General features: G+C 37.0%; 1 protein-coding gene across 1 annotated transcript; it reads right to left on the bottom strand.

The window, feature by feature from the left end:
- Positions 1-9,948: 9,948 nt before the first annotated feature.
- On the bottom strand, positions 9,949-36,066 carry LOC115922114 (glutamate receptor 2-like). Its single transcript, XM_030980194.1, has 18 exons — positions 35,660-36,066; positions 29,172-29,318; positions 24,948-25,205; positions 24,187-24,365; positions 23,261-23,314; positions 22,327-22,524; positions 21,045-21,215; positions 20,149-20,253; positions 19,205-19,312; positions 18,449-18,652; positions 16,823-17,081; positions 16,233-16,377; positions 15,163-15,361; positions 14,301-14,551; positions 13,214-13,325; positions 12,566-12,700; positions 11,054-11,167; positions 9,949-10,584 (listed from the first exon to the last, which is right to left on the bottom strand). The coding sequence occupies exons 1-18, from the start codon at positions 35,751-35,753 to the stop codon at positions 10,525-10,527; spliced, it is 2,793 nt and encodes a 930-aa protein (XP_030836054.1). The 5' UTR covers positions 35,754-36,066; the 3' UTR covers positions 9,949-10,524.
- Between the last annotated feature and the right edge of the window lie 16,931 nt (positions 36,067-52,997).

Genomic DNA, 52,997 nt, shown 5'->3' with positions numbered 1-52,997 from the left:
GAGCATCCTTTATTTTCTTTCCCTTTATTCTATTATTTATTATTGTCAATTTTCCTTGGAGAAGTTCATTATAAATATATCTTCAAGTATTTTGCTTTGAACTTTTTTTTTGAATATCAGCATATAACTTCTTTTTTTCAATCTTATTAATGACCATATCTTTAATTGAATAACATTTCTAATTGTCTTCTGCTAGTATCACAGATGCCTTTTGCTCTACCTAACTATTCATGCTTCTTAATTTACCTATTTTGTGATTAGTTTTTTTTTTTAATTCAATCATTGCAAACAAGTTAAACCGTCATAATAAAACACGATGTCAAAGAACTGCCAAATAACAACTAAAGCTATTTCCATAGCTTTGCCCATCACTTCTTAAAGGTCTAAACACGAATTATAAAACATGGCATTCAAATTCGCCTTTTGGGTTGATTTTTTTCTCTCGAACGTCCTCGCAACTTCTGACCTAATGTTCATCGATTGATTGAAACTCTCTCTTCTGAACACATACCAGACTATTTGTTTTGTAACAAAAGACCGCTTGTTAGATCGATCCGAGTAAGCACAGAATCCCTCCTAAGTAATAATCAGTATTCCGAAAAAAGAAAATCGAAGTTTAAAAAAATCGATAAGATAGGTGGTCCGTTATATTGAAATTACAATCGACAAGTTCGCCCATTTCTTCCCATCCTCTTGACAAATGTTTTCATTCTTTTCTTTCTCTTTCTCTCACTCTCTCTCTTTCTATTTCTCTCTCTCTCCCTCGCTCTCTATTCATCTATCTATTTATCTATCTACCTCTGTTTCCATTTTTTCTTTTCTTTGTTCTCTTTCTCTCTTCTCTCACAGTCCCCCTCGTCCTATATTTCTCTTTCCCCTCTCTCTCTCCTTCTCAAATTCTCTTACTTTCTCTCTCTCTCTACGCCTCCTTTTCCTTCATTTCCCTTTTCCTCCTTCTCTTTCTCTCCCACTACCCCTTCTCTTTCTCTCCCACTACCCCTTCTCTCTATGTGTGTGTCTCTCTCTCACTCTCCTTCTCACCTTCTCTCTCCCTGTGTCTATTCTAGAGTATGCAACTTGTTTGTTTTCACAGCTGCAAAGAGAAAGTGAGAGAGAAAAAAAAAATCGTTATTAAACTTCCCTTTTATTCAATTATTTTCATTTATCGATTTACATGGACATCTAGTACGTCTTAAGGGAACGTCATCAATATACAAGTAAACACCTTGTGCTTTTTATGGGTTTCTAGACTAGTATATCTAAAGTCTCCAGGAGAAAAGGGCGTCAAATATTTAAAGCATGGGGTGGCCATGCCTAGTCTGCTGGCACAGGCTCTAATTTGACACTTTACCACAAAAATGTATCAAGCCTTGGGTAGAGCCTAGCTCTGTCAGTCTCATGCTGTGCCCTGAGCAGCTAAAGTACAGAGACTATGCAGTATATCGTCAGCATAGTCTCATAGTGCAGACGCTGTTAAGAACAACGAACGACAAGGGTTTTTGCCTGCAAACTAGCCCAATCATTACAATACAGGCATTGAATTGAATGCATTTTCTGATGCAAAACTTACAAATCAAATTACATTTCAACGATACAACATATACAAAATATTGAACGTGTACACAATATAGTAATAATAGAAATGTTGATATTAAAACAAAAAGTAACTGATAACGCTCTATCAAGACTTATTTATTAAGAAATCTGCAGAAGAAGAAGGGCTATCACAATATGCGTTTGCTTGATAGCGTGATAGCTCGGGACGGGTTGGATGGCTAAAATATTTGTTTTTAAATGATGATGGTGATGATGATGGTGATGATGGTGATGATAATGATGATGATGATGAAAATGAAAATATGTTAATGTAAATATGTTTGCCACAGAAAAATTTTAGTACACATGAGTTATAAAATAAAGTGATGGATGTTCGTATAAAATCTGGAAATAGTATTTAATAGTTAATCAGCACTGGGAAAAGATAAAACAATGTACTCTGACAGAAATGCTTTCTTCACATTCCATAAATCATTCCATAAATCTGGAGCATGATGTCTTATTGATCTACGCAGGATCAATAATTTAGTATTTTATCAAATGAAAGTTTAATGAATTCCGAGTAGGGTAAGAATGGATAGTGTTATTTAAGAAATTTGAGACATGACGTCATGGTTTGAAATTGTCCCTGAAAAGTGAAACTTACCCTGTCAGTACCAAACAAAAGCATGATTCCCATTTCCATCTTTCAGTGATTTTCTCTTATTAAACATTTAAAGGCTCTCGAGGAATGTATTGACACGATTTCGATTTAGAGTGTAACTGTAAAGTCATAGGCAGGGAGAGGGGTACATGGTAATAGAGAGCGAGAGAGGGAGAGAGGGAGAAAAATGAGAGAGAGAGAGAGAGAGAGAGAGAGAGAGAGAGAGAGAGGTGAGAGAGAGAGAGAGAGAGAGAGAGAGAGAGAGAGAAGAGACTGAAAACGTTTGTCAAGAGGATTGGAAGATAATGGGCGAACTTGTCGATTGTTATTTCCATATAACGGACAACCGTTCCTCATCGATTTTTTAATTTTATTTCGATTCTTCTACCGATTATTTATTTGGAGGCATTCTGTGCTTACAAAGAAAGAGGACGCAGAGACAGGGAAAGAGGGGAACTTATGTAAGAGAAATCATCGCATGCGACGAGTACAAACGTCTGTGGTGAAGTAATTTAGTATCCTTGAATTTACCCAAACGAACCCGGGATTCGAAACACGACCGGATGCCCCCAGCTTTATGCAATACATGTCATCTTTATTTTCCCTTGCCAACCCAAGTGATGTATTCATCATTGGTTCTATTCAAACGTTACACTATGCCTAATACTATGCATAATACTCTGAACCTAACCCTGACAATCCTAACCATAATGTATGCATAACTTAGGACTCGCTACCAAACAATGGATTTATTTATTAATCAATATCTATAGCTAATGACTGTTATGTATGTGTGTGTGTGGGGGGGGGGGGGAGGGGGTGTCCTCAGATGAAAATAATCATACATGACCATGATAACTCTTAAGTGCAATGGATCAATTATGACAAAAAGAACCGTTATTCATTAGGACATTATTAACATGATTAATAATAATCTAATAACGGGGATCAAACAATAGCAGATTGCTTATTGCCTCCTCGCCGATGATAATATTCAAGGTTATCGAGTTTGATTTTATTGGTTTCACATTGCACATGCAGATTCGATGCATATAACAAAATATACATAAAAGACATATTGTCTCATAATAAATTAAAAATTATGATAGTAATTGATAAATTAATCAGACTATCAAATTATATATTACCAAATATGTTTGCCGACTATTATCATGTTAAAGGAAACCTAGACAAGAAAAGTACAAAACTGTGAAGTGTGCATGAACCTATAGAAAAGCATAGCTTGTAAAGAATAGGTTCCTGGGAGACGTGGAATATGACAGGACAGAATATCTCAATAACCTTTATGTTACATACTGGAAATTTTGCAAACCTGGAGACCAGAATATGTGGTTCATTAATAAAAAAAACCCTTTAAATCACGAAAATATTGTTTTGAATATGTCAATAAGGGTCAAAGGTCAAACATTTAATTGTTTAGTATCTAACTAGCCATTCAGGATATGCACTCAAAATTTGGTAAACCTGTGATACAAAATATTTAAAACAAATTATAAAATGACAATTGTGAACATAAAAGTTCCCTTTCCTTCATTACGTAAATTAGGATACGTATCACCTAGTTCGTCTCAGTGACGAATTCAAGTCTAGTTATAGTAGTAGTAGTGTAGTAGTAGTAGTAGTAGTATTAGTATTAGTATTAGTATTAGTATTAGTAGTAATAGTAGTAGTATTAGTAGTAGTATTAGTATTAGTATTAGTATTAGTAGTAATAGTAGTAGTAGTAGTAGTAGTAGTAGTAGTAGTAGTAGTAGTAGTAGTATTAGTAGTAATAGTAGTAGTATTAGTATTAGTATTAGTAGTAGTAGTAATAGTAGTAGTAGTAGTAGTAGTAGTAGTAGTAGTAGTAGTAGTAGTAGTATTAGTAGTAGTAGTAGTAGTAATAGTAGTAGTAGTAGTAGTAGTAGTAGTAGTAGTAGTAGTAGTAGTAGTAGTAGTAGTAGTAGTAGTAGTAGTAGTAGTAGTAGTAGTAGTAGTAATAGTAGTAGTAGTAGTAGTAGTAGTAGTAGTAGTAGTAGTAGTAGTAGTAGTAATAGTGTAGTAGTAGTAGTAGTGTAGTAGTAGTAGTAGTGTAGTAGTAGTAGTGTACTAGAAGTAGTAGTAGTAGTAGTAGTAGTAGTAGGAAGAGTAGTGCAGTAGTATCAACATCTTCATAATTTAAAAAAAATATTTAACACTTTTTTTATATTGCTTGTTCATTTCAACAAGGAAATAACAAAAATATATTCATAGGCGTTTTACAAATTAATAATTTATAATTATAGTACATAAGTCAGAATCATGAATGCGAACAAAATGGATGAAGGCAATTTATTATTTGTTGGTATTATCAATTTAGGCAAGGCTAAATAATCAAGTACATGTATTTCAATTCTTGCTGCTAACATCATGTTGTTACAGCTTACGAAACTTTTCACTAAAGAATGATGGCCCATATGTTAGCATCCTTACTCCTTGAATATTTTACATCATCAATGGAGTGATGCGATCCTTGCTGTGTTAAGCATCAATGGATACCAGTCTCTATGGTAACCAAACTAACACTACCCATCAAACACCTTGGGTGTCTGAGTTTGAGGCCAGTTTAGAGTATCACCTTATTAATTATAAAACACAGAACCTGCCCGCATTTTCCTGTGTAGTGTCCATTTGTAATGGTACGACTATCAGTTTTAAGAGGTGTCAATGGGATGAACTCATGAAATAATCAAAAGCCTAGCACTTTTTTTGTTTGTTTTTGTTTTTATTTTCGTATGTTTTTTCTAGGATTATACCTTCATATCTTTAACATAAAGTTGAAAGCAACAGCCCTCTACCCCAACTCCACCTTAAAAAGGCTTTGCCAAAAGTTCATGGCCTCCACTTGTGTAGACCTTAATTCACCCAAGTCGTTTAATAAGTGTATGGAATTGTTACATTTTAATGTTATCGCTAATACTAAACATCTCCGAAACTTATCCTATATACCTAAGAAGCGCATTTCCCCCGATTATTTGTCATGGTTATTACATGTAGCTACATTGTAAGTTCAAAGAAGGGTTTATTGACAATTACAGAATAGCTATGCATTAACTTCACGTTGTAAATATACATGATTGTGGTGGTGGTTATTTTACCTGACTGCTAAGAAAGCATAAATGATTGTAAGTAAGCAACCAGACGGCCGACGGCTTTAGGTCCTCTCCGAGGGACCTGGTAATAAGGATTAATGCCAATACCAAAGGGCACTAGCGCATCGCCATGGTTTCGAACCCGGGTCATCGGATTACGAGACCACTGCTCTATCGACTGACCTATCGCGCCTGCATGTACATAATAATGGTTGCTAACAATTTGACGATGGTAACAAAAAAGTGAAATACAATTTTTGTTCATGCTTTTTACTACTGATTTTTTTTTTTTTTTTTTTTTTTTTTTTTGGGGGGGGGGGGGGGGTGTTTTGTTTGGGTGAATTTATATAATTTGTATAGGGAAGGGCAATAGAGTAGATGACGACACACCTTTTGGTTTTCTTTTCTTTTCTATTAAAGTAATCAAGGTGACCTTTACGTACTTTTTTAAGTGTAAATGTCGTTCCATCTTGCATGCTGGCATTGAAAACTGCTGATGCTCAATGATCCGCTTCACGCATCTTCTCACCTCAGCTTTGTCACAAGCCGATGCCCCACTACCCTCCGCTGAAATATTAAAGGCTTGGGCGTCTGAAATTCGTCAATAAGCTGTGATGAAAATCCTTTAAAATAGATGTAAAGTGTACTGTTTTGTTGTCAGTTGAGGCTCCGAATACGTTTTTATATCTTAAAAAGCGTTCCATTAAGCTTGTTTGAAAATGCATTTGGGGCTGTGTTTGGCATGTCCTAAAATAGGATGTCGGGTTGATATGGAGTAGCTACAAATTGATTTGTGAGCTTTCTTATTCTATGCATGTCAGTTTAGGAGAAGATCAGAGTAGAAATGTCTCTTGTAAAGGATTGACCTCCAAACTCGCAAAATGCTCCATATTCTACGGGTGACAAGCAACAGGTGAAAATTGTGGTCCAAAATTTCATGTCACTTGTAAATGTAGTCCCATGTACATATTTCTGTGTGTGGTTTAAATGATTTTCAACATGACTGAGTCCATTTAGTTTCGTTTTGATCATTCTATAGTATATATATAAACTAATGGGATACATCAATGTATATAAAATAAAATTTTCCCAATTGCTTTCAGACACTTTACACCACAATGTAGTCAATTTTATGAAGATAATGAAGAGTGAATCTTGTTCCGATGAACATTTTGCTTATCGTTGATATGTAAAGGACAAAGCTCTCCATCCATTAAAGTAATGTGTATAACCTAAATTTGTATTTTTAAACTTGACCATCACGAGATTCGTCAGCTATCCGGCATAGTAAAATCCTAATGGACGTCCCGCCAAGACATCTACTAGAAACGTTACTAGGAAGATACAAAGCTTGTTTCTATGGTCATTACCTCCCGTTGGGACAGAGTAAAGAGCAGCACTCTCCATCTAAAACTAAAAATGTGTATAACCTAGATTTTTATTTTTATACTTAGCATCAGGGGGTTCTTCAGCTATCAAAGTAAAATTTTAATGGACGTCCCGCCTCGACATTTACATGTATTACCAAGAATTATTACCGAACCATTTTTTTTGTCTCCAGAGTGAGACCATTGCCGTAGCCAGAAGGGATGTACATATAATTACCTCATCAATGTTTTAACACTTGAATTTCAAAAATGTCTCAAAGGAACTTTTGTTTGATAGCAGAATTTCTGTCTTTAATCTTTATGTGATTGCTTGTATATGTTTTCTTTCTTTCTCTCTCGGTATTTTCTGTTCCGTTTTTGATGTTATTTATTCATTTATTTCATTTAATATTGAATTTGTCGTAGGCGAACAAACTTTCCCCATCCATCCCTTTCCTTTCTTTTTTTTCGACGACCATAGGCATGTTTATCTAAAAACAATATCATCACCATTGCCTTTTTATAATCGTGTCAACATATATATTGCAGTCTATAAAATCAACATTCTAAAAGTGGTTATGTGTGATGCATTCCATTCTCAGTAGAGTAGTCATTTCCATGTAATTGCACGATATACTACCAATGTATTAGTAATCTTGAACATTCAGTGCAAATCTCGTTGGATTCTGTGCGAATTCATTTTCTTTCATTTTCTATAATTACCCGAACTCAAGCGTATACGAGTGAAAGGGGGGAGGGATGGGGGGGGGGGGAGGGATGGGGGGGGGGGGGGGGGGGGGGGGGGGGGGGGCTACGTCATATTATCTTTACATTTCCTTCCACATCATCCTTGTCGCTGTCCCTTTTCTCTCTGACACGTATACAGCTGCCATACATCAAAACGCAAATAGTAGGCCTGCCTTAAATTATATTATAATCATAAATGCAACATCACAACATCTCAGTAATCCAGAATCAGACAATCTTTAATAGCATTCGATCACTTTGAAATCAAATGGAAATATTGCATGATTATTAGCATTATAAGCATAAACTATAGCTATATTTTCCTTTACATGGTAATAGTACAAATGTCATACAATGTATGAGTTATGATTTTTAACATATACATAGAAGCGATATTTCGTAGTAAACTTTGATTGCGGTTACATTTCCATGGACACACTGAAATGGAATTTAATAAGTTGGTAAAGAAACGATATACATGTATTTACAGTTACAAATTGATAAGTATAATTCTTTATTAATCATTATTATACACATAATATCATATACTATACTTTTTATTCTCCTATTCATTTTTTTAAACACATCACATGAATAAACGTGGACGCATGTTTACAACTAAACCTACGATGTGTACTTTTATAGCAAAAAATAATAATATAAAAACTCGAAATTTGACAATATTATTTTTAAACAGGAAAAAACCTACCCGCACTGAAAAATTGAAATTATATCATATACGTTGAGATTGAGAGAGATGAAAAGGTACAATAGTTTAAATGTCGATGGTAAGAGAAGTCTTACAAAGAAAGAAGAGAATGAGGAGCGATGAGGAGGGGGGAAATGACATTGTAACAGGCAGATTAATCGTGACTAGTGGCATAATGAACATGCAGACAGAGAGAGAGAGAGAGAGAGAGTGAGAAAGAGAGAGGGAGGGAGAGAGAGAGAGAGAAGATAAGAGAGGAAGAGGAGACTTTGAGATGTATTGTATTTGCCAAGATTCAGATTTGATACTGATACAACGCAATTATAAAACAATCTTGTTTAAATATTTACAAAACATGAAGACTTAACACTGCATGCAAAAGGATATATGATGACGTAATCAACTCTGCATTTCTGAAGGCAAAACTTGTTTTTCCTGCGACATCTAACAGAATATATTTAACCAAAACCAATACGAGATATAATATGGAAAGTATTCTTTACAACAACAGCAAATGTGAGTAACCTATGAAAATGAAATTAGATTTACAAAATACATTTTACAAAGTACATTTTACAAAGTACTTCTTAGTGAGATATCTTGACAAAGTTTACTAATCAAAGAAGTACAATTCAACTTTTTATTGGCAACACTGGCCTGTTTCATTTTGAAATATTCATTTCGAGCCCCGCTTTGTTTCATTCACATGTCATCTTTGGATAGATACCATACATAAATTGCTAAGTTTCTACTATTTCTTGTCTAACATTTTATCTCAGTGCTACTGCTAGATAAGAACTGTAATATTGAGGGGACCTCAGACTTTCCGTCCAATCCGAAGAGCATTCTCTCCCGTCACCTGCTTTCGATCCCCGGACATTGCGTTTTCTTATAGTGCATTATGTTAAAGGGGCATGTTCCCCGTGTTCCAGAGGGCGTTCAAAATACGTACCCGCTGGCGGACGGTGCTAGCTGCCTATTGACACCAACAGAATACGGCTCTTACGCAGATGGCATGTTCCGAATGCCCGCACAATGCCGATTATCGCACACATGTGCCGAAGTCATACCAATCGCAGTTCGGCTCTAAGATTCGGCTGCTGTTTCCACCCACTTTCGTGACGTCACTATCGGCAGCGATCAGTTTGCTTGGCGAAGGCAGGCCAGGCCGCGCGTACTTTGATTGACAGCTGTATGCAAATGAGAAGTCGATCTTCGGAACCAAGATGGCGATGACTAGAGCAGCGATAACTACACTGGCGGGAACGTGCCCCTTTAAGTGAACTCTACAACTTCCCTAGTATGCGTCAGAGTAAAACAATTTTAAATGAGTTTTTCACTTATCAACATCTTATATCCTATAATTGTTAGCCTCTACAGACAAATAATTACCTCCACTTGTGAATATAATTTCCATTAGTTTCATCGCTATAAACTTCAGCTTCCTTTTACGACCTTTACAAAAATGTTCCACAGGCCTCTTAAAGGGGTCGTCCACCATGGTTTTAATTTGGTTTTAATAGAAGCAGAAAAAGTAGCTACATGATATAATAATAAGAGAGGGGAAATGGGAGAGGAGTTCGCAAGATACGTAACAGTGTTCCCAATTTGTGTTTCCCTGATGACAACTTCAAAAATGTATGACGATCCTATATTTAATCAGATATTGCTCAAACTTTCACTAATTTGTGTCTATCATTATTTTTCTGCTTTCTTTAAAGAGAAACTTGATATCAAAGTGGACTTCCCCTTTAACCGTATCAGACCATTCGATAACCATGAGTGGAATGCGTCAGTTTCGGGCTAGAAAGACGTTAGAAAGTCATATACTTTGACGCAGAGATAACGCCCTTCTGTATCCAAACAGTTCCATTTGAAATCATATACAGAGGACACAATGCAATCATCCGCGTACATAACGTGCATGATATACTCTCATGAATTACACATTATTTTGAATATTACATTGATGAATTTTGTCTCGGTCAATGCACTCGCACATGTAAATCGGAAGAGGCCTACCCGTTTGTATTTGATATTCAATGCATCTTAGATTTTTTATCATGAGCATAGAATAAGAAAGAGGAAACTATTAAAGGTACTGTACCTCTAAAACTATTTTACCTCCTTCATTTTGACCCCGGTATTCTAAATGTAGACCAAAACATTTTGCATTTTAATACTTTGCGAATGGCTTCTGCGGGGATTTTCGAAGAACTTTATGATAAAGTTTTCCCACATCACTAATCCTATCAAAATATTTCATGCTCGGCAAGTCTCGAAGATTGTTGAAGTAAAGACGAGTCTATATCTTTGTCGAGTGTAAGTGGACCGCGTGCATTTCCCTTCAAATATATTCAGATGGATCTTTTAAACTGATGTCTGCCCTCTTCGGATAGCCGATGGTGATTCTCGGTCCTTCGACAATAACTGGAGAAAGAGAGATTTTTAAAGAAATCGTATAAATAAAACATAATTATAATAGTTACTTCGATTGGGTAACTGCAATAGATCAATAAGCTTGGCTTTAATTAGTCATATTAATAGTTTTCTAAGATTGTTTCGGAATATATCAAATTGTACGGTTGTATAACTTAAAGAACTGCGTATTGGCGTAGCCCATATGATTATAACATGATATCCCTCCCATTATTCGTTAATTTAGTATGTGTATGTTTTCAGTAGACACAACGGTAAGTTGAGAGTTAAGAAAGTTGTGATATTGAGTGATTATCCAAATCTATCATCAACATTCTAAATGATCTGTCTGAAAGAAAAAAACATCAAATGCAATTTACATTTCATTATCAAATCAAGGTTTACCTGTCTGTGGTTGCAATATTTCCTGACACAAACTCTTCGGTAAATGAATAATTTTAGTCAAAGTGACTAGACTTACCGCCTTCTCGCAGGCCATAGGGTTGACCTGTCTCATGATTGGATAAGTTGGCATTCCTTTCTCCCCCGTCACAGACATACGAATCTTGGCTTTTAGAGCATTTGATAAAGAGATCTGAAATAAGAATATATATTTTGAGAGATTAAATGTATAATGTTCACATACAAATGACTACAACAGAAAGTGAAAACATTTTTTCAATTTTGTTTAATCATCTTTTTAAAAAAATTTCATATCTTTTCTTTATTGACATGATACCCCAATTACCGTCACAGATATCCGGATCCTGGCTTTCAGATTATTTGATTAAGATATCTGAAAACGAAAATAATGGAGGAAATGTGAAAGACTGAAGTGCCATTTCTATCCCACCGCAATTAAAATGTATTCGACAAATAAAGCCCTTCTATAAAGTGTTGGGAGCCCCAAATTTGCCAAAAATTTGATGGCAAAATTTTCACTTAAATTGTATCATAACGTAGAAAGAGATTGTTATTTAAGACACACTTAAATATAAAGATGTCGCCCCAAAAATGTATTTAAAGACGAATATTGATAAAAGAATACATAATTTGAGTTTTCTGTTGTATAAAGCACAAAACCTAAATTGTGTATTATTTTATCAATATCCGACTTCATGCACATTTGGTTTGAAAATCCTTGCAGAGATGTATTTTAACTGGCATCCTCTTTCAAATTATAATACAATTTAAGTGAAATTTTGCCATCAAATTCTGGGGGCTCCCAACAATTCAGTTGGGCTTTAAGCTGAAGGTTAAAACGTGATTGCGGTCTCGAGTACCATTGTTATTCCACAGCAATTTTGTTTTAACAAGCAATCAGAGATTACGTGTTGGTATTGGGCCCTTGGGAATGACATCAATCAGAGTTGCATTTATATTGGGTGAGAGATGCAAGAGACATCATTTCTGTCCTTTCAAGGGGTCAATAATAATAATAGTGAGAATAATAATATGTCTTGTTTACCCAGGGTAGCCTCAACACTCATCAGTATTAATACTCTTCTCCCTTAAGGCCCTGCGATCATATTATACCCAGTTTTTAAAGTGACTCGGTAACATTGCCTCATATTCTGAAACAAAATCCTGGATTTAGCTCATGCTGCAATCATAATTATCAACCTTTAGGTCAGTCAGGAATCCCATGACTTTTACAAGCCGATCGTCTTTCTAATTATCAAGATATTTATGATTGGAAATCGAAATTTCATTTTTCGTTTTCCTAACGGTTTTTATAACACTACAGTTCACTGGGTAAAATTAGTATGGTAAACCGGTCACCCAAAGATTTTTACTTTTTTGAGGCACTTCATGATCATTTTGCAGCGCAGGGGACAGAGAAAAAGGAAATGTTGAAAGGCACAAAACAGAGAAAAAGTACCCAACGGAACCAAACTTGTCACATAACTTTTGGGAAAAGTTAAAATCACTGAAAAAAAAAACATTTAGTTTATTTGATTTTTTTTTTATTGAATCAGCAACTAAATCTCACCTTCTCCTTATTAGATTGAGCCCGGGTACGCCAGTAGAACTCGGTGAGAGCCACGCCCATCGCCACGCCCATTCCTACCACCAATATGTAGAATATACCGGCGACATTGCTGAGACTCAGAGCACTGGCTTGGTCCTACATTGAACGGAGAAGGGGAAATGGAACCTGTTAGCAGCTGTTAAGAAGCATTCAAGAAAAATGACTGGAAAATATTGTAAGAAATCGATTGTTCCGGCTTTTAGTTTCGTGGCTAAATCTTATAGTAAGCCAAGATGGAGGGGAGAGAAATCTGAAATTATCTTTTAAATCTTTAAATCTGTAAAAAAAAATGATAACTTGAATATGTTCCATTGGGTTCAAATGCAATTTCGATTATAAACACAATTTTAAAAACGATCGTAATTATCAAACAGTAATTTGTTATTCACTTATGATCGAGAACGATCTGAAAGATAAGATGAACCTCTTAAATTGATTTTTTAATTATTATTTTTTCTTATTTTAGGGCTTTGGGAATTTTGTCAGTTCATACCAAAACACAAATCTATTATTGATTTTTTTTTTAAATACATGCGATGAGTGCAAATCATCTGTAACATCACATTTAGGGTAGATGAAAAAAAAAAATTGTGAATTAGAAAATCTTACCATAGATTCCGACTGAGGCTCACACTCTCCCTTGTCATACCACCATTTCTTCTTCAGGTTATCAAGGACGCCATCTTCGCCAAGTTGCAGTATAGCCAGTGTCAATTCATCTCTGTAAAAAATGAGGCAATGCTAATTCAATTTTAAGCGAAGCTTCTATGGATACACACAAATTATAGCGTTAAGATTTGGATCACTTGCTGATGAAGGGGGGGGGGGGGTCAACAACCGGCCTGCTACTCTCAAAGTTTCAAACCCACTTTGCATATCCTACATGTAAGTACACACAGATAAAATAAAGGCCTTTCCCATGTTCGACCCAAAAGGGCACCCGAAGATGTTTTGCTTGCTTGTTTTGTTTTGTATTGTTGTTCTTCCTTCTTTTTCTCGTTTTTGTTGATGTTTGTATTTTTTTTTTTTTGCTTGTTTGCTTGCTTGTCAAATAGTTTTTTCTGAACTTTCCCCATCCCCTTTCCACAAGATACTTGATCCATCCCTCCGTCGTATACATGAGGTAGTCGGATCAGGTGGAATATCAGGAGGAGCAACTCCCTTTCCTAAATTTGATTATATCTAAGGGCGACTCCGTAACCGTATCTCTTTGAGTGTGCTTCCTTTTCAAGGTTCTTTTTAATTTTGTTCTGAGGGCATATGAAAATGTTTTTTCTCGCTTACTAGATATTTTCCGGAACTGTGCCCCCACCTTCGCCCATCCCGTCCCCGATACACACCGTTGATCCATGCACCCTTGAGTAGTTAGGGTGGATCAGGGGCCCGTTTCATAAAACTTGTTATCAATAACAAATGCTAAATTTCTATGACAAATTTGCTCTCAGCCAATCAGATTCCATGATTTCAGTAATTACAACAGTAGCTTGTAACTCGTTATTGATTTCAAGTTTTATGAAACATGGTCCAGGGACCCGTTTCACAAATGACAAAAATCAGTGATAAATCTGCTGATAACCAATCACAAGCAAGGATTTCAGTAGCTTATAACAAACACTGTCATTTTTCACGGACGACAAGTTCTGTGAACAACCCCCCCCCCCCCCCCCCCCAGGTGGACTAACTCAAGTCAGCTTACCTCAACAACGTGAGATCTCGGGCGACCCCGATGCCGTAGCTCTTCGAGTCGAGATTCGATCCCACCTTCATGGTATCACATGGTTTCTGCTGGTTCGAGTATTCGTTCATCGTCGACTCCAGCAGGAAGGCGTACTTGCCGTTGGCATGGCGGACGCGCTCGATGCCCTGCGCGGACGAATTGGTGATCGGCGACGGCTGGGCTGAGCTCATCGACTTCCACATCGTCATGTAAAGCGGGATCTTCGATGACTATCTCGCACCATGCGTGATCAAGAAAAGAAGAATGAAGGGGAAATACTTTTTTTTTATTTAAAGATGTTTTTTTTTATCTGGAGATTGCTGTTTAACACTACATAACGGGATTATTGTAATGGATTCCGAAACGAAGAAGGGTATTGATACTGTGGAGACAGTGAAGTGAATAAAAAAAATTGCTTTCCCACATTGGCCTTTTATGCCTGATTAATCTATCACTTGATCAGCAAAAATGGCCAGTACCTACTTTGGTCAGGTCGAAAAGGGTTATTTTTTTCATTTCAAACATCACAATACTTGTAAGTTACTACAGGTGTTTGCACACGCTGGAAGTTTCATGAGTTATGCAAAACCAGTTTTTGGTACCATTTGACATCCAACTTCAGCATAATCAGAATAACATGAAAGAGGCTGTTTTGGGGTTTGGAGGAAAGTATTATACTCACGATTTACAATCTTACAACCTGCTTTCAAGTAAATACAGATATATAATTTGATCTCATTTAAAAATGTGATGAAGTGCTTGATATACAATGGTGTTATCCGTGATTTCGTATCTAAATAAAGATTTATTTCAACAACAAAAACAACAAAATTATACTCACGGAGAAGAACACCTCGGTGGCCCCACCTCCTTGAATACCGTACGAGATGTCTTTACGTTTGACGAGATCTTCGGCCGAGTTGATCGGGGTGGACATTCTCTCGACCGTCAGGAAAGCAGCTAGGTTAGCTGTGTAGGATGATATGATGATGAGGGTGAAGAACCACCACACCCCACCGACGATTCGGCCTGAGAGACATCTAAGGATCGAAGAAATAAAGAATAGAGAGATAGGAGAATCAGAGATTAAAATAATAAGCCTGGACTAAATTCTAAAAATATGTAGAAAATAATTATATGGACAAAGGAAAAAACTAAATCGAGTGTGACTGTCGACAAAAAAAGGAATACCAGGTCCTAATTCAGATCATTTGCAGAACTTCCTCCGTTGAAAAGACGCTAACATTAAGGAAAGATATGAAAGATAAAAACAGAGGTGGACAACTATGTGTGGACAGACAAGACGTCAAGTTCCAGGACTGAGAGGGAAGAAGGTGGCCCCATTTAGTTGACATGACGGCAACGGGTGACTCAATAATTAGTGGAACCTTTTTAGGCTCAGCAAAGAAGGAAAATAGCAGTAAATTTGCTATGTAAATGCACATTTGATGAAATACAGTGCCCCCCCCCCTCCTGTTATTGACCCTTAATGGCGAAAACAACGTTGCATTATGCTTATTATAATAAGTTCAAAACCTGTGGGGGTGTTTCACAAAGACTAAGATCGACTTTAAGTTGGACTTTACTATGGCAGGCCGTTCATGCCACTGTTTGCTCTCACCATTTACTGGCATAGGTTTCTTAAGAGACGTACAACGCATGGCCACACATCTAAAAAATTTACATTTTTGATAATGTATTATTGAAGGAAAAATATTGTCTACAGATAATAATGGTGAGAGCAAACAGTGGCATGAATAACCTGCCATAGTTAAGTCCAACTTAAAGTCGATCTTAGTCTTTGTGAAACACTCCCCTGATCTATTACCACCTATCAGCAAAATGTCACAAATTATTAATTCATCTTTTGCAACAGAATAATATAGAAAATTATCCGCCACGATTCTGTACCTTGGAGACACTTCACAGCCCTGCTGCATAAGGGCACCCATCGAGAACCAGAGGCTGTTCTGAATCCCGAAGTTGTTCGCTTTTTTGTCTCTCGGTTCCACACGATCAATCTCACCTTCCGTAGAGGGCGCACTAGATAAAGTTCCTGCAGAAAAACAGAAACGGTGTCAATTCTGTGATTGTTTTTGTTAATACGAAGAGTAATTTTCCAAGAGATGATATGAATCCAAATACCTTACAGCACAACAAAGATGAGGATATATTACCTATGCAAATCAAGTTTCTCATGCATCCACACTATCAAAAAAGGCACATCTAGAGTTTCTTAATTAAAAAGACGGAAATTCCATGAGCATTGCTAACAGCTAAATGTATATTGACGAATTCTTTTCAGCCAATACAATATGACTCGATTATAGGTGAAAAATCGCCATGCTATGTGCGAGATCAGAACGTATAATTATTTCAGTCATCTTTTTTTGCATTTTCGATTAGTATGTTTCGTATTTCCGACATATCCAGGCTGTATAAAGATGCCTTCGGGTACAGGGAAGCTAGTGAATAAGCTAAGAAGGGTCACCCGTCCTTACCCTGTTCTACGGTGTACCATTCATCCGGACTGAACCGACTGACCAGGAACAGCACCACGCTGACTCCAAGGTAGGCGAAGATGATGGACAGCCATATCTCGTACGAGAGAGGGTGCATGAAGGAGAAGACACTGGGTCGGGTGTTCTGAGGTTTCTTGATCATGATGCTTACCCCGAGACTCATGTAGGGCTTGGTGAAGTCGATGACGCGCTCGCGTTCGGAGTTGATGGTCAACGGGGCGACGGCGATGTCGGCCTCCTAGATAGATGTTCATTGTTGGAGAAAGAGGAAGGAAAAACAACAGAGTTGTAACTCTTAAAGTCGGACTGCATTAATTGTAGCTACTTGCGCCCTCTTTATAGCAACCAATGTCTTAACAGTACCCGTTGGTCCCCATGATCCCCATTTTATTATGTTAATTAAAATTGATGAGATAACCACCTGTCAGTTACCAGCAGGGAGGACTCAGGCGCGTAACCAGGGGGGGGGGGGGGCAGTTGCCCCCCCCCCCAAAAAAAAATAGAGAGAGAGAGAAAGAAGAAAGGAAGAAGACGTAGGAAGAAAAAGGATTAAGAGTCGAGAACCGTACAACGAATCGTCTTCTTTCTCTAATAATTTAATGAAACGTCAAGGCTTCCGCGTTTCGCGCGGGAGGGGCGGGGGCAAACTGAATTCAAACAATGATTAAGAGTCGAGAATGATACAACGAATCGTCTTCTTTCTTTAATAATTTAATGAAATGTCAGAGCTTCCGCGCTACGCGCGGAGGAAGGGAAAGTTGATTCAAACAAGGATTTTAAGAGTCAAGAACGGTACAACGAATCGTCTTCTAATAATTTAATGAAACGTCAAAAGAAACTGAATTTAGACAAGGATTAAGAGTCGAGAGCGGTACAACGAATCGCCTTCTTTCTCTAGTAATCTAATGAAACGTCATGCTTTCGCGCTCCTCCCCCCCCCCCCCCCCCCCCCCCCCCTCCTTGCACCGACCCCCCTACTTAGCGCGCTGCAAGCGCTCTGTAAGTGATTCGCACGCTTCGCGTGCTCACTACTGCCCCCCCCCCCTAAAATAAAATCCTGGCTACGCGCTTGAGGGAGGTCTAATTACTCCTGGCAAAACGTGTGTAGACAGGCTTTAAATAATAAACTTTGCACCAACATGTTCCTCTTCATTATTACCCTTTTCTTCCTTCAGTCAATGAAGTCTTCCAAATATTTCATTAACCTTGGAAACGTACACGCTTGGTGGTAGATTTGTGGTCTCGTAGTCGATTTACCATTGTCATTTAATACGTTTAATAAGATATCAATTCACCGAGTCCCCCGGACAAGGCCCAAAGCCGTAGGTCCCTCTTGTTGCCTACCTATACAAGCATATCAAGCATATGTTCTTACCAATAAGATTATTAAAATACAACTTTCTAAGTTCTTGTAATTAGCGCACAGATGTACTGGAAAAGAGCATCACGGATTGGCCTGATCCTGCTAGCATGGTCATTCACCGCTTTGCCTTACCCTGCATATTCCATAGTCAAGGATCAAATGAATATATACCTTTACACTCTTATTTTCGGCATCATATCTTGGCAACACGGTAACAGATGTTTTTTTAGAAACCGACTTACCTTATTAATCAACTCACTGACCATGCCGTCCCAAGTCCCGTTCTCATTGGCCGATCCGTACGCGCTGTCGTTTCTCACTCGGATGATGAACCTGAATGGATGGTGGTCATTGATAGCCTTCAGGAGGTCCATACAGTACCCCTCGTACATGCCGTTTCCAGGGGTTCGATCCTTCTCATTCTTCAGCATCATGAACGGTCGCTCCTGTGTCAAGGTCAAGAGTGAAGAAGCTCTTTGATTAGTCCAGTATCACCCAGATTTTATTCTAGCAATACCTCCAAAGCAACCCCCCCCCTGTATACCTCAATTATAATGGAAAATTAAATCCATTTCGGTCCTTTAGATAACTCATCTGGCTATGGTCTATGATCTTGAACTCAACATCACAACCCTGGACAAAGCATCATCAAACCGGAGCGACAAAGAATTAAATGCAACCTGCATAGTACTCTGACTTAATAATGATACCAAAATGTATTCGTGGAAAACAGACCGAACAAAACACATATACATATATAAAAGTCAATTCAGGGGCAAGTTAAAGTTATATTTTGAAAGGTTCAGGCCCAAAAAATACTGACAATAACAACAAATAATCACCTGGATCGATAAATCTGAAAGTCACTGACAAGCAGAAAACACATTTCTAAAGAATGTTCGGAATCTTTCATCCCTTTCTCTTGCAAAATTATAGGAAGATATCACCTCTACATCCCTCCCCCTTTATGAACTAGACGGTAGTCAGTATCAACTCACGAAAAGAGATGTAATGATGAAAGTCTTGTTGATGTCCTGTAAGAAGTTTTGTTTATCTTCTCCTTTGATAGTAAGACGAGGGTTCGCATTCGGAAGCCAGGTTCCGACCTAAGGAATGGAATAAACAATGATTGTAAAGATCAATATTTTATATCTTAACTTCCTGTTCACATATTACTTACTCTCTTAAAAGAAAAGTGAATTTTCACTCTATTTTCACTTTCTTGAGAGTGACGTCCGTGATCATTTGTTTAGGAGTGAAAATTTATTGATTTTAGAGTGCTCTCTAAGAAGGAAAAGAGTGAATGTTCACTCTATTTTCACTACATTTTCACTCTCCAGAGGAGTGACGTCCGTGATCACTCGATTTTTTTTAGAGAGTAAATGATCATCTACATGCAGGAGTGGGGTGCACTACAAAGATGAACAAATAATAAAGACGACACTTTATTTATTTTTAATTTTGCCATGGTTGTATTTCAATGTCATGATTTGTATTTCTCTCCTCGAGTTTTTTCATTTTCTAAAAGTCTATGTTCTTAATATATTGATAATGCTACTACTACTACTACTACTACTACTACTACTACTACTACTACTACTACTTCTTCTACTACTACTGCTACTACTACTACTACTACTACTTCTTCTACTACCACTGCTACTACTACTACTACTACTACTTTTTTGTAGGTCCAATAAATGTGCTGCATATTTTAATGCTCCTCCTACCTATTATAACCACGTTTTCCCTATAATTGGCAAAAAAGAATAATGTTCACAGACTTTCAAATGAAACTCTTACAAAACAAATGTCCTCTTTCCTCCTTTGTCTACATTAACATGTAGGTTCATTTTTTCCCTTTTTCTTTGCATACATTTCTTTATATACACACAAACATATAGAAAAGCATGCGGAAAATAAAAAACTATTGTTTACATACCTCTTGCAATCCTGAAGGTTTAAGTCCCAGAACTCGGAGTGTGTAATTTGCTCTTTCTCCGTTCTCGTCAAACTCAATGTTTCCTGTCGCACTCTTGAGCGACAACTAGATTTTTTGTGTTAATTGAAGAAAAAAACGAAATGTGAAATACATCATACATGTATTGCATTTACAGAAGACAATTCGAGAGAAATATGAAGTTTATCTGTGTTCGTGAGAAGACATACATTCAACCCCGCCCCCCCCCCCCTCTCCCATAATACATAAAACATATGAACAAATAAAACTCTATTGAATAAAAAATTTCGTGATTGAAGTTAATAAATCGTTTCATTAAATGAATACATTGTAGCTAAATATGAGATCTGGTAAATGCGATTGTATTGTGAAAGAAACTGTTCGGAAATAACTGGAAAATTGGTACCGATGCACACTGAAGTTTTGTAATCTTTAAACAAATGATAAGAAAGTGACTCAGTCCAGCTAACAAGTCAACTGCACTTCACACATAATTTGGTATACGGGACTACACATACATATTTGGTCCCAACTTTTCAGCTATTTTTTGTCATGTTTTGAAGAATAGGGGCAGTTCAAGAGCTACCTTTATCCGAACATATTTGTACTGTGGTAGTCATCCAAACTAACATTCAAATAATCGGGAAGCTATACATTTTTTGTTTGGTCTTTACTAGAACTCGTCCTTATCTTAAAATCGTTATTTCTCTCTTCCCTCCTGGGGCCCGTTTCATTAAACTTTTTATCTATAACAAATGCTAAATTTTTATGACAAAATTTGTTCTCAGCCAATCACGTGCCATGATTTCAGTAGCTTATAACAGTGGCTTGTAATTTGTTATTGATATCAAGTTTTATGAAACGTGGCCCTGGTTTACCATTTTGATATACTCCAACACGTCTTTGTCCTGCGGTATCTTTTTGAAGCCCGGGTTCGAGCAGGACCTCGCTCCCCTGACCGTCAGGATTGGTAGTCGTTTGTTCTTCTTCAGCATGCTGATCGTTTCCCAGAAGACACGGGTGACGTCGTACGTCAAAGCCGACATCGTCTACCGTATCGAGAGAAAAAAATCAAGGTAAATTACAAAAATTACATGATACACTAAAAAAAAAAACTGATCTAGCTCCCCTGACCGTTAGGATTGGTAGTCGTTTGTTCTTCTTCAGCATGCTGATTGTTTCCCAGAAGACACGGGTGACGTCGTAAGTCAAAGCCGACATCGTCTACCATATCGAGAGAGGAAAAAAGAATCAAGGTAATTTATGAAATTACGCATGATACAAACAAATCAACAAGGGTAGCCTGTGGCATACTGTACTAGATAATGAAATGAACAGTAATGATAATAATGTGTTCAATGCAAATCTGTAATGACTTTTAAATTATGTTTCCTCCTTCTTTTTCGTTACTTTACCAGTTTTTGTAAACTTGATTTTATGTAAATTATGTACCAAAGTTATCGTAATGTTGTATATTTTATGAGGATTATTTTTTTACAAGCCATTTATGTGCTTTTTACATTTTTACTGTATTACATTACAAATATTTCGATTTTCAACTGAAAAAAATGATATCATAACTTAAATTCCAGATACAAATAAATGAATGAATGAATAAATGAATGAATAATTTAATTAATTAATGAATAATTGAATGAATGAATGAATGAATGAATGAATGAATGAATGCATGCATGAATGAACGAATGAATGAATGAATGCATGCATGAATGATGGATGAATGAATGAACGAACGAATGAACGAATGAATGCATGAATAAATGAATGAATGAATGAATAATTGAATGAATGAATGAATGAATGAATGAATGCATGAATGCATGAATGAATGAATGAATGAATGAATGAATGCATGCATGAATGAATGAATGAATGAATGAATGAATGAATGCATGCATGAATGAACGAATGAATGAATGAATGAATGCATGCATGCATGAATGGATGGATGAATGAATGAATGAATGAATGCATGAATGAATGAATGAATGAATGAATGAATGAATGAATGAATGCATGCATGAATGAACGAATGAATGAATGAATGCATGCATGCATGAATGGATGGATTAATGAATGAATGAATGAATGAACGAATGAATGAATGAATAAAAGAATGAAAAAAAAAGGATGTATTACCTTCAGCTTCGGGTAGCCCATAGCGGAGTTATCCTGTGAGGGGTCAAAGGTGGTATTGCCTTGCCTGAGGTAGGCCTGTCGTTTGTACCACATCAGCTCCAGGTTCTTGTAGTAGGGGTCGGTCTTGTTGACGAGCTGGAATCCTGTTACGTTCAATCCTCCGAAAAGAAAGTTATCCATGTTGACGTCAGCCAGATCCTGAACCCAGAGAAGCCAAGAGAGAGAGAGAGAGAGAGAGAGAGAGAGAGAGGGAGATGAGGAGAAGGCAGGGACGATGAGGAGAGGGAGACGGGATAAGTAAAAAGAAGAGATAGGGAAGGAATGGATGATCATAAAAGGGGGAAGAGAAAGAGAGAGAGAGAGAGAAGAGTGGTTTACAGAAAAACAGGGGTATTTGGAAAGACGGGGATGGAGAGAAAAAAGAGAAAAGGAAACAAAGAAATAAAAAAGAAGAGAGATAAGATGAAATGAAGGGTGGATATATAGTGTGGGTGTTTAGAAGGAGAGGGAATGAGAAAGATAGAGAGAGAGAGAGAGAGAGAGAGAGAGAGAGAGAGAGAGAGAGACGGGAAAGAGAGATATGGGAGAGGAAATCGTTACTTCGCTGCTTTCATATATTTTTTGTATCCTACGTGATTCTTCCGAGTGTAAAGTGAATACTTTCCGTAAGCGGCGTTTCCGTTTTTTATATACATTTTAGGGGCTAATGCTATTTTCAGAATTACTCATTAATGTTATGAATTATTTCCCCTTAACAAAAAAAAAAAGATAAACCATGAAAGAAATCTGCTTTGTGAGCAAAGATGTTCTTAACGCCAGTACTCCACTCGCCATTCGATTTATTCTACATATACCTTTATAAAGATCCGAAGCATTTTGTTTAATTGTCAATGCCTAATCCCCTTCGGGTTTTTGAAATGCTTGATATACTCACCAGGTCGAGAAAGATATAATGGAATGATGACGTAATCATGCCGAGCACATTTGCCTGGAAGTGAAAGAAAATAATAGACATAACAACAACAAAAAGAGGGAAAATACAAAAGCAAAAAACATGGACCTGTTATCTTTTGGGCTCAGGAATGACCTGTAGTTCACAACTAAATTATTTATACCTTTTCAAAGGTTTGTAATTATTATTAGGTATGTGAAAAGTTGATTTTGTCTCGATTTTTGTCTCAAGTTCACCTTTCATTCTTGAGTTACGAAAGAAAGAAAAGAAGAAGAACCAAAATAAAAGAATTTACAAGGGTATAGTTGTTTACTGTATATAAACTGTACCATATACGAAGAACATTGAGCCATTTAATCACCTTGTATAATATTATACACGTGTATATCATTGTTATGTCGTATTTGTTTGTAATAAATTTACCGTAATTGTTTGTCATCGCTCTTTGTGAATTGCAAATTGACAAAATAGAAACGTCCAAAATAAATAAAAGGCATCTACAAAGACATGTCATAAGCCATCTTTTGACAACATACCTATTTTAAAGAGAACAGCACATTGTTTATTTACTTTATCTTTTTTTTTTTTAAAGAAATTTCATTCTGCTGATAAAGAGAGCAACTCGAACATTTTTCGTAATTTACATTATGTCTCATGAGAGATGCTCCCATAAAGCATCACTGACGATATACAAATACTATAATTTATGTGCTCTATTTGATCTAAAAGCCGTTTAGATCAAATAGTTTTTAGATCAAATAGTTCCAAAGTGAAACCAAAAAAAAACAGTTCTAAACCTATTTATACATTTATATTCTCTGAATGAAAGTAACATTTCGAACAACTGTTCCTGCTTTAAGGTCCACTTGTCAACAAATGGCCAGACTCTCTATTGGTCAAGGAATAACCTGTTTAAGAACGAGGACTGTGTCGTTGGCTGACGTATCGAAGATGATACGATGACGACCCGAATCCCGAAAGCTCTTCAGAAGCCTTCGGGTCTCGACTTCGGATCCGACCCGCCGAACCATGATGTCGTACTTCCTTGGAGGAAACTTTAGTGAAAGTGTCTGGTATCTCTGTAAACCTGACAAAGAACAAACAAACAAACAAAAAAATACAACCAAGTAAATAAGTGCAACACACATTTAAATGGTTGAAAGTAGGGCTATAATCGAAATCATGTAAGAACAAGTTGCCATTGACGGCAAAGTTTTATGCAACGGGGTCTAGGTCTCACATGACGACCCACAAACGTTTGATAATGTATTCAAGTGTCATGCAAACTTCTAAAAAGTTGCACGTTGCCACCCAAAAGCTTGTACGACATTTGACTGACATGCATGGTAGCAACCAATGCAAGGTTCATTAAACAATACAACATAACAGGTGGGTACTTGGGGGAAATCTTTGGTTAGAATACATTGGTGACAAGGACCTCTTGCATTAAAAAAAAATACACAAGTTGATTTTCACCAAATCAGCAGAACATATCGGACTTTGGTTCATGATATATTTTTGAATTCAATATATATATTTATTTATTAATTTTTGTATTGTTATTTTATTTTGTATTGTTTTTATATATCTATTTGTTCGTTTCGAGTTGCATTTATTTTTTTTTCTCGCAAAAGTGCTCTGGTCATTTCATATGAACTGAAAGGCATACCTTCAGCTGAACTGTAGACGTAAGCAAACTTGTCCCACTTGAAGTACTTGACACAGTCCTCTACGGGTGGGACCAGAGACGGCATCATGGACACCAGGTAGTCACTGGGACCGATGGTCAGTCCCATGTCCGACTTGGACTGGCTGACCGTCACGTAGGGGATGAGGAAATAGTTGGCGTAGGACTGGAAGGTCGGAAGGCAGACCTGTTTGGAATGACCTCCGGTGATGAGGGTGTTCTGGGCGTAGAGTGTGCAGACTAGGGGTGGGATTAAAAGAAAGAAATTAAGAATTGCGATGATCGTTCACCTTCATGATGAACCTTAACTTGACATTCCTCTAATCATAACTACTATCATGGCCATGCTCATGCAGCTGCATGGCCCCGGTCACACTGTTAAACCGACTCCACGCCGACTCGTGAGCGACTGAATTTTGCCCATTGGAGGCAATGTACATGTACCATTATGCTCGGTCAGGTGTCGGTCTCATTGGTGTGAATATTGTATTAATTTACTACTACTACTACTACTACTACTACTTCTACTACTACTACTACTACTTCTACTACTACTACTACTACTACTACTACTACTACTACTACCGCTACTACTACTACTACTACTACTACTACTACTACTACTACTACTACTACTACGACGATTATTTCTACTACTTATACTTATACTACTAATGCGACGACGACAACGACAACTACTATAGTATGATAAAGGCATTTGGTGAACAAGGCGGGGAGGAGGTAGAGTGTGCGAGATAAAGAGAGAGATAAACTATCAAGTTGATCCAATTTTAATTAATTGGGAATTCAAACGGCTCCAGAAAATCGTTCAAAACTGTAAATTCAATGATTCTAATAAAATGTCTAAAAGTTCACTGCTTTATCATACTTGTTGTTATTTGATTTGTATGAAAGAAGTTTTAAAAAAAATGATTGGTTCCAACAGATCAAGGAATACATTTTTATTCCATGATATCAATTCATTAATCAGCAATGGAACCCACACTTCTTTGATCATATCATTATCCAATGCAATCCATGTCTCAAACACTTCAACCTTGATTCTTCAGCGAAGACAGAATACACGTCATCACTATCATCTTGCCCATGTGACCAACTGTCGCTCTATCTTCTCTAGTTATCTCTTATGCGCATGATTTATAGAAACCGTCACATTAAATTCGTCCCTTGGGGGCGCTACAGTTCGGGGTGTTCTTAGATGATTTATAGTAAGGCACTCGCATCTTGTTCATTTGTTTTTCATTTAATTGTTCTACCTGGGGACGGCGACGGTTGTGCGCCTCGTCGAATGACCAAAGTTGCGCCAACAACCACCCCTGACCTTTCCCAGGCTGTGTTGAGAAAACAAAATGTCTTCCCAATATACATTAATTATTGTACTTTGACGTCATTTGCCCCTATAGAGCTTAAAGTTCATGGCTGTGTATTTTTTGTAATTCCAAAAAGCCCCTTTTCTCTGTAAATCTAATACTAAAAGCCCGATACGTGTAAAATTAATCGAAATTGTATAGAAATATTGAACTCAATCTCTATTTCACTATTGATTGTATTGCGGAATACACGAGTAGGTCTATAATGTATTGAAAGGTTTATACATATAATCACAGAAAATACGTATATTTTTGGTTCGGCATCGTGGGTATATTTTGCGACTAGGGAAATGGTAGAAGACTTGCTTTGAAAACAATGTAAATGTCGAATATGAGATGATGGAAAAATTGATAGAATAAGAAAATCATGAAGAAAAAAAATAGAGGGTGATTAGGGTAAATTTGATGTAGTATGGGTTTTTATTTTTTATTTTTCCATAAATGTACTTCTCTTTTCTAACATAACATACACGTCATACAAATGGATCATTAGTATTTAGTAAATACCCTCGCTTGCAGAATAAATTATTCTGATTGAAACATGCGATGATAATCTTAAAGTTCATTATCCAAAGCAGGCCAGACGGGAACAAATCTATAATTTCTTTCTCTCGCTCGGCACCCTAATAACCCCTTAATGCACGCGGAATGGTAAATAAACAGAGCGAGATGAACCTGGCTCCAACACCCTTATGGCGTCACAATATCCTGAAATTACCACCCTTTAAAAATCATGACTTTTTCACATCTCAATCGCTCTTCGGCAGGGTGGTTGTTTTTATCGTTCGATGATCTGATGATGGTGATGATGATGATGATAATGGCGGCAGTGTATTATGGTTGTGGATCGCATTATCCATTTTTTTTTCTTTCTTACAAAGGGGTGCTCCGGATGGCGGGTCGGGTCGGGTAGCAAGGGAAATCAATATGGCCGAGATGAGGTATGGCGGTTATCAAATATTCACGAGATGTATCAAAGATTCATGCTCAGATTTGCATCTCCTCACTATGCCGAGGGACTCGGGGTGCATCTATCACATGGTTTCAAGACGATGGATAGGAAGAGAGGTTGTGATATACATGAGGGATAGAAAGAGAAAGAGAGAGAGAGAGAGAGAGAGAGAGAGGGGGGGTGAGACATATAATATTCACACAGATAAACAAAGAGAGAGATAGAGAGACAGTTTTAAAGAAAAGAGAGTGAAAGAGAGAATAAGAGTGACAGAGACAGAGACATAGAGACAGAAAGAGAGAGTGAGAGAGACAGACAGTCAGGGAGAGAGACATACAGAGATAGAGAGAGAGAGAGGAGGAGGAGGGGGAGGGGAGAAAAGATGACGATGAGGGAAAAAAGGAGAGAAGGGAGTAGATGTGACATCCTAAGACTCACTTTGTAAGAAGTAAGTAATTTCTTTAAAAGTCAAGAAAGGGGAAGGAGGTTTTGAAAAATATAGGGTAAGGTAAAGAAAATAAGTTGTAAGAAAGAGAATCGAGGTGATACGTATAGAAAGAACGGTAGAAATTTTAACAATTAAGTGGAAAATAAAAGATGAGATTTGAAGGGAAAAAAACCAAAATATGTGAAGATGGAAAGAGGAAGGAAGAGCAAAAAGGGAAAAGGAAGAACGAGAGAAAAGAGAAAGAAAGAGAGTGAGAGTAGGAGAGAGAGGGAGAAAAAGAAAGAGAGAAAAATTGAGAGAAAAGAAGAGAGAGAGAGAGAGGTAGAGAGAAAGAGGGAGGGAAGAGATAGGAAATGGTAGGTGACAAAAAGGAGGGCTTGGATAAGTAAGAGAGAGGTACGCAAAGGCTGGAGGAAAGTGTGTGTGTACATTTATTTGTGTATAAAAATACAACAGAGAGAGAGAGAGAGAGAGAGAGAGAGAGAAAGAGGGAGAGAGAGAAGAGAGAAATCAGAGAGAGATCAGAGAAAGAACATCTTCCAATGTTTATTTTCGCTTTATCAATGTGCCTCTTTTTGCTCATCATGTTCCAAGCCTCTTATATGCGATTGATGTTGGTAGCTATTTCTGGTGTAGTCTGCTCATTTTACATCCAAAAATTTCTTGACTTAAAGGCATCGTTTAACAATGTTAAATCTGAGATGCACGGCCCTACGTGTTATCAGTGTCGGTTTATTATTGAAGCCCTACAAAAATTGCGCTTCAAAATGATCAAAATAGTAAAAAGATTTGAGTGACCGGTTTTACCATACTTATTTTCTTCAATAGAATGTAGTGTTAAGAAAACCATTTGGAAAACGCAAAATTTGATTTTGATTTTCAATCATAAATATCTTGATAATCAGACAGGCGATCGGCTTGTAAAAGTCATTGCATCACTAGCTAAGTCCAGGATTTTGTTTCAGAATCTGAGACAAAATTAACCAATCCCTTTAAGGGTTCAGTTTGCAATCATTCAATGAACGATATACCCAATCCCAATTTACCGCTTCGAGTTTGAAACTGGAACCCCGATAACTGGCGTAAGTGCATGGGAGACGCTTGAGAGCTGCAACCCTTCATATTGTTCACACCCCCCCCCCCACAAACAATAACAAAAACAAAAATTAAAACAAAAAAAATAAAACAAAAAATCAATCAATCAATCGATCTAAACAAAAATAACGAAAACAACATGGAAATACTAGAAAAGAAAAGAAATATAAAGAAGAAAGGAAACAATAGGAAACAAAGAGGACAGAAGGCAAACGAAATTATAATTTATCTAATCCTACCACTTGTTAACTTTAATATCATTTTTGATATAGGATATCATCCATTTAGAATGTAAAATGAAGGAATCTGATCATACTCACGCCTTCTCGTGACATTGAAGGTATCCTCAAGGAGAGCCGGGTACACATAAGCCATGAACTGGAACGCACTCGTCTTGTTCTTCTGGGTGTTATGAGAGATGATACCGCGCTCAAAGCCAAAGTCACGGATTCTGTCGAAGACACCACCTTCAATAAATATGATGAGAGAATATTATAGTATTAATGACTGCTTTGAGAGAAATAGTTGTTTTTATACGCTCAAGGGAAGGTTAGAATTGTGCTATTACCCGAGGCGTGCCGAGGGGAATAGCCCAATTGTAACCTTCCCGAGAGCGTATAAAAACAACTATTTCTCGAATATTAAAGCAGTCATTAATACTTTTATATGCCGAAAAAAATAGACTAAAAAATAAAAAATAAAAAATACTTTTTTTTTTGGTCGAAGATGAGATTCGAACTCTTGCGTACAAAAGGTATTATATCTTCAGTCAGCGCCTCAGACCTCTCGGCCATCGCGCGCTATCAACATGCTTGGCAGTTTTGTACGATATATACATTAAAATGGATTGAAACCGGCTTCGCGTGTGATGAATGCTTCGCAAAAGCTCCATATACGGACTCTTCTTTTACTTTTGCAATGCATATTGGCACGAACTTAGATCAAGATCTATCGGCAGATGTTGTTTTTTTGTTTTTGGAAGTTTATTTTCGTCTTCATGTCAACAATGCAAGATAAAATTGTCGGTAAGATCGATCGAGATTCAATTGTATTGAAATTACCGACCAATTATTCGCACACATACGGTATCCTCCATCGCTCAAACCATTTTTTAACATGTAAACCTATGGGGTAACCATGGAGACTGACCTATTTTTTTAATAACCATGGTTATTAAAAATATTAAATGTTTTAAGCATGGTTACCGGGAATTTTACGGGAACAGTTAAAGTTTATGAATGCAATTTCGACCAATCAGATGGCTGGATTACTTAAGTGAGGTATATAAAATAGTAATATTGACTGCTATGAGATACATAGTTTTTTTTATACGCTCAAGGGGAGGTTACATGAGGTTACATGATCGCCCCGCGAGGCGTGCCGAGGGGTGATAGCACAATCATGTATTTAAACCTCCCCGAGGGCATATAAAAACAACTATGCCTCGAATATTAAAGCAGTCATTATAACTTTTATATACCGAAAAGGGTCATAGAATCCATGTGCGACTTAATACCAATCATGGTAATCAAGCTTGTTTACACTATCGAGACCTAGTCTTAATTAAAATAGGGTGTCTGATCGCGCACCACTCGTATCGTATCGAGTTTGTGTGCTAAAATCCTTCCCATTGAGATTAATTGCACGCTTATACGTAAAATGCCAAAACCGGTCATTTGTCTTTTGAAAAGGGCCCTAGGGCTTTTTCAAAAGACTATTGGCCGGTTTTGGCATTTTATGGGAATAGCTAAAATCACGACTACATTTTCGACCAATCAAATTGGCTGGATTTTTAAGGTGAGGTACATAATCATAATTATTAATATTTTGTTAGTATTGTTACCGATGATAATAGGACAATGCCCATGATAAAGATGTCATCATAGTAACACAGATTCCCAGGTTCATCCTGGTAAAGGCGCAACGTGTCGATCCACATAATATGCAGGACACAATTTGTATTATTGTCATTATCATAATTATTCTTCATTTTTTATTTGTATTGTTGTTGTTGTTGTTGTTGTTATCATCATCATCATCATTATACTCATAATCATCTACATCATAATTGTCATCATCATCCTCTACATCATTAATAAATGTCATCATCATCTTCATCATCATCCTTATCATAATCATCATCATCATCATCATCACCATCATCATCATTGTCATTATCATCCTCATCATCATCATCTTTTTTAATAGTTATAACTGATGTTGTCATAAACCGGGTTTGTTCGCAAAAGTAGTTTATTGTTTATCCTAAAAGGTTATATTGACATGTGACTATGTGATTATAAAAGCGATTACTGAGATTATTAAGAAATATAACCTTTCCACAAACAAGCTTCATTTAAGAATAACTGTGACTTGATAAACAGTGGCGAAGCCGCTACTTTGATGTCTTTGTTATTCTTCTTTTTTTCTGCAGACATGAATTTTCCTTTTAAAAACCATACAGTTTACTATGTGAGTGTTTCAGCATGTTTTGTTTTGTCTGTATGATTTGTACCATTTTCTCCCTGTTTGGTGAAAACACACAGGTATATATTTCAACAACTTTTTCGCGCATCACCGTTGGAATCATAAAAGCTAGCATGCTGAGCACGAAATACATTGGATTTATGACGATGGGCAATACATACAAACCTCGTAACCTAATTGGGCGCATAAAGCACACATGAATAGTACATTTACGGAATGAGTATGTAGCTATAACTATGGAAATATAGATCGACACACAAATGAACTAAATGTACGTTAACACCAGGGCTAGTCTATTGTAATTATATAACAAGTGGTAATTTTATACAATAAGTGTACTGGTACAGATAGTAAAACAATATATCGTAAGTTACAAATTGATCGTAACAAATAGAACTATGTAGATAAAAAAAAAAAGCAATTGATTGTAAGGTGATCTTCTGATATGCTATTCGAATTTAGAAGACGGAAAATGGTTGGAGGAACTCAGTTTGTTTATTTTAGAAACTTGATCATAGTACGGTAATCAATTAGAAAATAACTGCCTGATTTTGTTTTTATGTGATGAGGATGAATAATTTAAAAAATTCAAATTAATATTATTTTATGTTACTTTAATATTACCTAACCATATTGTCAATATAAAAGAGTATAGGAATTGCGGTAGGGATGTTTGTTGTTGAAAGTATTTGCGATTGAGTGCATCTCTCTTTGAAGAAAGAAATGTATAAACAAGCATTAACCACCATGATGATGTAATGCTTTTCCGTGTACACGGCATAACCGCTTGAGGTTTTTTGTTTGATATATAATGAAGAATAATTGTCAAAGTTCCTATTAATCATTTTGGATAATGCGGTGCACGTATAAAAGCTAAGTCATACAATGTGGCATATAATACAGGACGCAGGTGCACAATAAAATAGATATGGTAAATCTAGTTCAACAGCTATATTAGTGTCAAAAGTTTACGGCACATCGGATATTTTCAAGGAATAAAAACAAATTATACCAGTGTGACCGTTGATCTATTTTCTAAATTACTACATTAATGATTATTTTTTATGAACAAAAGGTAAAAGCCTAAGTTGTTGTTTTTATAAGGAATGGAGAAATCATGACTAAAACCGAGAAAATTTTGAGGCGATAGTATTTTATACCAATTTCTCCCAAAGTAGAAGCAAGATTATAAACATTATCAAACACTTACAACTATCTAACATATACAAATATGAGTAGTATTGTTGTATTATCGTGTACCTATACAGTGTGAGTCAAAAAAAAGTTTACACCTAGAAAATTGCTTTAAAAAAATCATCGATGAACATTAAATTGTTATATGTCTTGAAAGAGTGTTTTATCCCAAATCATTTGGTACCATTTTTGTGTGATATCTGTTTACGCTTGGATGAACAGGAGACATTGTTTGCGAGAGTGCAAACATCGACTTGCGCCAAAGTTGCCTATGTGATGTTTGAATAAAACAATTGGGATTTGGGTATTAATTCGGTCCTTGCAGGTCCAAATAACATCCCTAACGAAATTAATCATGCCACACATATCAAATATCGAATATCAAATATCAGCGAACATTTTGTGCGCGCGTATGTGGGTGTGTGTGTGTGTGTCTTTGCCCTTTGCAAAAAAACATATGCAATGCATTTCATTTGATACATTCAATCCATTCTCTCACTCCGCTAATCCCAACACAATACATACTGTAGGCATCACTTTGGCGCAAGTCGATTTTTGCACTCTCGTAAACAATGCCACCTGTTCATCCAAGCGTGAACACATACCACACAAAAATGGTTCCAAATGATTTGGGATAAAACAATCTTTCATAAGATGTACATTAATTTACTGTTCATAGATGATTTTTAAAATAATTAGCAATTTTCTAGGTGTAAACTTTTTTTTGACTCACTCGGTAGTTACAGGTGTTCTTGCTAATTGTTTATATGACTTTTGTTTTAAGAGAGGATAATATATGCTGAAACTTCCACTTCATAACTCAATCAATGTATATATATTCAGTTCATATTGATCTCATGTTTACGTCATTCGGCTCTTGTACCTCTCTAATAGCCGCACCTCCATTATGTATCCTGCTTCTTTTGTTTACGTATTGCATCATGTATTCCTTTATGTTTCATTCATTGTTATTGTTATGTTTCTCCTTTTTTTCTTCTTCTTCAATTGAACTAAATATAATAAACCCGAATCTGACGCTTGAAACAAATAAATACATGGTTAAAAAAAACGACCACTATTTTCTAACCAATTTTGGGAAATTTGGTATAGACCTACTCAAGTAAACAAGTTTTAGATCATGATGAATCTAAATGTAATATTACTACTCGAGAGGGGGGGGGGTTGATTCTTGGGCTGGGCATAACAACAAAAAAACATGGTTGATAACATATTAAAGCCTTTTGTTCTCGTCAAATATTGTCAGACATTAAATACAACGTTTATTTGTAATCATCATGACTATGCAATTAAATTGTGAAATAAATGTGTCAGTGTTAGAATATGGTTTAACTACGAAATAGTAATGTATATCGCTATAAACTGTTTGAAAAAAGAAATCGGGAACGGCCTAATTCTAATTACCTCAAAGCACCGTACACAAAAATGTGTACATGGTACTACACGAACACCGGTGGCATGAACGTTCGTTTGAACACTATAGTTAAAGGTAAAGACCAGTATTGGAAATGCCCCAATTTCAAAAAATGAAATGGAAGCTCTCATTACCAATCATGTGAAAGAATATGTTTTGACTAATACATGATGATAAAAAATTTGCCGGGAAACCGCCTCCTAATTCATATATTTGGTAAATTTGTTTCTCTCATGGTCTGTGAGAGATATAGGGTAGTCCCATATACATCTTTCTGTGTATAGTGCTTGTAACTTTACGAAGAATGGGCCAAATTTCTTATCATCTTGATGATTCCAGAACCTTGCAGATGCTAGATGCTAGATGATCAACCTTTTCTGATCGATTCCACAACGTTTCTTTCACAATGCAATCGCATGACCCTAACTGGTCTTTACCTTTAAATATCTCTTGTCGTTATTACCAATATGAGGAAACATGGATGGCCATCTCTTTCAGTTGACATCTCTACAAGCATTACCCAAAATATAAAGCTCACAACTCATGTTTAACTTTCCCATAACACAACTTTCATTTTATTATCATTGTCATTAATCATGCTAATAGTTTAAAGGGTCACTCTAACCCAACTAACATAGCCTTTTAAAACATGAATACACCTCTACTTATTAATATTCCAGCTTCTGATTTTTTCAGAAAATCTCTGTGTTGACCAAAACATGATAATAACCATCCATTTTCGCAGTTTTCACGCTTGCTGGGCTACGCCCCACGAAAAAGGGTAATACGGTCACGTGGCCCTGATGACGCATTTGACGTCATTGCGGGCATGCCCGATTTGTCCTACAACTAAGGATCTTACAATCTCATTGTAATTCATAAATAAAACGTACTGGGATAATCAAGTGCATATTATGTTTCGAATAAATGTCTTTTTCTCCAATTTATAACATAGTTTGCCTTTGTAAAGATGCCTAAATCACCCTCCTTTTCACCGGAGAGGGTCCTGCAGTTCCGAAACTTTGCTCTTTTTTCTGAGCGTTTTGATTCGTCATTTGTAATGCTAGATTCCAGAATTAGAAATGACTTTTAAGGAAAATCATTGTCATGTTTGGAATCTCCTTTAAAAATTCGTCTACATGTCTCCCCCCCCCCCCCCCACATTTTTTTTAACCCGTTTTGGTAAGAGTGGCCCCTTTAACGGCCTCCCCTATCCCTTACTTGTGATTTCCAATAACATAAATCATTGGGCAATGCATTATCAAATTAACTCACATATCGTAAAATCTATGCTATGACTTTCCTTCAAATGTAAACCTAACACTTACGAACTACCACGAATTTACTTAATACTGTTTTTTAACGATTTTTACAAGGCATCTTTATTTTTTATTTTTAAATCAATTGCACATCTTTTTACAAGTTCTTAAATTTTACTACTGAACTTTATGTGAAATAAATTTGGCAAGCGCAGTCTCACATAGGAAGCAGCATTTAAACTCACTCTCACTATGTTCAAGAACATTGTGCATGATATCCACGGAGAGTCGCCATTTTGATTGTAGGGGCCTTCTAAATTTGATAGTTATTCATATATGTAGTTTGTTAAAATAAAATAAGCAATCTACATCTCATCACTGCTTAATAAATAATGCATTCAATCAACTATTTATTTCTATTAGAATGGATACTTACCAACAATGATGGTTGACGAACCGTTAGAATAAGTAGTCCACATTAGGATGGTCGCGCAGACGATCACCAAAGCTTGGAACATTTTTCCCGCCATTGTTGCTAGACGGAAAAATCCACCCTCCGATTGTGAAAACTATCCCTACTTCGCGTCAACCAATTTGGTGTAATATATTTGAGTTTGGCGACGTTTTTCGACGTTTCGATCAACTCACTACTTCTGTCGACAAACTCGATTTTGAGCAAGCGTTCGATGAAAATCGTAGCAATTGATTTTCGCAGAAAACTCTTGCCCGCGCTTTGGAAAGTCAAACGGTGGAAAGTGATAATGTATTCAGACGTTAAATATCATCCGGTTCCCTTCAGGGCATAGGGTATCTACCGTGGAAGGAGAAGTTAGGAGGTATGAGAGGAGAAGACGAGATGATGGGTGGGTGCCAAATGAGCATCGTACGCAACGATGCGGAAAGCGTGGATGCCTCGTTCCGAAGCCGTGAGATGCATGCTTGCAACTCGGAGAACGTCCCGTGAGCACAAATCCCAACGGTGCCTGCCTGGTTCTCTATGTCATCAACAGAGAGAGAGAGAGAGAGAGAGAGAGAGAGAGAGGGGGGGGGAAGAGAGGAGAGAGAGAGAGAGAGAGAAAGAGAAGGGGAGAGAGTGTGGAGACACATAATAGAGAAAATGGAGAACAAAAACTGTCAGAGAAAGAGAGCAAAGGGAGAGAAGAAAGGAAAGAGAGAGAGATGGGGGAGAAGGAGAAGTAAGATTCGGAGGAGACTAGGGTATGATGAACCAAAGAATGCTATATAAAATATTTGGTGTAACAAAGTTAAAAACTAGAAATGAAAATGAAGATAGTGAGAGATGGAAAGAAAAAAAAGAGGGAGGGAGAGAGAGGGAGATGGAGAGAGAGAAAGAGAGAGAGAGAGAACAGATGGAAACGGGGTGCGCTATTTTAATAAAATGCATAGACAGAGGGTCTATGCATTTTAGAATTTGCAAGGAAAATTGCCTGTAATAAAATAATGACTGATTCATTCAATGTGTGGAAATCTAAATCTCTTGCAATTGAATGAGGTGCTTTTTTTTATCAAATAGATCATTTCAGGTAATTGATCATTTGCAATCATTAGCTTAATCTTAGTGACGCATTAATGTATCTCGCATGGCCACCTTGTACATGTATTACCAAGCGGGGCCTCGCGGTTTAAAAAAAATTGAAACACTGAATAATAAATTAATCAAGGACTAAATAGAAACAGCTGATTTTAAGACTTTTAAGTGATGCGCAATTATCCTACAGGATGTATTTTGTATTCAAATTTGTATTCCATATTTGTTTGAATTTTAATCCCTTGCATTTTATCCGTTATTTGGTTTTATTTTTTGTAAATAATAAATTGACGCTTAAACCTAATTCAAATAAGAAGGACCAATACAAATATCAATCAAAATATTCATACACGAATGGGCGAAATAAAGCGAACGAGGGCATGAGGAATTAGCTCTTTAAAAAGACAACAAACTGTTCAACAAGAGACGAAGAAGGAACATAATAGATAAACTAAACACAGTGGTAATGGCATAATACAGGGAAGTGACCCGGGAGGAAAGAAGCGCGCACTGACTGACGTAACAAAGGTGTGCTCACGACTCAGGGTCTCTCAACGACGTAACAATGTAAATGATTTAAGTACGCATGCGCACCTGCGCGTCTCCCATGACAATGCGTACTAAATTGCCCATGGAGTAAGAAAGGTCGCAAACACTTCAAGAAAACAGAGTAGAGCAGGTATTGGGGCTAATCCATTAATAGATTAGTTTTGACCAAGAAAAGAAAATGAAGAATTAGGCCTTGATCGCTTTTAAGTTAATAATCTGAAAATGGGAAGTGGTCATGGAAAGACGGGTCAACCGGTTGAGTTACAGGGAATACCAGAGGCATGGGGCAAAGGAAAGAACAAGAAGGAGGTTTCTGAGATGACAACGTCGCCAAGTCCAGCGATGGAGAAAGTTATATCATTAGGGGCTGAGGACATCAAAATGTAGGCATATATTTCCTTTTTACGGCAATTCTAGCTTAAATAAGTAGGCCGTACTTTACATTTTCACTTTCAAACATGATACTAAAATTGGTTCGTCACCTTCTTCCTTGTCACTTATTCTCTTATTGTTATTACTTTTTGCTCTTCTATTCCTTTTTTTTTCTTCAATTTTCGCTTTTCTTTTCTTTTCTTTATTATCATTCGTCTTCTCCTCACTACTTCTTCTTGAAGTAATTTTTCTTCTTCTGATATTTCTCGTTATCAATTGTTCCTTCCTTATTCTTTGTTTTATTTATTGTCATTTTCATTTTCATCTCCTTCATTTCATTCATTTTAAGCCCTTTATTCTCCTTTTCCCCATTTTTTGTTTTACAGCGTGAATTTTTTCTCATTCTGTTTAATTTGTTAATTTAAGATCTTCATTTGTTTTCATAATTTAGATTAGATATTCTGCTTGATTGCTCGTTTGTTTTTATTTTTCAATCTTTCCTAGAATTCGTTATCAGTAATACGTAAACATTTAAAGTAATATACTGCCTTATTAGTAATAAATGCGGCTAAAGAATGGGGAAGATGGAGGGAGCTAGGGAGGGATGGGCAGTGACCCCCCATGTGCACTTTTAAAATATTGTTTCAGAACATTTGACCCACTATTCGCAACATGATATAATATTCCCTTTCAATCATGTTAGCATGTTCGCTTAAAGCCCATCCCGCCCCCGCCCCATAATTAGAAATCTATTGGTGTTGCCATTAGTGCGGTGACTTGAGAATAATGTAAATTGCGTTGTTTGATGTTGATTGGTACAGTTTACGAGATGATCAAATATTAAAGAAAATCGAGTTCTAATGCACTGTGCCTCCCTCTATCTTGCATTATGTCATTCTTTGCACGCATAAGTTACAAAATGTCACCTGCCACACAGGTGCCATGGCATAGGCCAAGGCTATCTCGAGTATTTGGTGGCTACAACAGCCTCAATGCGCAATGAGAATAAGTTTTTCAAACGGTAAGTTATGCTTAAATAAAATAAGAACATTCTTTATGAAATACCCAACAAAAAACAAAAAACAAAAAAAAAGAGAAAATAAAGGCAAATGCCATCCACAACAGTATTCACACGAGCTCATGTTTCACTCATCAGGATCCTATCAGAGAAAAGCAATCGGGGTGTATTATAATACTTTTGTTTTCACCAAGACTTAAACAATTTCCCTTTCACTGCATTTACATATATATACAAACCGTTTATTTAGTTTCCTGCATGCATTTTAAAAGTTAATGCTGATATATGTAGTAATCATTAATATCAATATATTAATAAAATAACGTCATAATAATGTTTGCGAGTATTGATAGGGTTTGCAAAGCTATCGAGGGGCACAAGAAGGAGCACAGTATCTGTTTACATTTTACATACTTATTTTACTGCAATAAGCCTTGTCAGGTTTGATTCTGCTGGGGTGTGCTGTGCTCCCGCATCCCCCCCCCCCCCCCGATCCACTCTTCGATCCGCCTATAATATTTCTCATATGATATTTAGATGTTGATATTTTTCTCTTTCTCTCATCAGCGAATCTGTGGAAGAAGACGGGACAAAGGAGAATACTTTGCCAGAAATGAAAGAAAATGGGACCCTCAGGGATACCGGTCAAGCTAGTCATGCTAGTACTAGTAGTGCGAACACGATCGAGATATTAGGTGGCAACAAAACACCTGGTAAATACGTCTATCCGCTTTTTCTTAACCCCTCCTGTGCTTTGGGCGGCAAATCGTGCCTATATTTTAAAAAAAGAGTGAATTTTCACTCTATTTTCACTTTCTTGGGAGTGACGTCCGTGATCACTTGTTTAGGAGTGAAAATCGATTGATTTTAGAGTGCTCTCTAAGAAGAAAAGAGTGAATGTTCACTCTATTTTCACTACATTTTCACTCTCCAGAGGAGTGACGTCCGTGATCACTCGATTTCTTTTAGAGAGTAAGTATTAGTGTTGTGAACAATATGTTTGCATTAAAAAGAAATTCATTTGTCTTCTTGAAACAGAAACAGGTAGCTTCATTCTGAAGTGTATTGTAATTGAATATGTTTTATGCCCAATTTCACAATAAAACAAACATGAAATTCCAAATTCAAAAATATAATTCGTGACATATTTCTAAATACCTTGCGGCACAGATTGGATTTAAAAAATAAAAAATACCTATTTTAGCATTTTTTAATCTGATCCAATTGTCTTACCCCAAGCCAGCTTTACTTGGAGTATTTAATATTTGTATTATCATCTCTCATACATGATCACTATTTGTGGATGTTTCTACGACAAAAATCCCCCTAGGTGCATTTATTTGTTTCAATATTTTTTCTACATTATATTTGGTTGTTTGCTTTTTGTTTTTGTTGATTTTTCTTTATACTTTAATTTCTTCTCCTTCATTTTCACTTTGCACTCTGATGCTTTTTATTTGAAGTTTGCTTTACAGAAGTATTTGACCAGTGCATTATGTTTACGATTGAATATTTCATTTTTAGAAAGACAAGGCTCTTCCATCAAAATTACGCTTCGCCGGCCTCTATCATGATTTGAACAAAAAACTTGTCCATTAGGGAAAATAAATAATTGTCTGAGAAAAAAAAGGAAAGAAAAGAAAAGAGTACAAAACACATCGGAAACGATTTACTTGAAAGGGCAGTGTCTTTCGTTAAGATGCAATTAAATGTTGCTACAGATCGTAAGCTGCTTACAGTGAAGATAATTTGTCTAATTTGAATTTTAAAAGTGATAATTATCCTTTAGTTCTTACAATGATATAATTTTTTTTTTCATTTCATTTCATTTCATTTCATTTATTTCCATTGACATTTCCATGTTAGTGAAGATCTTTGAAAGAATTCGCTTTATACTTTTCTCGGGGACTTTGTTCGTTTTCCCCTATTTTCCTTATGATTATGTTAGATTCATTTTGCGTTAGTAATCTAAATCATGATATTTTTTTTATTCCAAAATGATTGGTTTAATCTTTGATACACTGACGTCATATTAGTTTTAATTTTATCCATGGCCAATCCTTTTATTTCTAGCACTCCCCCTCTCTCTCTCTCTCTCTCTGTCTCTCTCTCTCTCTCTCTTATTTCTATTCAGATGACTATTATTTTAGCTAATAAAACTGTCACAATTAGCAAACGTCGGTGTTACCGCTGTCATAGATTAGTTAGTTTCATAAATCTTTTTCATATATACGTGTTTGATGCAATTTATAGTAGTCATGATTATCTGAGTAATAAGTCCATGTTGTAACTAACATGTCTTTCTTCACTTTGACGAGTTTCAACCGACTTCCTCTTTGTAAGACAATTGTTCCCGAGTTCCCTGACCCACAAAGGGCTAACAATTATTAAATTCCAGACAGTAAGATGAACGAGGAAGCCGAACATGTCACGTTTATTATTTAATTCCTCATCATGTCACCAATTACTTATTCATAATTGTAATCAATCTTTTCTTCTTCTTCTACTCCGTACATCGCCACGATCTCCTCCTTTCTCCTCATCGTTCTTTTCCTTTTTCTTCTCCAGCCGAACCCGTAGTTGATGTATCTATCACGAATCGACGTCCGATGAGGACTAGGAGTGGTTCCCCAAGGCCCAAGTCCGACGGCAACACCAGGTCCTGGAACGCTGGGTCACTGGATGCTGAAGAGGGGTCTAGTCATATGTCGGTGACCTCCTATAACCTGACACGGACCATCCGCAGCAGTTGTCGATCCTCTAAGTGCCTTCTGGATTACTCCGATATGATGTTCAAAGAAATTGTGAGAAGTTTGGCTGGTTGATTTGTATACAGTGAAACCTGTCTATAAAGACCACTTTTCTTGTCTCCCTTGGGTGGTCTTTATAGGCAGGTGATCTTTGTAGATGTAGGTTCCTTTAGTGTATGTTTCAATGAGAAATCATTTTCAAGGGAAACGAAAATGTGGTCTTTGTAGACAGGTAGTCACTATAGCAGGTTTGACTGTATATGGTTTAGTTTAGTTTTCAAAACCTCTCTGGCAATCCCTCCTCGCTCTCATTTAGATGCGAGTTGGATGATACTTGATCCCGAACCAATTGCGATCTCTGGAAACCGCTCGGAATGGTCCGGTGTAGCTCGTAACTAGTACTTACAACAAATTCAACGTGTTTAAAGAAAAAGTTCAGTTATGGTCATGCGATAGCATTGTTTTTGTTTTGTAGCATTCTGTATTGCATTCATTCAGTACAAATTTTTAAAAAGCATACATCTTCATTGAAACATATCAACATGTAAAGAAAACTGTGAACGAAACGGTGTGGAATCGATCAGAAAAGGGTGATCATGTAGCATAATTATAAGTATTGGTGTGTACTGCATTGTTCTGGAGGCATCAAAATTATAAGAAATTTGGCCCAGTCTTGGTAAAGTAACAATCATTGTACACAGAAAGATGTATATGTATATGTAAATGGATTTGCAGCATTTATTTTTTTAATGTGCTTTTCTTATTACATCTCTCTCTCTCTCTCTCTCTCTCTATCTATATCTCTCTCATTTTTGCACTATCTGTCTTACTTATCCACAGCTAAAGAAGTTGGAGCTGATGCACACAAACACTCGCTTGCGCTTTTCGAATGATTTCGAGAGAGTGGAACAGAGGAATCAACAACAATTCACAGATATTACTCATGAACTCAAAAAACTGAAGCAGGCTGTGGAAAAACTAGAAATTCGGCAACAAAACGAGCAGCCATTCAATAATAAATTCTCTCCGCCATTGCCATCAGAGAGTGAATTGCAAGATGAATTACGTGAGTGGTCACGTGCCTCTACAAAGTTGGTATGTCGCGCATCTTCCCAATATGCGCCTGCGCCGATTACAAAGCCGTCGCGGCTCCCGGTGCCGGTTCGTGTCGAAAGCCGGAAATCGGAAACTGTCGGCTTTATCGGAGATCCACCTGAAAAACAGACACTACAACAACAACAAGACGAAGCTGCACGCCGGATATGGAACAGGGCGTTTTTGAAGCAGCAGCACCGCGAGAGTGCACGAGCTATGAAAACGCAGCAAAGGAAACAACCAAATAAAGCTAAAGAGAAGCAAATCAACATACAGGAACATAAAAAGGGACCCAAGCTAGCGCGATTCCGTTTTTAATAATGATATGGTCATCAAATGACTTTCTCACGTAATCAGATCGCAACAAAATGCATGCTGCACCGACATCGTTATCAAAATAACCAATAAGCTGGAACTGAGATGATAACAATATTTCTCTAATTTGACCAATCAATAAAACACTGGCGTGTAATGAGACGTTTTTTTGTTGTGTGACTTTTCTTTTCAGTATTTTCAATCTGTGCAGCAAAAATATTTTCTTCAAATATTTGTTTAAATATAATTTTCAAAAAAAATAAACAAAATGTGTGTACTTCTTTCTGAATGTTGCCGGTTCGAAAAAGAATTGTACACGTGACACGAGCGCAACTACTTTAAATAATTGGAAAAATCATTTTAAAAGGCGATTTCAGTAGCCTCGTGCGTCATCAATTAAAAAGTGCGAACAGCTGAGGACAATGACGTACAACGTTATCCGAACTTGATTTTTTTTTCCGGAACATACTGTACTGAAATAGGGTACTGAAATTACCTTTAAAAATGAACTTGAGTTCAAAAAAAAAGAAAATGAATTCTCACAGAATCAAACGAAACTTACACTGAAAGTTCAAGATTACAAATAAATGTCATGTGTCAAACAATTTTGAAAGAAAATTTATACTGGCTGAGTAATGAGCATAGAAAGATAAGGAAATCAAGGTAAGCTAGCCTCGACATCATTTGTGTAGTCCCATATACATCTTTTTGTGTACAGTGCTTGTTACTTTACCAAGACTGGGCCAAATTTATTAGGATTTTGATGACTCCAGAACCTTGCAGTGCACACTATACATGCTGCATGATCAACTTTTTCTGATCCATTCCACACCTTTTCTTTCACAATACAATCGCATTACCAGAAACCTTTATCTTTAAGTTGATTTTTGTTTAAATAAATGCGATCGTGTTATTATGACATAACATTCAGTAGGGATTTTAGTATTCAGAGTTTTGGATACTGCAAGGTACGGACAAAATGGGGAAGAACATTATATTCACAACCAAAGGTTAATGATTAGATTTGTACCATCTATTTTCTCACAAATTAAACTAGAAAACACAATCGAAACTATTTTCGAAAAATCAATTCAAGGGTAATATCACTAATGTGAATCCCAAAGAAATCATGTTTAGATTACGTAATACGACATTGTCGCGTTCGCATATTTCAATAGGTGACGCACAGAGCTATTGAAATTGCAATATGTTGATTTTGCGAAAGTAATCGCTTTCGTGTTATTTATTGACTTAAGTATCAAAGTAATGACTTCAATATCGAAAGCTATCACTCGATTGCTTGGCTTAATGGTGCCAAACGGCTAAAATAACTGACATTAAAGAAGTAAACCATCAACTCCGCGGGAAGACCCAGCGAAGCTGCTTTTCATTTGCAATTAATTAATTATTCATTCAAGCAACCAAGCGTTAGGTTTGTTTATTTTGTAACCATTTCTATTTAAATTATGAGTCAGCATTTAACTTTAAAAGAAAAAGAGCATATAGATTCGCCCGATAATCGGATTTCAAGATTTAATTGATTGCAAAAATTAGGTTTTTAATCTTGGTATGGGCCTATAGTTTAAGCACCTTGATTACCACCTTTTTTATTTTTCATTTACTTTTCTTCTGCTCCCCATATCAACATGAACAATTTTCGATAACATAACAAACATACTAAAAGGTAATTTCTGTCGACTAATCATAAATGAGCAAAATTCATTTCATATGCAATGTAGTAATTATACGTGAACTGTCTACATGTCTAAAAGTATCACCCTCTTGAAAATTGGCATTGTATTCCGCTCAGCAGTCCTCGCTAGAACATTCAAGGATTATTTTTAAAATGTCGGTGTACGATTCCTTTAAATTCCAAATGACGATTCACGGCGACAATCCCTCGTTCCGTCATTAATGTTGCACGAAGATTGCACTTCGCTGAACCAAGGCAATAACCGCAGGTTTCGTTGACAACGAACAGAGACATTAGAAGAACTGTGCGATATCAGCGAAACCCGTGGATAATATGCCTTCTGTGATGTCATGACCTGGATGAACACGTGACTCCATTTTCTAGTTTTTTGTACGGACAGCATCAGACAAAAATTAACATTTAGTTTTTATTCTCCTCAATCGGCTCTCTCTCTCTCTCTCTCTCTCTCTCCCTCTCTCTCTCTCTCTCTCTCCTTCTCTCTCTCTCTCTCTCCCTTTCCAGTCCCTCCCTCTTTCTCTCTCTATCACCCTCCCTCCTCTCTCTCTCTCTTTATTTTCTTCTCCCTCCTTGTTATAGTCTTGAAGATGATACTCTCTAATTTACAGAAATAATTATGTTCATAACATATCATCAATATGATTACTTTTCTTTAAACTTAGTTATATATGTTTTGATTAATGGAAGAGCTAACTGATCATCAAAAGTCTAACATGTTAGAACGATGCTTAATAATCTTCAACTTAATGAGTCCATGCAATACAACAGCCAATACACTGTAGCATATGAAAGGTCCTATGCCTGCTATCCTATGTTATCACGCTCTGCATCTTCACCTACACCGCCCGCCCGCCCCTCCTCCTTCATATCTCTCCCTTAATGGTGAGGGCGGTATTGATAATTTGCGCGGCGAAATATTCAGTATAAGTTGAGATAATAATTACATAATTCCGAAGTCTTTAATTCTACCTAACGAAGGAATTGTGATAAAACTCATATTTTCACCATTCCTACATCTCAAAAATTAATATTAATACAATTATGACTGGACTTTAAGTGTAAATTATCAAGGTATTTGGTACTCGAAGTTTAAAAATCAATTAAAATATCCCAAGGCAGGAATTTTGTACAAGAAAATCAATATATATGTGGCGGTAATGCATATGAAATATATGAATATGTATCATTCCGTGACTAAAAAAGTTGTTTGAAATGAACACTACATGGGTTATAATTTTTGTTTCATGATTCGGGAAATTGGAATGCTATATAAACAAGATAGTCTGCATTGATTGTGATGCAGTACTTGCCGTCTGGAAGGTCTGAAACATTATAATATAACTTTATCGAACAAGATTATTTTATTAAAACAAGAATAAGAGCATGTGGTTTAAATCTAATGCTGATTGAAAGAAAGCGATCAATCTTTAATGAGAATGGCTTTACATTGCATAACCACAACGGTGTACAATGCCTCTCGTGAAACCCCTTCATCGTATTCTCTCTAACGGTTGAACCACATCAGAGGAAAGTTTGCTCTGGGTCATTGAAAATTTGTCTTGTCTTAACATATCAAATACGTTGAATAAATAATACATTTTCAGAGTATGGATAAACATACTCGATTTGAATTGATCAAATTCAATTCGGTATAATTTATTTAATTTAATTTTAATTTCAGTTCAGTCCATTTCCATTCAATTTACTTGATCTTATTTTGAAACATACATGGCATAATCGTGATCTACACTACCATGTCACCTATTTCTGACAGATCCATATTCAAATCTTGAGTTAATGTTATATGTACTAGGTATTGGTTTAGCAGCTTACCTCGTTTGGGATTCCGTTCCTATTGCGCTTCCAAAGACATCCAACCGCCTATGAAGATATCGGACATCCCACGCGAGACACGAGCAGAAGATTCGACCATGAAACTGCTCCTTAATGATTCGAGGGATACCAAAGCATACCAATGCATAAATATTTATAATAGGCAAGACGTCGCCAAAATGTCGGCATTCTGCAAAGGAATATCCGAGTCGTCTATTCAGTTCTGGATGACTCCGTCCAAGTGGGAAAGTGTAAATACTATTCCACGGCCCTGTCTCCGTTTCTCACCTAGCCTGATGATGACTGGGAAATCTCACAAAGATAGAGCGCATTTATACTTTCCAACGTGAGAAATCCAAATAAAATCCCTCCGTTCGTAACAATCAGAACGGGCTATTTGGAAATAATTAGCACGAAGATGTGGGGTGATGAAAAAAGGTGACAATTGGAAACAAAAGTTGACGGTTCAAGCAAAACCTTGTCATATTAATAATGCAACAATTCCTTCGTATCTGAAATGCGTTATGTTAAAACAATTAAATAGAGGCTCAGAATAGGATAAAGACACATTTTGTATTGAAGAAGAGACCAAAAGAATGGCGTTGCAACGGCTCTCTATCCAGCCATGCGCGTAATACTGGCCGCATGTAGATTTCTCACGCATCACTCATCCAGAATAAAAAACCGTAATGATGCGACTAATTAGATAACAAATATACATCGCAAATGATATCGAACTTTAATATGAGAAATGCAAGAGACAAGGTAGAGAGAGAGAGAGAGAGAGAGAGATAGAGGGAGAGAGAGAGAGAGGGAGGGAGAGAGAGAGGGAGAGAGAGAGAAGCAGGTTGGAAGATATCTATATCTCTTTTGTCTCATTTTAGCAGTCCATCTGACTTGAATTAATTATCCTTCTTTCTTTTTCTCATCCCACTCAAGGTCTATAGATATTCGATAATAACCTGCCGTTCTTTCTGACGAAAAACGGACTCTGGGGCTAATTAAAATGCGGAGCGCGGTATTAGCATCCGCTGTTGTTTATTCTAACCATCAATCTAAACAAACGAAATGCATGGCTCATTACGAGATGTGATACCATGCACGGCGCGGAAAAGTGCCGTGACGAATAGACAATGCTAATCTAAATAGACAACCGTTTGTGTGTCAGACGCTAGGCTATTGATATTGGATGACAATTCTTTAATATCAATGCTATTTGTTTTACAACGAGTAATATGTTATGATAATGGTAATGTCTCCAAGTTAAATTGAAAAGTCACTATTGTGTCGAATTGTATAAAGAAATTTAAATAAAACTGAATTTTGTAATAGATCTTTAATATAGACCTAGCTTAAATATTTATCAGAAATATGCGTTTCTACACAAACGACAATTTAGAAAACTGCTTTTTTTTCACATTTGTTACGGGGTTTTATTAGGAAAAGGGAGAAAAGTATGGGTTACTCTTTGTCAGCTAATATTATTACACAAATAGAAACCTAGTTCATTATTATCTGTTTCATCATTGTCTTGTATTTCTGCCATTCCGTATCCAGCTTTTTTTTTCTTTTTTCTTTTTTTTTTTATTGGGGGTGGGGGGTGTTCTCAACAAAGTTTCGAATGTGTAGCTTAACATTAACCATTATTTTTTTCGTAATATTTTGGCAAACATCCTTTGAAATATCACGATCGCACATTCAGTTAAATATTGTCATCGCGATGTTCATTTTTATAAGTGAATTTGTTTTTAAATGTCAGAGAGACTTCAGGAGCGGATCCAGGGGAGGAGACGGTAAAGGGTTCGCGCTCGCCTCCGTTTTAGAAAATCCCGGATCCGCCCCTGCAGTTTGATTTTTAATGAGAAAACAATAGTATAATTATAAATAGTAACGAAGACTTCGAAGGAAAAAATGCGTAGTGTGATAATATGAACACAATTGTTTAGTATAGAAATATAATTATAAGTTGCACTGCGTTAGAGTAGGTTAACTCACTTTAAGCAAATTTAACAATAGCATGATATTGATCCGACTAACCTTTCTAAATCGCCCTCCACTCACTGCCTATACTATGTGTGGTTATCTATTTATATATTTATTTATTATTCACATTTATCATATAGATTATTTGTGTTCTGTCTCTAACTACCCATAATATATATTTAATAGAACTTTGTTTGTAATATCTATGGAAAGGGGTATTCTTTCTTTAGAAAGCTAATGAGGTTGGGATTGCCTCGTTTTCTTTTCTCAGTGAGACGCTGTCTTGCAATTTTTTTAAAAAAATAGGTAAATAAATAAAATCAGCCGATATAGCCAAACGATAAGACCGACGTGTGATTATTATGACTATGCTTGATACTGTTTTGAACCTGTTTTAAGATGTGTTGCAATCAATCCTCTGCAGTTTTCTTTTGTGGAAGACGCCCTCTATCAACAAAGATGCCAAACGGGCTTATCACTCACTGCTGTATAGAAAACCCTCACCCTACGGTTATTCTTTGGCCCTTATGTTACTAAATCATGGAACTGAAATAATTATAATCCCTCAGACTATTTTTTTTCTGCGTATTAATTTGATCTGACCCCAGGAATAATAAGACTACTTTCTTAACAATAACAATATAGCTAGCTTTAAAAAAAAATCTTTGTAACGTCTTGGGCAAAATAGGTCTTCATCAAACTTGCCTACATGTATATGTATATTCATGATGTACGTGTAAAACTATGTTGCACGATATCGTGCACTGGATAGCAGGGGCGGATCCAGCCGGCGGCAGGGGAGGGGGCCCGATTCGTGAGGCAATATTTAGCTGCGAAACAGCCGGCGGATAATTCACTTAGTGGGGGGGGGGGGGGGGGGGGGGGGGGGGGGTGAGCAGCTATTTTTTTTTTTGGGGGGGGGGAGGCCTCACAAATTTGAAAAATCGCGCACCCCCCCCCCCCCCCCTTGAGCGCCAGGGGAGAGGGCACATCTCCAAACAAGGTCTAATTAACATTTTTACACGTTTTTCCCCAGGGGTGGGGGGCCCGGGCCCACTGCTGGATAGTTTGCAGTGCTCACATTTTACATTTAAATGTCATAGGCTATTCGATACTATTATCATCACACTGACAAGAATGCGTTCATGATGGATCTGACCAACATATTCTCGAAATTATCTATAATAGAATATCTAGAATTATGTCTGCACCTGAAGATTTATGGTTCACCAAGCGTATACTGCATGCATATTCCCATTTGATATTTATTCACAACTTGTGACACATTTTTGTTGGGTGGTAGAGTTGATTGGCTTCGATAAACTTCACGTAGGAACAATATATAAAGCAGGCGATTCCTTGCAGACTTCAGTAGTAATATCAAGAATGGTACATGTAAAAGAAGAACAAAACAAAAAACATACATCATTCCATCTCCACCCAAACGTGAATACTTATAAGAAGGAGACTCGATGAGATTTTGTTTTATTATCAACAAGAGACTGATAAAATGGAATTAATTTCTGTTCTACTAGATACAGAAATAAGAATTAGCAGCAATGCATGAGAACCGAAGTTAATCGACCGACATGTTGGTTGATACGAACAGGTGACGATGCTTTTTTATCGGACGTTAACTGGCGGCACCGTGTGTAGGAGATTCACACCCTACGTACGCCAATACAATTATCGGGGTAGACTGCATAGCCATTTGAAGATCAACAGAAGAAGACGAAGAAGAAGTTTGTATTTTGATACAAGATAGGCTCATTGGCGATCAGGCACTATTTCCGACTGCTTTAATATTCGAAGCATAGCTGTTTCTATACTGGCTCTCGGGGACGTTACGTCGCTCCGCTGCGCCTGGGGTTCATATCAGTATGTAACGTCCCCTTGAGCCTATAGAAACAGCGATGCCTCTCATCGCAGTCGATATATCTATAAGGTGGTCGTGAAATATTGAAAAATCAAGTAATGTCTTTAAAGAAAGATGCAGAAACCAATAAATCAAATCAAATCAAATCAAATAGCAGAGGTTTATAAAAAGTTAAAAACGCGGATATCTGATTTTGTTTGCAGATCAGATACTTTTATCATGCTGTAACTATGCAGGTACAGTGAAATCCTAGGCCTATGACTGTAAATACATGACATAAAAAAGCTAAAAGATCTATTTAAAAATTGGGTGTTCATTTTGTCTATGGCATATTGAATGAGTGTTAGGTGTTGTACAACGTGTGTACAATATCTTCTACTTATTATGACCCTATGCCAATGTTGTTCAACTTCTCTATGGTGGCGTTTAACGGCACATAACATACCGCTTATTACCTTAACGCCTCTCTTTAATTCAAATCCAATTAACATAGCTGTTTTCAGGTCATAGAAGCATTGTGGAACCAGCACTGCCTAATTCACTGGCTCGGTGGGGGCCTCAGCGGGGGGGCACCCGGCCAGACATACGGCAATTAATTGGTAGGTTACACAACCATCCGTAGCAGCAACATCAGTGTGATCGATACATTGTTTCAAGCAGGATAGGGGGAGGGGTTACAAGTGACCCAACAAGATAGTGACGTACTGCACGAGATGTTCTTGCGGGGGGGGGGGGGAGGAGGAGGTGCACGGGATACACTTTTGACTTCGATATATTGTTTGGGAAGCTGCTCCCAGCCAAAAGGTTAAACAAGTTTCTCTAGAGGCAGCACGTAGGGTTAGGAAGAGAGAGGGGTACATTTTTGCTAAAAAAAACCCACCATATTCAACCTGGTAGGGGTATTGATCTATATTCAGGAGTGGGCGGGGCAAAAACATCTTTTTAAAGTGACACCACCCCCTCCCCTGACTGACATACGGCCATTTTATTTGCAGGTTATACAAAACCTTCAAGAGGCAACATTGATGCATATTGTTGAAACATTGACATGGTTGAAGAATATAATGGGAAATTTTACGTTCGGCCAATTGGCATACACGTACACTATTATTATATGCGTCCTCGCATAGGCGTTGATTTGTCTTCATGAATGAGAAGGGGGGGGGGGTAATGTACGGTATTGTTGATTTCGACATTATTAGAACATCCACTCTAACATACAGCCGTTCTGAAAATATCAGTCGTATTGGTAGTTTACACAAGCTTTCAGAAGCAACACCGATTTAATTGTTACAATGTCCTTGTTATCTTGGAGGTGACATGTGAATAATATGTTGTTTCTAAATCCCTAAGCATGATAGCGAGGGGAATAGTTACAATTGCCATAGTGACGCACACTATACATTCATGCAGCCTTTCGTGGCGTTGATCTGTCGGGCAAATGCATGTGACAATTACATCTCATTTCTAATTATCGGGGATAACAGGCACCTGACATAAGGCCACTGACGCGCTTAATTATTAGGTTACACAAGAAGCAATTAAACTGATCTGATTGGTTACTTAATTTGAAGCATGGTAGCGACGTGGGCACTTTGTTTCAAGAACATGTATATCCTTGTAGATGTGCTGATCTTCATTAAGGAGTTGGGGGGGGGGCGGAGGGGCAAAGTAATGGGATGCTTTTCAGTTCGAAATTATTTGAGGGTAAGATCACCTGACATACGGTCATTAAAATTGGTTACACAAATTTCTGGTGACATCAATGATGAAGCCGTGAGGAATACGTCGTTTGTGCTGTTTAAATCACGATAACACTGGGGAGGTGTACCGTTCGCGTACAATGTTCTCGAAGGGGCGTTGATCTGTATTGTGTAATAGGGGAGGGGCGAAATCACAGGATACAAAAGCAACTTTAAATTGTAGGGGGTAACTGCCCCAGACACACGACTTTAGTAGTATAAGTAATAATTATAACAATACTACAGCATTTGTATTGCGCCATCGATCTAGTAAACTATTCTGAGGCGCAGAGGGAGATTATTACCCTGGCTGTAGCACGGCTGCCATTACGGCGCTCTAGCATCTCAAGGAATTAATTTCTGCCAGGTATATTACCTGAGTTTAGTCTGGCAAATGTAGATCAATGATGTGCCAAAGGGCATTAGTGCCGCGGACCTTTTGATCGACAGTCTGGTGACGTATCCACTCGATCACGACACCTCTACACACTATTCTTGAGGCAACTAAGATGTACTGTACAGCAATATGCCCTTTCCGCCTCCAATCAATCAATGATAAGCTGCTGCAAAATGTAGCCATAATTTTGGAGGCCCCTCCAAATCATCATTTTACATGTTAGCATACATCTAACATTATTCTTATATTTCATAACTCGATTTCCAAGGATTAATGTTTCCATCTTCCGTCCCAAGGAACGTCACAAAATGTCAAAATCCGCTTCGCTTTATAATCCACCATGTCCACCATTCAAACATTGAATACTGGATTTTCTCTTCGACTTTCGCCAGGATGTATTTGATGTTTTATTCCCCGCAGGTGCTCAAATACGGAGCCAAGGACGGGATTTATTCTGGTACGTCATCCTCGCTTAGAGAAAATCGAAGATGCGCGAAGATTACGCACAATTAATTTTGTATCTCGTCGCATCTCCCGCGTAATTATGTCGTCTGCAACATGAATGTGGTGCGAGGGTGGGCTGT

Source organism: Strongylocentrotus purpuratus, unplaced genomic scaffold (assembly GCF_000002235.5).
Source record: "Strongylocentrotus purpuratus isolate Spur 01 unplaced genomic scaffold, Spur_5.0 spur5_scaffold_11, whole genome shotgun sequence".
Classification (NCBI taxonomy): domain Eukaryota; kingdom Metazoa; phylum Echinodermata; class Echinoidea; order Camarodonta; family Strongylocentrotidae; genus Strongylocentrotus; species Strongylocentrotus purpuratus.
This window is presented reverse-complemented; position numbering and strand designations above follow the sequence as displayed.

Excerpts from the sequence above, each read along its gene's own strand:
- LOC115922114 (XM_030980194.1), bottom strand. The coding sequence starts at position 35,753 with ATGGCGGGAAAAATGTTCCAAGCTTTGGTGATCGTCTGCGCGACCATC. Across the intron at positions 24,366-24,947 it reads CGTCTACAGTTCAGCTGAAG|GTTTACAGAGATACCAGACA; the intron begins GTATGCCTTTCA and ends GTTCTTTGTCAG. Across the intron at positions 17,082-18,448 it reads TCAGTGAGTTGATTAATAAG|GAGGCCGACATCGCCGTCGC; the intron begins GTAAGTCGGTTT and ends ACATCTATCTAG.